Source organism: Ixodes scapularis, unplaced genomic scaffold, assembly GCF_016920785.2.
Source record: "Ixodes scapularis isolate PalLabHiFi unplaced genomic scaffold, ASM1692078v2 PGA_scaffold1__304_contigs__length_218370807, whole genome shotgun sequence".
Classification (NCBI taxonomy): domain Eukaryota; kingdom Metazoa; phylum Arthropoda; class Arachnida; order Ixodida; family Ixodidae; genus Ixodes; species Ixodes scapularis.
Genome location: NW_024609846.1, coordinates 118,662,053 through 118,734,141, shown reverse-complemented (window position 1 = coordinate 118,734,141; position 72,089 = coordinate 118,662,053). Strand labels below are relative to the sequence as shown.

Here is a 72,089-nt window from a genome sequence, read left to right as displayed (position 1 = left end):
AAGCCTGAGGCAACACCACGCTTCTTCAAGCCGAGACCTATTCTGTTTGCGACACGTGCGGCGGTAGAAAAGGATCTGCAGAAACAAATCAACAACAAGGTTATTTCCCCAGTTGAAGTATCCAGATGGGCAACGCCAATCGTGACGGTTGAGTCCGCGTTTGCGGAGACTTCAGCGTCACCGTAAATCCTCAAATGGACATCGCTCAGTATCCTCACGACCTGAAGAACTGTTTGCCAAGCTCAACGGAGGCAATCGATTCACGAAGTTGGATCTCTTCGAAGCGTACCTTCAGATGGAACTAGACGACGAAGCCAAGCAAGCCCTTGTAATCAACACCCATAAAGGACTTTTTCAATTTCATCAAATGCCTTTTGGAATTGCATCGGCACCAGCCGTGTTCCAACGAACAATGGACCAGGTCACTGCAGGTATTGATGGCGTGGCTTGTTATCTAGACGACATCATTGTAACCGGGAAGGACACTTCCGATCATCTTCGGAATCTGGAACGAGTCCTCAAGCGCCTCGAAGAATACGGGTTCACTCTGAAGAAAAGCAAGTGCAGCTTTCTTCAAGAGCAAGTAGAATATCTTGGACAAGTGGTTCACAGTGAAGGGTTAAGTCCGTCCCCTAAGAAGATTTCTGCTATCCTCAACATGCCTGAGCCCAAAAATGTCAGCCAGCTGAGATCTCTTCTTGGGATGATCCAACACTACAGTAAGTTCCTGCCAAGCCTGGCCGAAATATCCGCACCACTAAACGCCCTTCTACGAAAGCACACTGCCTGGAACTTGTGGGAGCCGAGGGTGAACGACGAGGCATATTGCACGTGACAGTTGGCCGGCCGAGGAGTGCGAGCTGAGCGAGGCTGGTAGCTGGACAAGGAACGTCGAAGCCAAGCTGCCTGGCCTAGGCCTGGCCTGGCCCATAACGAACCCCGGAGCGGTCCACCGGCGAGGTCTCGAGCAAGACCGGTGGAAACGGCGAGCCCGGGCCATATGACCTGGGCTATGACGATCCCGGGGTGATTCTGCAGCGAGACTCGGGCATTGATAGCCCGGGACAGCCAGCCTACGCAGCGCTGGCGTGGGAAAGGCGATCCGCAGGCCTGGACACGGACCCCGACTGTGAGCTCTGATCGACGGGCGACAACAAAGGTCGGCGTGCCTGGACTACCGGCTCTCGACGACCGGCAACCGAGAGGTACAGTAAACCCAATCGCTGTCTTCTCGTTGCAGTGTGTAACTCCCTGGGTGACGGGCGGAGCGCATACCGATAGGGCGGGATTATTAGTAGAGGGATCTCCGTAAAAGAAACCCACAAACTGGACCTCCGATTGTGTGGACGCTTTTGACAGGATCAAACAGCATCTATCAGCAACCGAAGCTCTTGCCCACTTCGACCCTGACAAGACGATCTACCTTGCGGCAGATGCTTCATCAGAGGGAGTTGGAGCAGTGATATACCATAAAATCAATGGAAGAGAATGTCCCATCGCTCAAGCCTCAAAGACGCTTACGAAGACGGAGCGGAAGTATGCCCAAATTGAGAAAGAGGCACTGGCAATCATCTTTGGTGTACGTAAGTTTCACCAGTATCTCTGGGGACGCAAGTTTGTCTTGTACACAGATCATCGACCTTTGGCCACCATTTTTGGACCAACCAAGGGCATTCCAGTCACTTCAGCTAACAGACATCAACGTTGGGCGCTAATCTTAATGAATTACGCCTACACCATCGAGTATATTCCAACCGAAAAGTTTGGGAACGCTGATGGTCTGTCCCGGTTTGCTGAAGGCCCTGATCAAGCCTTTGACCAAGAGATGACCCAAGGCGTGTTTTCCATTCAATTGAGGTCTGAAGATGTCTTCGCACCCCACACCGAAACTCTGGCAAAGCTCCCCATCAGGGCAGCTGACATCGCCAAGGAGACAACAATGGATAAAACGCTCTCCCAGGTTCGCACACACATTTTGGAAGGATGGCCAACGAAGATCGTTGACCCAAATATTCAATCGTTCCACAAGCAAAGTGCAGAACTTGCCGAGCTCGACGGTTGCATTCTCTGGAATGCTCGAACGGTAATTCCTAGCAAGTTCAGGCCACATATCCTCGATCTGCTTCATGAGGGTCACATTGGTCAAACGAAGATGAAGATGCTCGCGCGATCTTATGTTTGGTGGCCAAGAATGGACCATGAAATCGAAAAACAAACTCAACAGTGCGAACAGTGCGCATCAATATCGGACACTCGACCGCAAATCCCTCTGCATCGTTGGGAAGATCCAGGAACACCCTGGCATCGCCTTCATGCAGACTTTGCAGAATTGGACCAAAAGCACTACCTCATCGTCATTGGTGCTTTTAGCAAATGGCCGGAAGTCATACAGATGACATCTACGAAAGCATCAGCAACCATGGATGCCTTCAAAGAAATATTTCAGCACCATGGTCTTCCACAACAGTTGGTAACGGACAATGGCCCTCAGTTCATTAGTTCCGAATTCGAGACGTTTCTGGTTCAAAACGGCATTGACCACCTTCTCACGCCACCGTATCATCCGAAATCTAATGGTCAAGCCGAGAACTTCGTGAAGACGTTCAAGACCGCTCTTCGTCGCGCAAAGGGCAAGGATAGCCGGAAGAATCTGCAAGACTTCTTCATGCGATACCGCATTACCCCTCATATATCCACTGGGAAGGCCCCATGCGTATTTGAACCAGAGACACTATAGGACGGTGCTTGATTTGGTAAAACCCTCGGCCAAACCGTCCAAGTCTCCACAGATCCGCCACTTGAACTCGCGCTCGTTCGCAATTCACCAAAAAGTCTGGATCAAGCACGCTCTGAGAAAACAGCACTGGATTAAGGGTGTGATTCAAGGAAGGGTAGGCAGCGTGATTTTCGAGGTCCTGGATGAGAACTTCAAAGTTCGCCGTGTGCATGCTGACCACCTAAAGAACAGAGTCACATCCGACGCTTTCAAAGGCCTCCTGTTTCCGGTCAGCAGAAGTCCACCGGTGGAACGCACTGCGTCTCCAACGGAATTTCCAACTCCAGCAAGCCCAGGAGCTTCACACCGTAATTTGGAGCACATCCCAAGGTACCCTCAACGAAGACGCATGGCACAGGAGCGCTTCCAGTCTTCATAATCGGGGAGATGTAGCAGACAGCCTGCTATCATCATCGAAGGGACCATCAAGCCAGGTGCACGGGCTCGCGTGGCTGGCAGCTCGGGCGTTCGGTACAGTATGTCCTGGCGGCCGGACCTGCTTAGTTTCGGCTCCTCGAAATAAATATATTTTCCACCTGAACCAGGTTACAACACTATGGAGCTTAGTCTGATGCAACGGACGAAAAATTCGGACTGACTGCCCAACTGAAAATCTCGGTGCTTTAGCCGCTCTTCTAGTGTCTGCATATCGCTTCATCTTGAACTGATACTTCTCAACTCGCTCATGGAGTTGTGCTTGATTCCTATGCTTTTCTGTCACTTGTGGTGTCGGTACACCTTGGATATCCATTCTTGATCTATGTATTCTACCATGCAACAAAACTGAAGGGGCTCGCCCTGTAGCTGGATGTGTCGTGCGTCTGTATGCTTCTAAGTATTCTTGAACGGCTTCAGGAAGAGGTCGGTGTTGAACTGTAGCAAGTTGCAGACAAGACTTTAGAACTCTATTAAACCTTTCCACTTGGCTGTTTGACTGTGGATGGTACAATGACGACTTGAGATGTTTAATGCCATGCTGTTTTAGAAACTCTTCAAACTCTCTGGAGACAAACTGTACACCATTGTCTGTGACGATCTCACGAGGAAGTCCTTCTCGAGCGAAAATGTTTTTTAGAAACTCGATCACTGTTGCTGGTGTGGCTGTCGAAGTATGCTGGACTTCTGGCCACTTAGAGTGGTAATCAACGAGGACTATGAAGAATCTCTGACTCTGCGGTGCTTTATCTATTGGTCCTACAATGTCCACCCCAATCTTATCCCACGGTTGATCTGGAAACTGGACTGGTTGGAGCGGAGCAGATGCTGCCTTGACTGGTCTGTCTGTCGCATTACAGACTGCGCAATGCTGTACTTTATGCTTGATCTGTTCATCCATCCATGGCCACCAATAACGATCGCGGATGATGCTGGCGGTTCTTACGATTCCTTGATGTGTCTCATGTGCCATATCTACAATGTTTTCTCGGAGAGCTTGCGGGACAACTATCTTTTCGCCTTGCATCAACAACTCATTGTGCACTGATAGCTGATTTCTTACACTGTAGTACGGACGCAAATCTGGCACACTGGCACTATCCGGTGGCCATGTCGACATAGTATACCGTATCACATCAGGCAGAACTGGATCATTGGCCGTAGCTGTCTGAAAATCTGTGCGAGACAAGGGAGCAATGACTAGGGATACTACGTCCTCTTCGAAAACCACACCGTTCTCGGTATCAGGACTGGGAAGCCTAGACAGGGCGTCTGCTACTAAATTATCAACACCTTTCTGATACTCCATACGGAAGTTGTAGTTTAACAAACGAGATGCCCATCTGGTGATACGCAGCGGACGTACTCCTGAGCCTTTGTTAGAGAGTAACGTCACCAACGCCTGGTGATCTGTACGAATGGTGAATGGACGTCCCCATAGGTAAACGTGCCATTTTTCACACGTCCATAGGCAAGCTAGGGCTTCTTTTTTACCTGTGGAATATCTACGCTCAGCGTCGGTGAGCGACCTGGAAGCGAAAGCAACTGTTTGAAGATGCCTCCCGGCTCGTTGCTGAAGTACAGCGCCTAGACCGTAGTTAGAGGCATCAGTCGATACTACGACTGGCAAGGACGGATCGAACATGGATAAGATGGGAGCATTCTGGATGCTCGCCTTAACTCTCTCAAAACTCGCCTGAGCTTCAGGGGACCAGACAAAACGCACGCCTTTTCGCAGCAGGCGTCGCAGAGGCTCGACTATGGTTGAACAGTGCGGAATAAACTTGCTGTAATACTCGATGAGACCTAGGAATGCTTTAAGCTTGGCTGCATCTGAGGGAGCTTCCAAATTCTGAACTTGGTCTACCTTTAATGGAAGGGATGCTAACCCGTCCATAGACAGACTATGGCCCAGATATGAGAGCTCGCGTACATTGAACACACCTTTCTTGTTTAGCTTCATTCCCGCTCGGGAGATAGCTGACAGAACCTCTCGCAAGTTATGATCATGCTCCTTCTGAGAGGATCCGTAAACTATAATGTCATCCAAGTAGAACTGCACTCCTTTACATTCTTTGAGGATTTTTGACATTATCTGCTGAAACGCTGCAGGAGCGGATGCCAAACCAAAACATACTCTCTTGAACCTAAAGAGTCCTTCATGAGTAATGAATGCAGTTAGATCTCGACTCACCGGGTCGAGTCGGATCTGGTGGTACGCGGATGCTAGGTCCAGCTTGGAAAAGTGTGATGCTCCTTGTAAAGAGCTGAGGAGCTCATCGATGTGTGGCAAAGGGAAAGAGTCTGTGACGACGGCCTGGTTGGGCGCACGCAGGTCGGCACACATCCTGATGCTGCCGTCTTTTTTCTTAACTACTACGATTGGTGAGACCCATTCCGAGGCGTTGATTCTCTCGATGACTCCTTAACGTTCAAGTTTGAAAATTTCTTCGGAAACTGCATCACGTAGGGTGATCGGCAGACGACGTAGTCTTGACTGTACAGGAGGCACGTTCTGGCGTACTTTTACAGTATGCGTCTGGTTCCGCACCAGACCAAGTTCTGGCGTGAACAAGTGCTCGAACTCCATGAACCCGGGAGGCAGCTTTGATGTGTCCCGTGCTGGCGGGTTTGAAGAAGACTTTGAACTGGTGACAACTGGTTGTTTCACCTCTGTAGACTCGATGTCCACGACGTCTGTGCCTGTAGATGAGGACCGTGGAGCGTTGATACTTGGAAGTAGTGGTCGTGATGGTCCGTCGCCAAGAACGCTTGGTACCCTTGAATTCTGCCAGCGGAAGTTGAAACCCGGTTGTAGTGAAGACGATGCGTTGCCTGGGGCATACGCTTGACTTGATCCGAAACCACTGGACTGCTGTGACGACACGGTGAACGGATTCCTCCGGGAGTCGTCGGCCGGTCTCACAGGGTGACTTGCTGCTGGTCCTTGGACAGCTGTATCAACGTAGGAACATTCAAATTCCGCGCCTGACATCTTCAATTCTCGTACTCCATCAATGCCAAGTAGTGATCTCCCGCCCCGAATAACGTAGAACTCTAATGGCGCTTGTCTATTTCTGAACTTGACTTGAGCAAGGAGGCAACCTAATACTGGAATTGGCTGATGCATGTAGTGCATGAGACGTCTTCGTGGTCGCTGTAGACGTATGTTCCGAGCTCTGTTAATTTGCTGGAAGATCTTCTCATTTAAAATGGAGACATGCGATCCCGTGTCATTGAGGAGATTGAGAGGAACTCTATTTACCTTGAAATCTGCGATGAACTGGTTGTACTGGCTGTGATCCTCAGCCTGTGGTTCCAGAGACCGAACTGGGGTGTCGTCCGTGGTAACGTTGTAGTTGTACGCTGATGCTGCTGCTGACGAATCAGGCATCCATGGACGTCTGGAGAGTTGTCGTCGTCCTAGGCTTGAGGCTGGATGACGACGGCGATCACCGTCCGCGGCAGGTGGTGGTGCACGGCTGCGACAAACTATCGCAAAGTGTCCCATCTTACCGCACATGTAACACTGTGCGCTCAATGCAGGACAATGTTCTCTTGAGTGGGCTCCCCGACCACAAAACCAGCAGGAGGTGTTTGGCTGTGGTCCGTACCTCGCGGGAGGCAGGTCACGACGTTGCATGTGACTCTGTCGTCCCGATGGGCGAGATGCATGAGCTGAAGCAGGATGTCCTCGATGGAACCTTGGTGCAGGCGTAGTCGGCTCATATGACCATGCCGGAAAACCTGCACTCTGCATAGCTGAATGTTCGTCTCTCAGGAAGACCGGAGATTGCCGACTTTCGTGACTGGTCACTTGTGCGCGTTCGGTGTTGGGCACCGCAACATACTGCACCGGAACAGTGGAATTAGAGGCGTCAGGCACCGCTCGACGAGACTGATGATACTGTTGAGATGTAAGCGCTAACTGCTCAAACTGGAGGGCCAACTGTACGGCACGATCTAGTGTTGGCACTTGTGTGTCCACACACTCTCTTAAGATCCGGTCTTGGACACGACGGGAGTCCAAACCATCGAGGAATAAGTCACACATACATTTGTCTGACTGCTCTTGGAATGCACAAAGGTCATACTGACGGCGCAGTGCCGCGAGATACTCGGTGACACTTTCACCGGGCTGTTTTACGCGACTGCGTAACTTCTTACGTTCCAGCGCGAGCGAGCCGGGGAACACAAAATGCTTTTCTACCGCCGTCATGAACGTGTCGAATTCATCATGAAGCTCTGTAGCAGGAAGATTGGTTAACCCAAAAGCAGCCACTACACGTTGCCCTTCGACTCCCAGAAACGAAAACAAGAGCTGTTTTTTTCTTCTGGGCTCTACTTGCTCAAGACCCGACGCTCCTAAGAATGATAGGAACGTTTCCTTCCATGCGGGCCATGCCTGCGGTGGCGATCCAGCGACTGGAAGGAATGGTGCAGGTGGAGGTAATGCCGCAGACTGTATGACTGTAATGTGTTGTGTGTTTTCCATTATGTAACTGCAGGTATGATAAGGAGTATCTCAAAGTCTGTTTCCAAAGATGACGAAAGAAACAAAAAAATTGCTCAAATGCCAGTGAGGAGCATGTATACTCAAGGCGAGTTTCAACCCAAGATGGAATCGTGTCCGGGACACCAAAAAGAGTTATGACCTCGCATGAGTTTTTGTGCGCAACGTACAGAGAGATTGTCACTTGCAGCACACTTTCGAATGACCGTTGACAACTTATTATCAACGACTTTGAACCTCACCAGGTTGACTGACGAAACCGATGGTGAGCAATAACACCGTTATGCAAAAGACATGCGTGACGTACGTCGCGCGTTCACAACGTGTGGACACGGTCACAACCGACAAGGTTGAATTTCAAAGAGACAAGACTACAAGTCCGTAAGTGAATGTAGGTAAGCGGCTGTAAAAGACTCGGGTAGCCTTGTGCGGCGTACTGTATTAATACACCGAATCTTTTCAGGCGTAAACCTCTGTATGGTGTTTCAAGTCTACGTCAAAGTGCAAAAGCTGTAAATGGTACGCTTGCACGAGCGGAACACAACTGCCTCAAAACCCAACTAGGTGAACGAAATAACGTCACGAAACACTATTTACGATAACAGGAACCTGCTCGTGCTAGTTCATAATGTAGAGACGTTCTCGAAAGAATGAAGTTTCGGGCTATAGTACTGCAGTGAAGACGAGAACACCGGTCGGAAATGCAAATCACAAGACAGCTGGAACATAACGACCTAGGTGTTCGATCGAGTCGGATTCATAATCCTTCAAGCGAAAGATTTTGATTTGCAATGTCACAAATCCGAAAATCCGAAATTCAATACTTCGTCCTTTTCTTCCTTCAAAACGAGGGGTTAACCGCCATGTTGCAAGAATCGGGAAGGCCGGCCGCCATGACTGCCATTTTGTTTTCGTTCGTTCGTTCGTTCGAACAAGGCTTCTTGGCGAGGGCCCAATCCCGGTAAACCGCGTTCGCGAACAACACTTGACAATCGTTGTGTTCACAGGGAACCAACCCAGAAAAAGAAGAATCAGGACCGCGATAGTCACCGGGCGCCCATGCCAGTAATTATCCTTCCGAACAGCGACCTCAACCGAAACTTAGAAAGATAACCTCGTCGCCAAAATTATGTTATGTTTTAGGGGGGGTACACGCGACGATCCCCCCTGGTCCAGCTACATGTCAAGGACGAGGGTGGCCGGCAAGGGCGCAACTCACCGAGCTGCCCAACGGGGCCCCATGACGCGAGCCGGGCCGGTGGTCGGATCAAAGAGACATGTTGTTGGGTCAACGTTCAGGCCAATCTCTGAGCAAGCTCCTCGAGCCGCCCCAAGCTCCTCCAGCCGCCCCATTTACTTACACACTCCCGTAGATGGCGCTAGTTTGCAACACTACATTTCTCCTCCCCATAAAATGACAGGGGAAAACATGCTACCGCTTGTGAAGCCAACTGAAACGCTGTACATGGAAGATACGCTGACGCTACATTTCTCCCTTCCATGAATTGAAAATGTTAGGAGAACACTGCTTAGAAAGTTGAACTTTTCACTTCCTGATCCTTTCCTCCTTTCCTTCAAAAAAATTCTCAACGTAGTCGTTCTTAGGTTATCCTTAGAACAATGGTTAGTTGTGAGTTACGTTAGTTTACCCAGAGCATGATGTAGACACTTTTTGCTTAACTGACTGGACAGTATTCTGGACGAACATTAGGCTATACACTGTAACACTAACAGTGACGTAATATTTCGATAAACTACAAGAACTCTTCGCAACACATGTCCGTTTTACACTGCATGTGCGTTTGAAAAAAAAATTTAACAAAAGTACTTATTTGCGGTATCACACTGAGAATCAAATTCTGAAAACGCCTGTAACGGCACGTTATGCTCTTTCCAGAATACAATCTTTGACTTGCGTTACAGTCTTCCGAAGGGAAAAAACAGTCCTCTACAGTTTCTGAAAACGTTCACACTTGCGTTAGGCACTTTTATCTAATTATGCTTATAAGTCTTAATTAAACATCAAAAATCTCGCCAGACGTACTATGTGACGTATCATGAACAAAGAAAAGCACATAGTCTTTAAGTTTCTCGGGCAAGCGTCTTTGTTTTGTGGAACGTCTTGTTGTGGAGCTTGTTACTTGATTGTCCGTTTGTGATCGGTCATCAGGTACATAAGTCTCTTGTTCCGTAACCGATAGAGAAGGCACTGTGGTCGCTACAGGGAACTCTGTGATCCCGACGGACTCTGTCACTGCTGAGGGATCTACAAGCACCATTGACTTACTCACTTTGCCGTCAGGTGGCTCTAGAAGAGGCGTCGATTCTGGCGTCGCTGGACGCGTTGCAACCGGCGTGCTTGCATCCGGTGGCTGAAAGCACTGGGCTGATGAAGTCACGACGGGCTCCGGCTGGGCAGCGGGAGGGACCGTTGACTCCTTTGTAGTCGTAGTCGCTGGACTCTCACGGACAGCGTCCTTGCAAGGCGATGCTGTGAAAACTTTAGACTTCATACGCATAAAAGGCACAGTTATCTTGTCAGTAACTGAATCGTTATCATCGTCATCAAAATATTCTTGTGGCAAACGACTTGTATTTCTGCTTGCGCTTGCTTGTAACGAACTCTTCTGCAACTGTGAAGGTACCGCCGTAAGTTTCTTCGCATTCCATTTTCGGCCACCTTGCATACGGTACGTTGCTGGACCAACTTGGTCTTCAATAACTTGCGGTTCTGTATACGTGCTATGGAGCTTAGTCTGATGCAACGGACGAAAAATTCGGACTGACTGTCCAACTGAAAATCTCGGTGCTTTAGCCGCTCTTCTAGTGTCTGCATATCGCTTCATCTTGAACTGATACTTCTCAACTCGCTCATGGAGTTGTGCTTGATTCCTATGCTTTTCTGTCACTTGTGGTGTCGGTACACCTTGGATATCCATTCTTGATCTATGTATTCTACCTTGCAACAAAACTGAAGGGGCTCGCCCTGTAGCTGGATGTGTCGCGCGTCTGTATGCTTCTAAGTATTCTTGAACGGCTTCAGGAAGAGGTCGGTGTTGAACTGTAGCAAGTTGCAGACAAGACTTTAGAACTCTATTAAACCTTTCCACTTGGCCGTTTGACTGTGGATGGTACAATGACGACTTGAGATGTTTAATGCCATGCTGTTTTAGAAACTCTTCAAACTCCCTGGAGACAAACTGTGCACCATTGTCTGTGACGATCTCACGAGGAAGTCCTTCTGGAGCGAAAATGTTTTTTAGAAACTCGATCACTGTTGCTGATGTGGCTGTCGAAGTATGCTGGACTTCTGGCCACCTAGAGTGGTAATCAACGAGGACTATGAAGAATCTCTGACTCTGCGGTGCTTTATCTATCGGTCCTACAATGTCCAACCCAATCTTATCCCACGGTTGATCTGGAAACTGGACTGGTTGGAGCGAAGCAGATGCTGCCTTGACTGGTCTGTCTGTCGCGTTACAGACTGCGCAATGCTGTACTTTATGCTTGATCTGTTCATCCATCCGTGGCCACCAATAACGATCGCGGATGATGCTGGCGGTTCTTACGATTCCTTGATGTGTCTCATGTGCCATATCTACAATGTTTTCTCGGAGAGCTTGCGGGACAAGTATCTTTTCGCCTTGCATCAACAACTCATTGTGCACTGATAGCTGATTTCTTACACTGTAGTACGGACGCAAATTTGGCACACTGGCACTCTCCGGTGGCCATGTCGACATAGTATACCGTATCACACCAGGCAGAACTGGATCATTGGCCGTAGCTGTCTGAAAATCTGTGCGAGACAAGGGAGCAATGACTAGGGATACTACGTCCTCTTCGAAAAACATACCGTTCTCGGTATCAGGACTGGGAAGCCTAGACAGGGCGTCTGCTACTAAATTATCAACACCTTTCTGATACTCCATACGGAAGTTGTAGTTTAACAAACGAGATGCCCATCTGGTGATACGCAGCGGACGTACTCCTGAGCTTTTGTTAGAGAGTAACGTCACCAACGCCTGGTGATCTGTACGAATGGTGAATGGACGTCCCCATAGGTAAACGTGCCATTTTTCACACGCCCATAGGCAAGCTAGGGCTTCTTTTTCACCTGTGGAATATCTACGCTCAGCATCGGTGAGCGACCTGGAAGCAAAAGCAACTGTTTGAAGATGCCTCCCGGCTCGTTGCTGAAGTACAGCGCCTTACCGCAGTTAGAGGTATCAGTCGATACTACGACTGGCAAGGACGGATCGAACATGGATAAGATGGGAGCATTCTGGATGCTCGCCTTAACTCTCTCAAAACTCGCCTGACCTTCAGGGGACCAGACAAAACGCACGCCTTTTCGCAGCAGGCGTCGCAGAGGCTCGACTATGGTTGAACAGTGCGGAATGAACTTGCTGTAATACTCGATGAGACCTAGGAATGCTTTAAGCTTGGCTGCATCTGAGGGAGCTTCAAAATTCTGAACGTGGTCTACCTTTAATGGAAGGGGTGCTAACCCGTCCATGGACAGACTATGGCCCAGAAGTGAGAGCTCGCGTACATTGAACACACCTTTCTTGTTTAGCTTCATTCCCGCTCGGGAGATAGCTGACAGCACATCTCGCAAGTTATGATCATGCTCCTTCTGAGAGGATCCGTAAACTATAATGTCATCCAAGTAGAACTGCACTCCTTTACATTCTTTGAGGATTTTTGACATTATCTGCTGAAACGCTGCAGGAGCGGATGCCAAACCAAAACATACTCTCTTGAATCTAAAGAGTCCTTCATGAGTAATGAATGCAGTTATATCTCGACTCACCGGGTCGAGTCGGATCTGGTGGTACGCGGATGCTAGGTCCAGCTTGGAAAAGTGTGATGCTCCTTGTATAGAGTTGAGGAGCTCATCGATGTGTGGCAAAGGGAAAGAGTCTGTGACGACGGCCTGGTTGGGCGCACGCAGGTCGACACACATCCTGATGCTGCCGTCCTTTTTCTTAACTACTACGATTGGTGAGACCCATTCCGAGGCGTTGATTCTCTCGATGACTCCTTGACGTTCAAGTTTGAAAATTTCTTCGGAAACTGCATCACGTAGGGTGATCGGCAGACGACGTAGTCTTGACTGTACAGGAGGCACGTTCTTCCGTACTTTTACAGTATGCGTCTGGTTCCGCACCAGACCAAGTTCTGGCGTGAACAAGTGCTCGAACTCCATGAACCCGGGAGGCAGCTTTGATGTGTCCCGTGCTGGCGGGTTTGAAGAAGACTTTGAACTGGTGACAACTGGTTGTTTCACCTCTGTAGACTCGATGTCCACGACGTCTGTGCCTGTAGATGACTGGTTGTACTGGCTGTGATCCTCAGCCTGCGGTTCCAGAGACAGAACTGGGGTGTCGTCCGTGGTAACGTTGTAGTCGTACGCTGATGCTGCTGCTGACGAATCAGGCATCCATGGACGTCTGGAGAGTTGTCGTCGTCCTAGGCTTGAGGCTGGATGACGACGGCGATCACCGTCCGCGGCAGGTGGTGGTGCACGGCTGCGACAAACTATCGCAAAGTGTCCCATCTTACCGCACATGTAACACTGTGCGCTCAATGCAGGACAATGTTCTCTTGAGTGGGTTCCCCGACCACAAAACCAGCTGGAGGTGTTTGTCTGTGGTCCGTACCTCGCGGGAGGCAGGTCACGACGTTGCATGTGACTCTGTCGTCCCGATGGGCGAGATGCATGAGCTGAAGCAGAATGTCCTCGATGGAACCTTGGTGCAGGCGTGGTCGGCTCATATGACCATGCCGGAAAACCTGCACTCTGCATAGCTGAATATTCGTCTCTCGGGAAGACCGGAGATTGCCGACTTTCGTGACTGGTCACTTGTGCGCGTTCGGTGTTGGGCACCGCAACATACTGCACCGGGGCAGTGGAATTAGGGGCGTCAGGCACCGCTCGACGAGACTGATGATACTGTTGAGATGTAAGCGCTAACTGCTCAAACTGGAGGGCCAACTGTACGGCACGATCTAGTGTTGGCACTTGTGTGTCCACACACTCTCTTAAGATCCGGTCTTGGACACGACGGGAGTCCAAACCATCGAGGAATAAGTCACACATACATTCGTCTGACTGCTCTTGGAATGCACAAAGGTCATACTGACGGCGCAGTGCCGCGAGATACTCGGTGACACTTTCACCGGGCTGTTGTACGCGACTGCGTAACTTCTTACGTTCCAGCGCGAGCGAGCCGGAGAACACAAAATGCTTCTCTACCGCCGTCATGAACGTGTCGAATTCATCATGAAGCTCTGTAGCAGGAAGATTTGTTAACCCAAAAGCAGCCACTACACGTTGCCCTTCGACTCCCAGCAACGAAAACAAGAGCTGTTTTTTTCTTCTGGGCTCTACTTGCTCAAGACCCGACGCTCCTAAGAATGATAGGAACGTTTCCTTCCATGCGGGCAATGCCTGCAGTGGCGATCCAGCGACTGCAAGGAATGGTGCAGGTGGAGGTAATGCCGCAGACTGTATGACTGTAATGTGTTGTGTGTTTTCCATTATGTAACTGCAGGTATGATAAGGAGTATTTCTAAGTCTGTTTCCAAAGATGACGAAAGAAACAAAAAAATTGCTCAAATGCCAGTGAGGAGCATGTATACTCAAGGCGAGTTTCAACCCAAGATGGAATCGTGTCCGGGACACCAAAAGAATTATGACCTCGCGTGAGCTTTTGTGCGCAACGTACAGAGAGATTGTCACTTGCAGCACACTTTCGAATGACCGTTGACAACTTATTATCAACGACTTTGAACCTCACCAGGTTGACTGACGAAACCGATGGTGAGCAATAACACCGTTATGCAAAAGACATGCGTGACGTACGTCGCGCGTTCACAACGTGTGGACACGGTCACAACCGACAAGGTTGAATTTCAAAGAGACAAGACTACAAGTCCGTAAGTGAATGTAGGTAAGCGGCTGTAAAAGACTCGGGTAGCCTTGTGCGGCGTACTGTATTAATACACCGAATCTTTTCAGGCGTAAACCTCTGTATGGTGTTTCAAGTCTACGTCAAAGTGCAAAAGCTGTAAATGGTACGCTTGCACGAGCGGAACACAACTGCCTCAAAACCCAACTAGGTGAACGAAATAACGTCACGAAACACTATTTACGATAACAGGAACCTGCTCGCACTAGTTCATAATGTAGAGACGTTCTCGAAAGAATGAAGTTTCGGGCTATAGTACTGCAGTGAAGACGAGAACACCGGTCGGAAATGCAAACCACAAGACAGCTGGAACATAACGATCTAGGTGTTCGATCGAGTCGGATTCATAATCCTTCAAGCGAAAGATTTTGATTTGCAATGTCACAAATCCGAAAATCCGAAATTCAATACTTCGTCCTTTTCTTCCTTCAAAACGAGGGGTTAACCGCCATGTTGCAAGAATCGGGAAGGCCGGCCGCCATGACTGCCATTTTGTTTTCGTTCGTTCGTTCGTTCGAACAAGGCATCTTGGCGAGGGCCCAATCCCGGCAAACCGCGTCCGCGAACAACACTTGACAATCGTTGTGTTCACAGGGAATTAACACAAAAAAAGAAGAATCAGGACCGCGATAGTCACCGGGCGCCCATGCCAGTAATTATCCTTCCGAAAAACGACCTCAACCGAAACTTAGAAAGATAACCTCGTCGCCAAAATTATGTTATGTTTTAGGGGGGGGTACACGTGACGATCCCCCCTGGTCCAGCTACATGTCAAGGACGAGGGTGGCCGGCAAGGGCGCAACTCACCGAGCTGCCCAACGGGGCCCCACGACGCGAGCCGGGCCGGTGGTCGGATCAAAGAGACATGTTGTCGGGTCAACGTTCAAGCCAATCTCTGAGCAAGCTCCTCGAGCCGCCCCAAGCTCCTCCAGCCGCCCCATTTATTTACACACTCCCGTAGATGGCGCTAGTTTGCAACACTACATTTCTCCTCCCCATAAAATGACAGAGGAAAACATGCTACCGCTTGTGAAGCCAACTGAAACGCTGTACATGGAAGATACGCTGACTCTACAGTCAGCTTGTTTTTCGGGCTTGTCTAGCGTGATGCAGCAGCCACATAGTACGATCTGAACGAAAAGCGGAAGGTCGTAACACATCGTCGACGGGATTTCGTCGTGCCCGCTGAGATTTCATAGCCGTGCGCTGGCTTTTGTAGCTGAAGCTGGCAGAGCAGGCAGCGGCATGGTCCCGGTGGTGGCTGCAGATCTTCAGCGATGGCGCGGTCGGCCCACGTGCTATACTTGGCAGCGTCAGCTTCTTTTTCGGACTTGCCCAGCGCGATGCAGCAGCCACATAGTACGATCTGAACGAAAAGCGGAAGGTCGTAACACATCGTCGACGGGATTTCGTCGTGCCCGCTGAGATTTCATAGCCGTGCGCTGGAGTTTGTAGCTGAAGCTGGGAGAGCAGGCAGCGGCATGGTCCCCGTGGTGGCTGCAGATCTTCAGCGATGACACGGTCGGCCCACGTGCTATACTTGGCAGCGTCAGCTTCTTTTTGGGCTTGTCTAGCGTGATGCAGCAGCCACATAGTACGATCTGAACAAAAAAACGGAAGGTCGTAACACATCGTCGACGGGATTTCGCCGTGCCTTTGAGATTTCCTAGCCGTGCGCTGGCTTTTGTAGCTGAAGCTGGAAGAGCAAGCAGTGCCATGGTCCCGGTGGAGGTTAGGTCTTCAGCGATGGCACGGTCGGCCCATGTGCTATACTTGGCAGCGTCAGCTTGGTTTTCGGGCTTGTCCAGCGTGATGCAGCATCCACATAGTACGATTTGAACGAAAAGCGGGAGGTTGTAACACATCGTCCACGGGATTTCACCGCGCCCACTGAGATTTCATAGCCGTGCGCTGGCTTTTGTAACTGAAGCTGGAAGAGCAAGCAGTGCCATGGTCCCGGTGGTGGTTAGGTCTTCATGGATAACAACAAGATGACTTTGTCGTTTTTTCGCGCGTCGCGCGCGCGTCCTTTATACTCGCGTTAAGTGACCTGATGTGTCTGCACTAGGGAGAAGAGGCGCTTCTGGAATGTTCACCTAGCTGAAAAGTGCTCACAGGCTCCGCTCACCATGCTTTGTTATCGATAAGCGCTGCCCGAAATGCTAACGTATTTCCTCGAGAATCTGCGTGGCGGCAGCGGCAATTTCGGCCCATACTTTTATTGCATTGGCATTACTATCTACATGGCAGCGATAAACTGACGCCGTCCGTCTGCGGACAAACCAGAGCAAAGGGAAGCGCGCCGCGTAGAGAGAAGAGCAGTGAAGTGCCAAGACGAAAGGAAGACGGCGTCACGGGACGCTAGTAGCAGCTAAAGCGCGCGCTCAGCCAGCGCGGGCTTTAGCTGCAACCAGCGGCGAGCTTCCTCGCGCCGCACGCGCCGATCGAGCAAAGATAAGGGTGATAGCTTTCAGCGCACTAAGAGGCGCACTGCCGAAGGTTGGGGAGCGCCCGAGCGAAGGGCGTAAACACATCTGAGTAGGCCACCTCTCCCTCGCCCCTAGGCCCACTTCCAGGCGGCGCAGCCTGTACCACGAGCCACGAGCCCCTTTGTTCGCTACGCAAGAAATATAGAGTTTAGAGCCTTAAAGGGACAATGAAGGCAATTTCGGAAATCGTTTTGGCGATTGAACTGGGTTCCAGGCACGTCTCAGGCCACGTTGCACAAATTTCAGCCGAAACAGGCGCTTGTATGCCGCGCAAATCAATTAAACAGTCGCGTTAATAATCGTACCGGAATCGACTGGAGCGACGCCCCGAGAGTTGCGGGTGAAGCCAGAAGCGGAGCTCACGTGACCGATGCGAGGCCAAGAAGCGCGACGTCACAAGAGACGCCTCAGCGATTGGTTGAAACGAGAGACGCGCCCTCGGTCACGTTTTGATTCTCGGTTTTTAGGAATACTGTTCTAATTTCCGCTTGAATAGCCATGAAAAGTATAAATCGGACCGGAAATGACTACTAAACCGTAAATAAAGAAGCATATTGTTTGTTTCTTTGCTACGCTGGACGCGAAACGGCCACCGAGCAACTATGGGCACTTCGGCATGCGGGCCGCTCGTTATCGGCTGGACGGTCTCCGCGGTCTCCCTCGGTTGATGGCGGAGGCGTTACACAAGTACTCCAGTTCCGTTTGTGTTGGGTTACTGAACGGAAGCTCGAACTCGCTCGCGAGAGCGGCATTGCCGTCTATGTTGACAGATTCGACGAAACGACCGCGCCACCGCGCCAGCGCGCTGCTATAACCCACCGCGGTAACAAAAGTCCCGATCTCCTAAATACTACCGATAGCGACTATTCACACTTGACGTCACTCCCTACGTCACCTCCGTTTTCGGAGGCCCAGAAAGGAGAATGGAGATTGTTCAGTTTCGGTTTCTTTACTTTCGTTGGCACAGAAATACGCGTCACAAATGTCTACAAAAAATTAGGCAGCATGCTATGTTCCCAAGAAGCACAAAAACACAATTTAAAAAAATTAAATAAAATCGTCTTCATTGTCCCTTTAATAGGGAGTTTTCGTAGATTGTTTTCGCCGTCCCGCAACGCTCTCCGCAACCCGCTACGATACCCGGAACTCTACAGTCAAAGCTATAGGCGCGCAGGCGCAGTAGCAACTTGTTCGTTGCGGACGGCTTAGCGGAGGGGGAAACGCGGTCTAGGAAAACTTCCTAATCAAAGAAAAAACACGCTAACCATGTTTCTTGAGGGCATACGGTCCGTTTGCAAGGAAAATGGATGGTCTTACTTTTTGAAGTCTGTTGCGACTCGCAAGCCTTTTACACTTGACTGAGCGATAGATGTCTGCAATGACGCCAAATGCTGCGAAGCGCTTTGTGCGACCACTTTTCGGCTTAGCAGAATGAGTGCTTTGACGAAGCTTTTGCATACATTTGCAGCCGTTTCCGCGTTTGCTAAAGTGTTTATGGTGCTTTTCCCCAGTAACAATATATGTGGCTGCGAACGGCAATTCCTTCCCGTTTAGAAATTAGAGGAATGGAATGGAGGAGTTCATTCAATTCCATGAGTGGGAATGGGCCAGTGTCTCCATTCCGAGGAGTTTAGAGGAAGATCTCGACCAACGTAATTTGCAGCAGACAGTTGTCGCAACTACGCGATTTCGGAAGGGCTGTGTGGGTGCTTGTTTTAGTGGCGGGGCTGGCTTGAGCCTAGCGTATCACGTCAACTATTCTGGTTGATCTGGCTTGATTCCTTCGTTTGCGTGTGTCGATGCTAAACAAAAACATTAGTTCCCGTACTGATAAAAATAGACTCAACGAGCTATGCCTGTTGAGCACGCCGTAAACTCCGGCAGCCATGTTTGTTATCGTTCGAAACCAAAACAAGAAAAAACAAAATCTCGGGATATTTTTGAAAACATCAATGACTCTATCTAGATTATTTGTTTATAAAAAATGGCTGCCGAAACCACTATTGTTGGTTGTCTATGTATTGCGATAACATTCATCATGTTTATCTCCTTCTTATGTTACGAGGATAGAGTTATTACAATAAACGCTAGAGGCTCAGCTGGCGCTAGTGTCTATGGGACTTCCCGTTGCAAATTGAACCACACAGCATGCAGCCTAGATTTCCAGCCTCCCTGTGTATTCCTATGGGAAAACGCGCGTGAATTTTGTCTTGTCGCCGGAAAATAATATGAATAACCTTTGTCATTTCGGTTGTACCGGATAGTATGTACCTTTATTGGTATTGTAAGAGTGCAATTGCTTTAGTTACAATATTTTCTTTACTACTGAACGATGTTAAGCTTCGCTCTATTTCAGGCCCAAACCTCTGTTACAAGGAAGGTATGTAAAAACGAGCGACGATTCTAAGGAAACAAATGATCGAAACGAGTGTAGAGTGTGTTCAAGGTTTGCTAGCATTTCGGTGGTGCTTATATGTTGCTAATTGCCCGTCTTGATATTGGATGAAAATGAGTCCGTCGTGCATCTTTACAATCGGTTAAAAAAACATTCGAACGCGAAAAATAAAGCACGTTAACTACGAAAGTTGTGTCTTTTTGTTATTTCCTATGTCGGGCACTTTTTATCGGGCACCTGCTCTCTGGCTCCTGCAAAGATTTGGATCGTGCGGGTGATGGGTGATGATTTGAATTCCCAAAACAAGCATCTTCGCACATATTCATCAGCAGGAATAAAGCAGTACTTATTTATTGCAAATCAGACTATATTACGTGGTATTCAATTTATTTTGATCGTCTGCGTGCACAAGGAATTACTTATCCAGTGTTACTGCGTAGTTCTTGCCGTCTCTCTTGGTTTTCCACGTGTCCTTCGTTCGTTTGGTACGTATATCACCCATGCTGGAAAGCGTCGACGCCGTGTTCGAGCTAACAGTGTCCGAGAGTGCACATAAATACACGTACGAAGCAGTTTTAGCACCGTTTTTCATGCCACGAATTTGAAATAAAAATTCTGTAACTGACCAATTATTTCGTCTGCGTGACTGAGAAATGTTCCAATGTGCCTAGTACATAAACATTATTCGTGATATTCGCTCTTATATTCGAGCTCAGAAAGAAAATGCACTCGCTTTTTCCCATAGAAATGCATTACCGAAAGTCAATTTCTGACTGCTCGCTGTCTGCTTCAAGATGCAACAGCACACTAGCGCCAGCTGAGCCTCTAGCGTTTATTGTAATAACTCTATGGTTACGAGGCCCGATAAATTCAAGTTCCCCGTTAAATATACTGGGGAACCTGAAATTGTCTTTAGGTCCCGTAACGTCAGCTCACGTAAAATCATTTTTTCCACCAAATTTTGCAGGGAAACTGAATTGGAGCTTGGGTCACATGACATCAGTTTTACCGCCAAATTTAGCTGGGAAACTGAATTGGTGCAGAGGTCCTTGCGTCAATTTTCTGCTATATTTAGCGGGGAAGCTGAATTGGTGGTGCACCAATTTAGTCGTAATGTTTTTCGCAATATTTAGCAGTATTTAGCTATATTCGCCAATTTTTTCACTATATTTAGTAAAGAAACTGAATTTGTGCATAGGCCACGTGAGCACAACTTCTCCGCTAAATTTAGTGGAAACTGAAGTTGCTGAGCTCACGTGACGTCAATTTTCCTGACGAATTTAGCGGGGAAACTGAGTTGGAGCTTGGGTCACGTGACATCAATTTCACTGACAAATTTAGCGGGGAAACTGAATTGGTGCAGAGGTCCTGACGTCAATTTTCTGCTATATTTAGCGGGGAAGCTGAATTGGTGTACTGTGCATAGGTCGTGATTTTTTTCGCAATATTTAGCATTATTTAGCTATATTCGCCTATTTACTCGCTATATTTAGTAGGGAAACTGAATTTGTGCATAGGCCTCGTGAGGACATTTCTCCGCTAAATTTAACGGGGAAACTGAACTGGTACATAGGTCGTGCGTCAAATTTTCCGCTAAATTTGGAGGGGGAACCTGAATTGGCGCATAGGTCACGTGACGTCAATTTCTCCGCTAAATTTAGCGGGAAAACTTCTTGGCGTGTTGATCACATGATGTCAATTTTCCGCTAAATTTAGCGGGGAACCTGAATTGGTGCCTAGGTCACGTGATTTTAATTTTCCACTAAATTTAGCGGGCAACATTACAGGGATAGTACAACAAAATTTCGGCGCTTTTATTTTGGTCTATATGTGTTCAAAGAAGCAGTATCACATGGAACATACCAATATCTTGTTAAAAAAAGTCTCGAAAAGGAATTTTAAAACGAATTAAACGATTAGCGAAGAGCACCTGATGGATGTCGCTAATGCCTCGCCTGTAATGCCCGTCTAGGAACCTTGACAGCTAGTGACGGTGAGTGTCTCGCCTCCTGCCACGACGAGAGAAGAGGGGAAGGAGGAACTCCCCTCTTCCCGAGAATGCCTTTTGTGTGTCACAGAAGTCGCTATTGTCCCACTACAAGATTATAGAAGATTAATCCTTCACTCAAAACTCGCACAAAAACAGCCGCTTCGATGGCTAGAACAACTAGGCCATTCTCTCGACGTCAGCCTCGCCGTAGCTTTGCTCGTCCCGAGACGACCTACGTCACGATTGCGTTGGATGTCATGTGGTCTCCGCTGGGCCTTTTCCAACCGCTTGCCAGGGTAAGCCGTTTATAACGAAAAATACAGCCACCAGGCTCAAAATACAAATGTGCGATTGTCATTTACGGATATTGTGGATCATATTCAACCTATTTTTGAACACAACAGGAATATAGAAGACCGAGCGTTTACCAGTATGGTGGAAGAAGAGAAAGTCACATAGCGGACGTGTATTCCATTCGCTCCATTTTTCTCTGCTTACTGCTACTACGTTGCCCATCGCCAGTGAGTATTTTTTTTCTCTCACTTCATCATAAGCAGTTCTTGCTGGCTTGCAAGGTTCTGGCTTGCCCGTTGCGCGGCACTCCAGCCGGCAAGGCATGGAAATTTCAACGTCCTTAGTCGCCGCCATGGCGGAACCGCTCCCGCCTGACGACGAAGAACTTGCCAGCGTTTCGGGCTCAATTGCCGACGACAATCAAGGTACGTTCCAGGATGTCGTCCGCTGAACAAAGAGACGCTGCCCAAGTCAAGGCTCTGGTTCTAGCGAGCAGACCATCATCACCCAAACCGAGCCCACTGTCGGTCTCGTAGTTCTCTTCACTCCTGTGGACAAAGATGTAAGAATTGACACCATCACTTCGGTTCGCCTCACGTCCACTCTGGAGACGCTCGTGCCTTCGTGCGTTATTGAGGTGCGCTTTAACAGGCGGAAGAATCTCCTAGCGATTGACACGCGGAATGGGCAGACGACACGTACTCTCCTTGGCCAGACCACGCTTTGCGGTATGAAAGTGCGTGCTTTCGAGCCTCGTGGAAAGGCCTCCAGCGTTGGAATTGTCCGCGACATTGACAGCACCCTTTCTGACTCCGCAATACTCGGAGTTTTGCGCTCAACAGTAGGCATCCGCAACGTCCGTCGCATCGGCAAGTCCACTACTATTCGAGTTGAGTTTGCTTCTCCTACACTTCCTGAGCACGTCTACGTCGGCCTGGTTCGACATAGCGTCGACTTGTATGTCAACAACCCCATCCAATGCCACCGATGCGGTTTGTTTGGCCATGTTGCGGCTGTGTGTAAGCGGTCGCTAACTTGCCTCCGATGCGCAGAGCCTCACGCAACTACGGAATGCAAAGGCTCGAGCACTCTTTGCGTCAACTGCAAGAAACCACATGAAACAACATCCCAACAGTGCCCATTCTGGCAAGCTGAGCGCTCCGTGTGTCGCTATCGCTGCGAGAACAATGTGTCTTTCGCAGAAGCACGAGCCCAAGTTGATAAACGTACGGCCGAGCAGGCGGCTCCACGAGCCGAAGCTGCAACAGAGACGGCTGTTCCAACTGAAAAATTTCAACGGAGACGGCGTCATTCTCGACGACGCCAGGCGGAACAACCTATTGCAGACAAACAAGACCCGCCATCCTCGCTTGTCGCCGAAGCCCCGAAGCCAATGGACACAGAGCCTCCGCCTAAGGAAGCACCTGTCCTTGTCTCCTCTGGCGAGAGCAACGTGCGACAGAGCTACAAAGCAGCGCTGCAAAGCAAGCCCCCACCGTCGTCACCACCAGTTCAGGCCGTACCTGTACTCCCGACCACTCAAGCTCCTCTTAGTGCTGGACAGGAGGCGATACCGTCCCTCCCAAATTCAAGCACCCTCACTTCCTCGTTAGGTAGCTTCGTACGCCAAATGCTGGTCATAGCGCGACAGTTTCTCCCGCTTCTACAGTATCCATGGGCAAACCAGCTCCTGAACTTTATCACACTTATAGAGCCCCTGGTCAAAAGTTTTCTGCAATGAAAGTTTTTACTCTGCTCATATTTAATTTTATGGCTTCCTGCCCATCTATCTTACAATGGAACGCCCGCAGCATCACTTCTAAATTGGCAGAGTTGCAGTATTACCTTTCATCTCAGCCGGTACCTATACTTGCAATTTCGGAATGCCGCCTCAGACATGGCTCTCGAATTCAGCCCTATGTCTATTACCCTAGCGCGGCGGCCACGCCTAACAGCTCATCACGGGCATCACTCTTTGTTCACTCTAGTGTGCAGCAAGCTGCAGAAGATGTGTCCCATCTGTGTACAGAAACAGCTGAATTTGCAGCATGCACGGTCATATTTCGCTCCTTTAAGATGACCATCGTGTCTGTATATATATGTCCTACTGGTCGCTTTGATGCGAAGTGCATCAGTAGCCTACGTCTTCAATTTCCTGGTCGTCTCCTTATATGCGGAGATTTTAACGCACACCATCCTCTCTGGGGTAGTAAACGTACGACGCCTCGGGGTACGGCTCTCGCAGATGAGATTGAATCAACAGATTTGATTATTCTGAATGACGGCTCCCCTACATTTTTCGGTCATCGCGGAGAACCTAGCGTGCTGGACCTTACTCTCGCTTCTCCAGATCTAGACGTGTACTGGTCGTTGGATGCGGACACACGTGGAAGCGATCACCTTCCAATTTTGATGAATATACCTGAAGTGACCCGCCTCCCACGTCGCCAATACAGTGTAACCAACTGGGACGTGTTTCGCGCAAACTTTCGCTTTCTTGAGCCGTCAGAGGATATATTAAAAGCTATTCCTGCATGTCTCGTTCAATCCACATATAAAATATCTTTAAGGATATCTCAGCCGTCCCCGGATTTGAAGTTTGTACGCTTACGTGCTGTTCGCCGCCGCACTCAGCGTCGTGCGCGCCGATCTGGCAAGGTCTCCCATTGGATAGACTGTCGTCGTATTACGTCAGCTTTACTCCGCCATACTCGCGTACTTCGCCGTCGACAATTTCGTCAATTTGCTTCGTCACTGACTCCATGTACACCTAAGCCAAAGATCTACAAAGTACTGAGAGGTATGGGCTGCTCTCCAACACCTCGAGATGTGTTCATCGCCCTCAGTCTTAAAACTGGCATTGAATTATCACGACTTGCAGATGATTTTGCGGTGCGCTTCATTGTACCCCAACGCCCTTCTGGATCTTCATATCCTCGATCACTGACTGGTCCTGCACGGAGTCCGGAGAGTATGGATCATCCTTTCACTATGTCGGAACTAGATGCGGCTCTTAGGAAATGCAAACGCCACAGTGCTCCTGGGTCTGATGGCATTACCTACCAAGCATTGCGTAACCTGAGTGACAAGTCACGCGTCGTCTTGCTCGAGCGCTTAAATTTGGCGTGGACTACTGGTATTCTTCCGCAAGAATGGAAGCATGCTGTAGTGACCCCCATTTTAAAACGAGGCAAGCCTTCGTCGGAATTGTCATCGTACCGCCCAATATCCTTGACCTCGTGTGCTGGGAAACTTCTAGAACGCTTGGTGCTTACGCGTCTCCAGTGGTACCTTGACGACATTGAAGCACTGCCACCTGAAATAGCGGGATTCAGAAGTGGACGCTGCACTGCTGACTGTATTGCGAGCCTTACATCAGCGCTGGAAGACGCTCGTTCACGAGGAGACACTGCTTTGGCAGTGTTCCTTGATGTTGAACGAGCTTTTGACTCGGTTCCACATGATGTAGTTCTTGCTTGCTTGAATCACCTTGGCATAACAGGAGGAATGCTAAAATATTTCCAAGAGTTTCTGAGCAACAGGACAATTAGTGTTTGCTTGGGCAAGACTACGGGAGCCGTGCATCCACTGTTGCGTGGGTTACCTCAAGGTAGTTGCCTTAGTCCAGTGCTATTCAACATCGTAATGACGACAATACCTTTATGCATGCATAAATCACCACACCCTAGTGGTATGATCATATATGCAGATGATATCTGTTTGTGGGCTTCCCATTCTGATCGACGCATTCTACGTCCCTTTATGCAAATATCCCTCGCGCGTGTTGCAAACATGCTAGAAGACCTCGGACTTTCCGTCTCAGCGCAAAAAACAGCTGTGCTCGCTTGTTCCCGCCGCCCCTTTCGTCATGGATTTCCGCGGCTTACTTTATGTGGGACTCGAGTACCGCGCGTGCGTAGCTATCGATACTTGGGGGTCGATCTTGATTCCCGATTATGTTGGCGTCGGCACGTAACGAATCTTGTACGTCAGACGGCGATGACGACATCTCTCATTCGTCGACTTCGTGGACTTGAGTGGGGATCGTCCCCTAAAGCCCTACTATGCGTGCACCGGGCGCTTAACCTTTCCCGCATTCTTTATGCAGCGTCATATTTGCCGCCTACGCGATCTCTATGGGATCAGCTAGAACGATGCCACCGAGCCGGAATAAGAATGGCCCTTGGTTTTCCCTCGTACTCCCGAATAGATGCAACGTGGATTGAAGGCCGAGAGATGCCAGTAGCTTTACACGCTGTGAACCGTGCTCTTAATCATCTCGTTCGGCTTGCTGAGTCGACCAGTGGTGTCTCGCTGTTTACTGACATGCAACAGCGTCACCTTTCACAATATGGCGGTCACTGCACCTCTCTAGTTGAGGCTCTCGGCTTCATACCCTCCGTCCATTCTCCTCCACTTGACTCCCCGTGGAGCAAGCACCCGTTCACCATCTACGAGGACATCCCGGGTTTCCACGGAAAATCACGACACCCCTGTGTGGTTAGTCGAGCCCTGACAGAGGAGGTGATGACGTCTCGGCATTCCTCGTTTACGGCCATTTATACTGATGGCTCTGTCGACTTCATTCATGATGTCGCGTCTGCAGCTTACCACATCCCATCGGAACCCTGCTCATGGTCAGGACGGTTTGACCATGCCGTGTCGTCGACTACAGCTGAGCTGAGTGGAATCCACGCAGCTCTTCTTCACATCACGACGAAACCACCTAATAACTGGCTTCTGGCAACCGACTCTCGGTGTGCGGTGCATAATATCCTCAGCAGCAAAGGCGCCAATCCTGATTTGGTTTGTGAAATAATTAGGCTGGGCCACCTACTTGTCTCCCATGGTTCTAACCTGCGAGTACAGTGGATACCTTCGCACATTGGCTTACCCGGAAATGAGATGGCTGACCATCTGGCCTCAACCGCTCTAAAACTGCCCACTGCGACGTTGAATCTCCCCAGCCACTCTGACCCAAGATTGGCTATTAAGACTTGGATACAACACAAGCATCCCGTTTCCAGTGTGGCGTCTGATGAACCTCCTCCTCCAGCTTGTACGCGTGGCCTAACACGGAAGTTCGCTTCTCTTCTCCACCGCTTAAGAGCAGACTGCGCGTACACGCAAGTGAACCTGCACCGCATCAAAAAAACAACCAGCCCCTTCTGCGACCACTGCGATCAACCAGAAACGCTGACGCATATATTTTTTGAATGTGGACACTACAATACAGAAAGAACCGCCCTTCTAGCTTCACTGAAGAGCCTCGGTGTTTCACCCACCCTCGTGGATATGCTATTCCCCAAGGGTCCATCATCCACGTGCATACGTCTCCGAAAGACTGTGTTCAGCTTCTTGGATGCCTGTGGGCTTCTGGCAAGGCTGTGATGAGTGAGAAAATACGACCGCCGACTTCTCTTTTAGTGCTTGTGTGCCAGTGATAGCTTTTCTCGTGAAGTTTTCTGCGGGAATTTTGTGAACATTCTGTGATGCTCGCGTTCTAGATGTGCCCATTTTCTCACTTTTGACTGATTTTTTGCCGACTTTTTATTTTACTTTAATTTGTTAACTTGTGTTTCATCATCCTATATTTCTCATCACCATCTGTTCCCCCCCCCCCCCCCCCCTTTCCCCTGCATTCATTCTCATCAATACTGCAATAACCCAAGCCCGTGAAACTTTTCCACAGCCAGTGAGAAAAACCTCACGTCAGGCAAACACCACCACCACCACCACCACCACAACAGGAATATTTCAAATTTTGTTGAAGTATCCCTTTAAAGACCAGATACCCAAAAACCTGTGGACCATGAGAAAAAAAATTTCAAGGCTACAAAAGGAATGTCGTAACTAATTGAGTTATGATCTAAATGCAGCCGATGAGCTTTCCCTGGATCTCACCAAAGGGGGGGGGGGGGGGGGGGGGTGCACGAGCCCGATGACTCCCGTAGTTTACGCCTATGCTCTTTAATGTAAAGCGGAATGTCAACCTGCGACACCCCGCACCTTCCGATGATCACGGCCCGACCAGCAGCATCAATGCCCGACAGTTTACGTCATCTCCTCTTGTTGTTACACCACTGATACGCGAACACACGGTCACATCGGCGATAATTCCAGTCTTCTGTTCACAAGGCACCACCATCACGATGTTGCCATGACGATGTTGCCATCACGATGTTGCTGCTGTGTTGCTGACACGCAGAAATACTGAGCCATGTTGATTCCCGGTTGGCTCTCGGCATCGAAAAACAGAACCAAACTCAGTACGGAAGGCACCCAGGCAGCCGGCAGCAAAACCTGCCGGTCTTGGACGCAGTTCCTGCGATTTTTATAACGTCGAAAACGTCGACACGGCTCCGCGTGGTTCCGCTACTGTAGTTCCGCGTGGGTTCCGCAATCCGGAGACGGCCATCTTACCCGGTGTACGTGGCGCTGCTGGCACTGCTCCGGAACTTCGCTGTTTATGGCGGCTTCGTTTGCTCGTTGATGAAATTAGTGATAAAAACATCGATGCAACCGAAATGTTCTGCGCGTTTGGACTAGAAGACGGAATTACAGGCGGTCTTCGCTGCCGCTGAACCTCTGATCAACTCAACAACATTTATTAAACAACGTGCGCGACATGCTCCAAAAACTAAACCGAAGGAAGATAAGTGAGGAGGGCGGCTTTCTCCCGTTTGCCTGGAGAAGGAGAAAAACGTTTCGCTCCTTCCTTTTTCTCGTGTCCGCTTGGGGGCGCGTCAGTAGAAGGGAGGAAGACGCGCCGTTGCTACCTTTTTCCTCCATTTTTTTAGAGTGTAGGTTTCGTGGCGCCTGTGCCATTCCATGAAGTAGTTCCGCACAGTAGTGAGACAGAGGCACACCTCACATGTACTAGAAACATTTGCTTTGTTTTAGATTTTTGTTTCTTCTTAGAATTTCTTACAGTTTCTTCACTTCTGAAATTTTTCAGGCTTGTAAAACAGGTTATCGGGGGGCGCGGGTAGGTTGTTGACTTGCTCCTCATCATTATGACCAAGAGCTGCTGGACCAGCTCATGAGCATCCGAGCGTGAGCATATACGGAGATAGGGGCGATCATATGGTGTGACGCTGACAGGTCCAACGACCCGAAGGAAAAATCCATCAATGTAACCCTGTTTGGCAGTCAATGTTTTCTAGTGGACCGCTGACTGTGCCTGACTGTACGTCAAGCATGTCTCATTGGCCAACCAGCTACTCTGACCGACAATCAAACTCCAGTCAGACTCCGCTTGTCTGCTCTCTGATGGTTTCCTGGTGGCAGTCGGCCGCTGAGAAATGCCATCAAAATGTCTTGGTGGCGATTCTGATTGTACATCGATTGTCTCTGACTGTACGTCAAAAAGCTTCGATGTGCAGACAGACGTACGGTCAAAGGACGTAAAGTTCGTTCGGATACCACTATTTCGTTAAATGTATGAATTCGAAAAATAATCTATGCACGAGAAAACGATTTCGTGACGCGAGCCCATAAAACCGCTGATGTTAGAGATATGACACGCAACCGACCGACAACCTTGATCAGAAGCCCACCGAAACGCCGAACACGCCACTTTCGCTTCGCCCATAGAGGCTTCGCCGAGCTTCCATGAACGATCGCTCTCGACTCGTTTTGTTTGCCCGCTTACTCCAACCTGTCGATCCTGCCCGGGCTCTACAATGTCTTATGTTTTAGTAGAATTTCTACTCGACAAGACCCAGCCTGTTATGAGTTCCAACGATATAAGGGACTTTAGCGGTGTAGTTGAAGACGACAAGGTGTACCAGGTCTATACTGGGCCGGAGGTGCGCGAACAAAAGGATCGTTCTATGACGCGAAAGTACTCTACATGGCAGTTGAGTAGAACTGAAGTACGGCAAGTGATGTACGAGTGCTTTTCATAACATGCTGAAGGCTTAATTACATATGCAGCCGAAGCATTCTTTAGAACGATGCGCTCATTGTCGGAATCTCGCGCTGCAATACTAAAACGCTCCTGACTCGGTCCGAGAGGTTTGGGCTAGAAAGTTTATACCTTTCTATCTGGCATGGGCTATTGGCCTTACCGCTGTGTCGCACCTCATTATTATTGTTTCATGAAGAGTGCAGACAAAAAGCATCCGCGAGCGTAGTTTAGATATGTCTGCTGCTCGCGTTCGTCCGTGGAAGCCAGCGCTGTCTGTCGTAGCATGCATGCCTGCTCTGTCTATACGCACTCCGCTAAACTCGTATAAAACGAAACGAATGGTCAAATCGAGTTTCCTAAGCGATGGCATAGCATAGGGTTTAAGGTGTCCGCTTTGTACGCAAGGGTACGCGGGGTCGATCCGCGGTGGGCCTGTTTTTTTATTTTTTTTTTCTCGAACATTTTGTTTTGTCGAGGCATTTGGCGATATTTATGAGGGCGTATAGCTTTACTCTTATATGAATGCTGCCCTTGTTGATGAAATTCCCTTGGCAGTGTTGGTCAGACGTCATCTGATGGACCATCAGGGCACGTTCCACCACGGCTGCTGACTGGCAGTCAGTGTCCCAAATTACGTATCTTGATGGACTTTTCAATAGGGGTGCTGAACCGAAATCTGGATTCCACAAAACACGGCGGCAAAGCGTGCAACGGGATGCCACAAACACCAATACATCACTCATACAGCGATATCTCGAACGGATGACCGTCTTTTTAAAACAAAAGGAGGCCCATATGACAGGTATGTCCACGTCTTGTTTCTCCGAGAAGGAGAGGGAACGGCCTCGCGTCTTCTCCGCCTTGCCGCCTTGAGGGGGCGAAGCGAAGAGAGGAGGAAACGAGATATCTTCACGTCACGCGCCTAGTCAACCTCGTTCAATCTCGACCTTTTTTTCCAAAAATACGGCCGTCCATTCGAGATATCGCCTTACGAGTAGTGTTGTAGGGATTGTATCGTCCCGGCCTACAACTCCTGCATTTTTTGTTTTTTAAATCCAGATTTTGGTTCACCATGTCTTTTTTTTGCTGTTGGTTTCGTGCTCCGACTTTCACTCCGAGATGTGACGTTACGATATTTAATGAAAGGTCGTTGAGTAAAACGCCAGGATTTTTGGAGGCATTCAGAACGCTCTGTTGTGTCCGCAAGCATACATCAATAAAAATTACTCGTTTTCAGGCAAGCCGGCTCACATGCTCTACCCGTTTTCACCTCAAGACCGCCTATGAAAGGTGTCCGGCTCCTTGGGGAGCATTAATAATTTTTCCCTTTATGAGGAGAATAAAGATATATGCAGGTGAATCTTAGATAAGATATATGTTATCTAATCAAGACGTATACGTTTCAAACGCCAAAAGCATCGCTTCTTCCTCCTACAACCAAATCTTGTAAGAACTACTTCGCCCGGCGTATGAAAAAATGCGCAAAACTTCCTTCTTTCTTTAGGTGAAAACGAGTATAATCAGTTCGTTGTGTAGAAGCACTCCAATTATTGAAATTCTGTCAAAGTATTTGAGAACGTCTTGAAATATCGGAACTGCAGTCGCCAAGTATCACGAAAACATAGCCATCTCCTCCTGCTGCCGCTTGTTACCACTTGAAGCGCCGGTGCAGACGCCACCGCGAGGGGATCCAAGAGCAGTGCCGGGATCCTATTTTGCGAGGAATGCTGGATAACATGCAGGAACTGTATGAATTCAGCCAAGTCTGGATGATGACTCGTCAGCCGGCTGTGCAGTTCGTTATGCCTCCCTTCCACCGTGTTGGTGGTGCGTGGTCCATCGTTCTCGAACTAACCCCATATGTCTTTGACGACTGTGTTCGAAAGCCAGAAGCTGTCAAAATACTTGGCGAATTGCGAAAATTACAAGCATTATCTGATAATGTTTTTATTTATTTATATATTTATTTGTTTTTTTTTGCGCTTCAAAACGACCTCAGTTTTTGTAGGAGGCACTTAAGTACAAAAACAAAATCATGCGCACAATTCATAACACTATGCAAACACTCATGCATACAACCTTAAAGAGAAAGGTTAAAAACGATATGATAGTTATAGTATCTCTACAAAAGTGTCTCAACTGAACAAAAATAATATATATATTTCCCACTTTTCCAGGTCCCCGACTTTCAAGCGTCCGGATGGATGTTTTGACTCGATGGACGTTTTGACTCTATGGATGTTCTGACTCGGATGGATGCTCTGACTCGATGGACGTTTTGACTCTATGGATGCTTCGACTCGTGACCTAATGTATGTTTTGACTCGTTGGATGTAATGACCCGTTGGATGTTTTGACCATAAGCAGTCTAGGGAGAGAGCTTCACCGGAAACCCGTCGCATCCCCATTTCACGTCACAGCGCCCGTGACTCGGAAGACGGTGAAGGAGCTGAGAGATGCCGAAAACCTCAGTCTTTGTTAATTTTTAAAATAAAAACTAGGATATGCAGGCAAAAGCGGGTTTTTGTTCTCTGCTTAAAAAAAGTCGTGACACCAACTCGCAAATTATTTAATCAGACCACTGAAATTGTTGCACAGCTCTTTTAACGAACCCATTGGCTCTTGTCATTCATGTTCCCCTTTTTGGAAAGGGACCTCCATCCTGTGTAACAAGAAAAATGCGTTTAAGCGTTTAATTAAGGAGACTGTTTCTATAAGCAAACACGGTAATTGCATAAGTCAACCGTCTCCGGTCCTAAGTGATAGAATGAAGTGCTTGTTATTGTGACTATGTGTGGCTGGGTGGGAGGGCGGGGGGGGGGGGGGGGGGGGTTTCGCGGTTTGCTCGAAGAGTTAATGTGGAGGTATACACTGTAATACCCCTGTCAGACGGGCTAGTTTAGTGTCACTACAGGCGAGTGCACTTCGCGCTTAGTGTCATTTCTATAGTGTGCCACACGGCTCCTTCCTGAGGAACACACTTGGCTTGGAGTGAGTTTGACGAACTCACTTCGCTCGATCGAGTGCGTGGCATCAATAGGAGTGTTTCCACAGTAAAACATAACAACACAGAAACCAAAAGCGTGGCGTAAGTTTTATTTTATAAAGAAAAAGAAAATCGTGGAAGAGACGACATATAGAAAAGTGGCATTGCAAAAATATAGTGGGGTGGGCTTGGAGTTTAGGCTGATCTGAATCAAGATTAGCGCAGCGGCGATTGATAAAACACGACGACAAAGTCAGCCATTCATGGCTATCTTGGTTATCAGAGAATGATAGAGCCTACCTTTGTTGCAGCACGTGACTACTCGAGACAACACGATAATCATGATCTGATTAGGCAGTGCAGGGCCTCCTCGTAAAGTTCCGTGGAACGAAGCGGAACGCCAAAGTTGGATATGCTTCGTTCTTTATCTTAATTAATGTAACGTAATTTTAGAGCACAGCTCCTAGGCACCCGTTTATGAGTTGAGCTGCGTCGGCGTAATCAAGCGTTGCATTAAGGGCTGTTTCCCAAAATGACGTCACACGTGACGTCATGTGTGACGTCACGAGGGTAAAATTTTCCCGCTAAATTTTGCGGTAAAAGTTTTTGCTAAGTTTGGCAGATAATTTTTCCGCTAAATTTAGAGGAAACATTTTACCCGTGTGACGTCACGTGACGTCACACTTAAAATTTCAGATGATGTATCATGTGACGTCACACGTCAATTCAGCGGGGAAATTTCCCGACTAAATTTAGCGGGATATTTAGCGAAATTTTTACGCTAAGTGGGATGGGAACAGGAGAGGAGGATCGGAGGGTACGGAGGGGGAGCAGCTGGCATACCCTCCTCTTCGCACCCTTCCTCCCTCCTCCTCAAGAGCTGCACTCCAATTCGGCATTACAGAGAATTGTAAACGTCAATTTTTTTAACGTGTCTTTATTAAGGGGTATCGAAGCCGAGCGGGCTAGCGCCCACCTGATCGGAGTACGCGGAGAGAAAGCTCGCGCTGGAGAAGGAGAACCCAGTAATCCTGAGCTCAATCCCCAGCCCTGCCCGAAGAACACACTTCGAATGAAGTGAGTTCGGGGAGCACACTACGCTCGCTCCGGTAGACCAAGTGTGTAATCTCGATAGCAGTGTTCAAGGAGTTAAAATAATAGAAGAAATTAACTCTGCGTAAAATTAGTATTAGGAGTAATATTAGATGCGCACTTGTTTTCTGTTGGCAGGAAAGTAGTGCATTGTAGAAAAACAAGCGGCTAATCTAGTTTCCAGCCTTGGCCCCTGCGCGACGGCCAGGAGGCACCTGCACGACTCCACCAGGAATCTGAAGGTGGCAAGAGAGACGGGAAAGGATTGCTTGAAGTAGAACTCGCCCAAATGGGGCAAGGTGTCTTCGAACCACCGTTCGTTCTTCTCGAAAGTCCACCGTTGTCGACTGATCACGGGTAGGTTGTCGGTCATGAGAGCGGCTATGGTGAAGGCATTGGCCTGCAGCTGCTGATCGATGTCACTTGAAATTCTTGTCTGTGCGTCGGCATCCAGGTCCGGCTGCCTCTTATCTGAAAGGCGTTGGGCTCTCACGGAGAAAAGTGCCCCAACCATGCGCTTCCACTGTCCAACATCGCGGATATCGCACTCCAGCTCACCCTCCACACACTCCATGATGTTTCATTCTGGCGAGAAGCGAGTGGCCGAGTGGGCTCGCGCTCACCAGCTCGGAGCACGCGGAGCGAAAGCTCGCGCTGCAGAACCCAGGAATCCTGGGTTCAATCCCTACTTTTGCTCGTTTCGATCTGCACTCCGTTTCACCTTACGTTGTACCGCAGACAAGGCTAGATGCGCGAGCTCATAGCGTTGGGAGCTACTCTTAACGCACGAGAGCTTGTGCCGCCCTGATGTGCCCTAGAGCAAGGAGCTCGCGCTTGTAACATTTTCTGCGGTACATCATAAGGTGAAACAGAGTATGGTACCGGCGTGCGGACGTGTATCACTGGCTTGTGATGGCTGATCGTAATTATCAAATTGGATTTAAATTTTGCTTAAAGCTCGTGACTTAGCGCAACAATATGTGGTAACGTGTTTCTAATCAGACGACGAAGTTATTTATGACAAAATGACTATACACTCTAACATTTTGCGTGCGGATTACTTACCCATCATCATTGCCATCATTTTGGAGTGACACTAAGTTTTCCCGTGTAGCACCAACACACTTCAAGTGTGTTTCGACGGGTTGAAGTGCACTCGCTTGTAGTGACACTAAACTAGCCCGTCTGACAGGGGTATAAGATGCTTTCTGGGGTCGCTTGAGAAGTGACCTCGGGCTTGTTTTTCAGTTCGCTGGGTATGTGTGTTTCCCCACCAGGTGCATGGGGGGTTTGGGAGAGGTTTAACCGGTCCAGCTATTGGCCGTGTTAAGTCCTGGTCTGTCCATTAAGGTTTCTCTTTTCCTTTTTTCCGTCTCAAAGTGTATCGGTGCTTCCGTGTCAATAAACTCAGCTGCGTTTGAGAGCTTGTGTTGTCTTGTCCGTTTTTTTATTTCCCCTTTTCTCAAGGTTTTCAACTTCGTCGTTTAACCATGCAGCTCGCCTGCACTCTTTCCCTTATGGTAATGGTGTTTTGTTCACTAAACTGTTTTGTATATTCCCCGGATTTTTTAATAACATATACAATACAATACAATATACAATAACATATACAAAATACAATATTTGCTAGATATGAAATAATGAAGCCATAGGAGCCTTACATTTTGTATTAGCAAATACATTCTGTATGGCTATATTCTAAAGAGTAAAACGTTTTATTAATGAACAAGCAAGACATCATAAATCATCACATACAAGCCGAAGCACATCAGAAAAAGCTCGTTAATTGCCACGACAATCGGCGTCTAACAAAGCGCAGCTTCGTTACAGAAGGATGGCGCCAGGATGTGGAGATGCATCCGAGATCAGGCAGTTGTACTCCATCATCAGGAAACACGCTGAACTTCTGCAGAATTGTCGCCAGGTACAGGAACATTTCGATGTTTGCCAGGTTTTCTGCTGGACAAATTCTTTTCCCTGAAAGCAGTAATGAACGGTATAATTTTTGTATTGTGAAAGATGCATGCTCTAAGCGGTGAGACGTTAATTTAGGTTGAAAAAAAAAAAATCATTTGAGCGCATTATCTTGATTTTTTAATGGATCGATCGAACAGTTCATCGCTCGATTGATTGACTAATTTATTTATTGACTGACCAACTTATTGATGAATTGATTGATCTCACCAAGCGAGAACGCGATGTAGTGTTCCGGTTTCTTGGAGAGTTCGCTGCCGTCGGCTGTTAAGAATCGCTCTGGATCAAATTGGTCCGGATTCTCCCAAAGCTCTGGATTTCTGTGTACTGCCATAACATTCGCCACAACCGCTGTTCCTTTGGGAATCAGGTACTCCCCGATGGAGGTGCCTTCTTGTACTCTAGAAAAAGGAGAGGTCAGACAATCTTCAACGTACAATGTAGACGTTTGAAGACAGTTCGTCCAACGTATACTGTATATTGCAGCGGCAGCAATTCGTTTTACTGCCTATTTCGAAATAAATAGCGCGAAGGTCAAGAACAAACTGACGGTACAAGCGCTAACTCACAACTGTAGTTTTAATAATCACACAGAAGACGAGAAAGAGGTAGCGTTTCTCTCATGTCTTTCTTTTCGGTATGAAAAAATTCCTAAAATGAAATTGTCTTGATGGAAGAGGAAGTTACGTTGAGGGAACTGAGAAATAACAATAAAGGAAAAGGGCGTTACGTAAAAAAAAAAAAAAATAATAATTTCGCTTGGCTGAAATGACGGAAAGCGCCATGATGTGCATTTAGAGCTTGATATCTTCTCTATTTTTTAGTTGAAAACGCCGGTAATATTACAAAAGTAAATTCATATATGACAAAAAAAAAACACTTTATAATAAGTCGTTCTAGCCAGAGGGAGGAGGCCACTAACAGTACAATCCTAAGATTAGGAATGCAGGTAACCCGACTGAATCATTATTACGTTCCTGTAGTAAAAACGTCTCCAAAAATAAATATAAAGTATTGCCGCTTTTATTATATTCGACCTCTGAGTAAAACCATAAAGTAAGCCCAGGTTACTGGAGGTGAGTAGATAATGTCACGCAAATAAAAAGTAAAGATATTTGTTCATTCGTTTGATAACACCATATTACATTTCCGTTATTTATCCTATAAAGCGTTTTCACATAAAAATGTAAGATGCACATTTTTAGGGGGCAGTTTTCTACTAAATCAAGTTACTTTTCCTGCTTGTAGAACTGCGGCAGTTTTATCTTCTTATCTTTACGTATATTTTATTTTATTTCAGAAATGTGCAGATCAGATGTCAAACACATAACGGCGGAACATACATACATGGACACACGCGTCATAAAATACAAACTCGAAATAATATTAAGTGGCACAGTGAAGCAAACATCTGGATTCTTTTTAAACGAAACTAATGTTAATGGAATACACACAACACTTGTATTAAGTCGTAAGACATCCTTAAAATATAAGAAAAGCGTATTTATACATAAAAATGTCACCTTAGTGTGGCTAAAACACTAGTTTGTATAAACTCTCTAAAACTTTCCTAAGGAAGACACCGGAAAAAGTTTCTGCTTTGAGACTGTGCGAATAAAAACAAATTAAAGTTGCTCAAATGAACAAATGTGCGTTTAACAGATTGTGTGACAATATCATGTGCAAGCCACGCATCTTATCTGAACAAAATATTGAGTGTTAGCTTTTATTGCTATGATCGCAGTTGTGCTGTAATATTTCAATGTATACTTTATATGCGCACAAAGTATGCCCTCTTGTTCTTGCAAAACTGAATAAATTGAGTTCATAGAGCTGGCATTTATTTGCACGTTTATGACACCCTTCCAACTTTAGAACTTCTATAAAAAAAAAAGTTAAAGGCAGAGGAAAAACAATTTTACATCGGCACGCAGACACAGGATCATATTTCTCTTCCCCCAAAAAGCACTATCCTCCGAAGAAACTTCTCCAACGAGTTGTTAGTAGGGTTGCGTGTGATCGGTAAACACCTTGAAGCCCAGAACCTGGTTTATTTAAATCGAAAAAAAAAAAAAAGCCGCCACATTAAGTTGTCTTTGAAACGAAAGATACCAAGCTTCGCTGAAAAAGATTTGTTTGTCTACAGATTTATTTTGTGTTGAATCGGAGCACAACCCCCCCGGGGCTGTTAGTGAGGCCGTTTCTTTTGTCGGGAACCTTGTCCCGTTTACTTTTATAATTGGTACAGGATTTTCTTTCAGTTATTCGGGTCACGCGAATGGTCCCAGGAGGAAGAGGAATTCCATGCCCGTGTGCTGATTTCTTTGACAGGAGCCCCGATAAAAGCAGATTTTTTGTCCGATGCCGAAACTTTGACACAAAAATATATTAACACCGAAAAAAAATCAACGAGAAAATGAACACCGAAAACATGAAACTAGTTATAAATTAGGTAGAGGAAAGTGTTTCATGTAGAAAACGAAGCAACGATCAATCAGGGCACAACCCCAGGCACTGCTCGCTAGCTCTCAAGCTCAAGGTTAGAAAACACAATAAAAGGAGAAGAACAGCAATATTTTACCCTCTAGGCATTCCAATGGGCTCCGTGACCTTCCACCGTGTTATCTCAAGTACGCTGGCCATGGTAAACGGCATCACCTTGCGGTCCTCCCATGTGGGCTGTCTGTCACGGCCGACAACGTCGTCGACCTCTTTCTGAATTCTGGCTTGCACCCTTTCCGGATTCTGCGCGCACACCAGCAGCAGCCAGTGGATCATGACTGGCAAGTTGCTCGAGGAAGAGAAGAAGAGTTCCACGGTGTTACCCACCAGGTGGCACACTGCACAAACACATAGGATAGCAACGCTGTGTATGAGTCTCCTTGCGGTGCGGATTCTTCCTTTATTGCGCAATTAGGCACACGCACAGATTACGCGACAGCACTATATCAATTGTACGCGATGGTCCGAGGTAGGATCTTTTTCGGTGAAAAAGAGAGGAAGAAGACTTGTGAAAGAGGAAATACTAATCTTGGAGTCATAGCCAAAACACAGACGGTCATCATTAGTTGCGTGGGGAACAGCTGATAGAAGAAAAAATGTTGATATGAAAAGAGAAAATGGCTCGCCAGTGTCGACTTCGCGACGACGGATGGGAGCGGCAACCGGGTGCTAATACTACCTGCATATATGTTTTTGGAATCATGCGTTCCCCATCTTCTTATCTAGGCCTAGCACTTGCAGGCCGTGGGGAGCCTTGTGATGGCTGCTTCCCGGATACGAGGCCAGGCCGCATTCGTCAAAGAGGGCGGTGTCTTTCTGGCCCTTTAGGGTGAATGTGCCGCCGGCACACCCTCGAGAATTATCGTGGATGCGACCCATATCCTGGAGAATCCTATAACCGGCAGCCCCGGATGCATACATTTCCCGCATGCTATATAGGCGGCCCAAAACAACAGGCAAGGGATGGGGGAGGCTCTGCTCGACGGAGCCCTGCTTTCTTGTCATTCTCTTCCCCCTTCCGTGATCCCGCCAATAGAGGCAGCGCGGCTCCGAGTGCCGATGTTGGCCTTGGGGCAAATCTGGTGGCACTTGAGTCGATAAACACGCCGTTATACAGACCCAAGGAACCTGCTCTGTTTACACGCGGTGCCCCCCAAAAGGTGAAACCCACAATGCCGATGTTTATGAAGGAGTTGAATGTGAGAAAACATAAAACTACACCTTTTTCTCGCTGCTGCTATGGAAGATGGAATGCGGCAGCATTAGGGATTATTTACCTGTTGCTAACGGAATACCTGGACCACCTCACTGCGCGCTGCTCCTACGAACAGCTGTAATGAGCTCACGTTACAGTTTTAAGATTATACCATAACGCCCGTTCTTAATGTGCGCGGCTGGTACGTGCTGACGTCCCCTGGCCGGTTGTAAAAGGGGCATATTCAAAAGAATTGCAGCGGTGGTCAGCATGACTACTGCTTTGCTACACAGCAGTTACCCTCGATTTTCCATGGTCCGACAAGATAGTCAGTATGGACAGAATGTGGATTTCTGTGCTATTCTGCGGGCTTTTATAAGTAACTTTGGACTTTTTTTAACTCTACTTTTTTGTGTTTTTTTTGGTTATATCGTGACTTTTATTTTTTCCGTGACGTAAAATTACTCGATATGATCAGATGACAGAGTCACGTGATTTACTATTACTGAGGAGATCGAACTATAGGGGGCGCTGCGTCCAGCTTGTTTTCCCCAGAGTTCTGTTTTTACCAACGATAGAGGGGGTCGGTTTCAAAACTCGATTCCCGGCGTGGCACCATTTCGTAGAGTGCGCGAGAGGTGGCACTATAGTCGCCCTAATATCGATTCTCAGCGGGGTCTCGTACTCATCGTTGTTCCTCGTGTTTTCGATCGTGTCATGAGGGCTCGTCGTAGGTTCGTAAGTGTTCTTTTTGGCACCTGGAGCTTTGGGTAGTTCGCAAATTAACGAGCAAGCATGCCGACCTGCGGTGCCCCCGGCTGTCGCAGCGGGTATTCGACTGACTAGAGTCGAAAAGTGAAGAAAATCGCCACTTTACTGCTCCAAAGGATTCTGTGCGCCTGAAATTATGGCCAAACGCGATCCACCAAAAAAAGTTAACACTCACATAAAAAAAAAAAAAAACCCTTTGTGGTGTTAGCATTTTCAGCCCGACGACATTAATAGCTAATAGACGTACGTCATCGATAGGCAGACGATTCTGATGATAAAGGTCAAATGGCAAAACAAAGATGCTCTTCCGAGTCTGTTTTCGAATGTCCCCGCACATTTTTTACAACCAACCACGAAAAGCAGGAAAAGAAAGGCCCCAACCGATCGAAGCGTTGTTTAGGCTGCAGGCAGTTCTGTTGCCCCTGATGTGACAATTACATACGATCCCTAAGCAGACGACGATGACAGCAACCTAACAAACACGCGCACAGATATCTTTGACATCTGTTCAGGAACTCCAGAAACACAGTCGCCAGTGAAAGAAATATAACGTCAAAGGACGTCCGAGGATCACAGGATTTTCTTCAAGCTTGTGGAGAAGCAAGGCGTACTTTTTGAGCTGAGGGCTGCCCCATTAAAAAAAAGATCTTCCTCTGGTTGTCACCAAAGTAAGTGCCAGAGCAAGTTGTAGGAGTCAAAGTGCGACTCAGCCAAGGCTATCAACACTCGAGGGATTGAGAGTATTCTTGGGCTATGTTCACTCCCGCAGAGATCATGCCGGATGCCCCTGTGAATCGTTTCCAACTACAAAAACCCCGCAACAGCCGTCTCGAATCGTCGATTTCTAAAAATGGTGGATTTACAGCTCGGGATCTGTTGATAATTCCAAAACCAATGCAAGCTAGCGGAGGATTCGCAGCGGATCTGGTAGAGCCTGTAGCATACCATGCAAGTGATGCAAGTGCAGCAGACGACGCAGGGAGAACCGATGTCACGTAAGGCCTTAATGTCACGGCGACGGCAGCACCACTGTTTCGCCCGCCACCGCAGCGGCCCCCGCTCCACCGGTGAATGCCGCTCGAGCTCCCAAACTGACCCCCTCTAGTAATGTTGGTGTTTGCCAACACAAGGCACGTGCAGTGAAGTATTTACTCGATCTTTCTCGATTGTTCGCGGGACTAGGCTTGGACACGAGTAGTGCCAAATATTTTGCTGTGTCCACGTTCGGCATCATTGATTGAATACGAGCCCCAGCAAGACGTTGACGTAACGTTCGGCTACATGGGCCGAGCGTGCGTCAAAATACAGACAAATAATATTTGTTGTTGTTGTCCCCATTGGTGTAGTTCTCAATTTAGCCACTAAAGGCGCGACAGTTCGATCCCCTTTCCAATAGACCATTCTAATAAGACCTCTCTGCAGGATGCCATATCTGTTTGTTGTGCTTTCGAACGCAATTCGAACATGTGCACTAGGTTTTCGGTGGAATATCAGACCTGTCTCAGCTTTTTTTTTCTTGCCTGGTTAATAAGCGCTAGAAATGGATACACACTTCTCTATTTTACCCCAGATTTTTTAAATATTTTTCGCGACGTAACATCATGTTATGGGGTCATGTACGACATAGTTAAACTGTTACCCACTCACTTCGCGACCTTGGCATAGCAAATTAATCTCTCGGTCTTTAAATATCCTCTTGCTAGATAGAGTCAATAGATAATGAAACGAAAGTACCCCCTTTGTACACTGGAAGAATGTCGGGCTCAGAATCTTGGGGTCCTGGATTCCATTCTCGTTCGAAGATGTTCGAATTTATTTTTCTTCTCAATTATGCGTTCTTGGGCGTGCAAACATTTTTTCTTCTAAACTGTGTGCTTACAAACACGCACGACTGAATGCGTAGGTGTCAATTTAAAGTTGATCGCATTTAATATAAGCAGGCTATCAGAATATGCTCGTTCAGCAGACTTGGACGTAGTTCAACTACTCTACTCAAACTACTGTAGTTTAACTACTTTTCCGAGTAACTTGGTAACTTTCAATTACAACTCTATTTGGGTAATTAGTAGTTTAATTTAACTACATTTTTCAGGTGACTTCTACTCAAATTACTAACTACTTTTGAAATTTAATCCTATTTTTTTTTCATCAGAAAAGTTTGAGTGCAGAAATAAATAAGACGCTGGCAGATTAAGTGGTATTCACGAACAAGGGGCCCCCTCACATTCCGTTCCCACGCACTTACACTCGGCAGTCCTACAAACTGCATCACAGGCGTCCTTGGGCCAAGATGGCGACGACGAGCAGCCAAAACATAACACCGGAGCGCACGAGCGCAGTTAGAGATGCTTGACAAGCCTTGGTCGGGTGTTGACCTAATCCGATAATGCAGGCAAGCGCCGCGTTTCCAGCTGCAAACGTGAAAGACGGGGACACACCGAGGGTTGTTGTTGTTTTCATGGTGTGCCTTTAGTGAGTTCTGACTCAAGTGGTAGGTTCCACGGTAGGCGCCACTGGGATGACCTCGAAGCTGGGCGCCTGTTCTCATGGTCGTCTCGTCGTCAGCGCATACTTTCTTGCAAAGCCGGACTCCCCCGGGCATAAAGGCAGACACGGATAATCCGTTCATGGGAGCACGTTCCCGCTTCCAGCTGCAACTGTACGAGCGCCGATGCTTGTTCACGTAATTTTTCGCGTCCTTCCGTCCTTCCACGCAAGGGAGACCTCCTCTTTGTTGAAAACGTTTTACTTGTCAGGAGCGTCAGGATACCGCAGTCGCCGGCGAGGATTTCGAGTCACCCTTGGGAGATCCTTTTGTCGAACCATACGTCAACGGCAAAAAACAAATTTTTTTTTTTTAAATGGCGTAGCTATAACATTGCAACTAGGCGCGCAGTCGTCCGGATGATCTCATCGTTGTGGCGCGAGACTTGATTCCTTGACGGTCAGGTGCACTCGCTCGGCGAAATCTCCGAACGTCGTAAGAATAAAGAGGGGCAGTCATAACAATCTCAACTTTCCGAAGGAAAAAAAAAAGAGTTTGTTATAAAAAAAGAAACCTCTAGCCGAGGCAAGCCTCACATGTTTCGTCATGGACACCAAAGATGCCGACACTCGCTTACCCGACCCTGCACAGCCTGCTTCTGAAATTGAACGCTGTCTTTGCATCCAGCGCCACGGTGGAACCTCTTCTTAGCTTGACCGAGGACGTCATTAGAAGGAAAAGAGGAAAACTCTCCGATAATTACTTTGAAAGACAATTGCTTCGGCGAGCGAATAAACTATTTTGGAAGTCATAAAATGACGGCATTTATTTCCGGCTCGCAGGGTTTTTCACTGATCAAAACTTCTGTTCATTTTGCTGCCACAAAAACATAAAAAGTAACTTCGAAAGTAACTTCAGAGTAATTCGCTACTTTTTTAGAGTAGTTAGTAGTTTACTCAATTACTATCACAAATGCGTAATTTCTACTCTACTTCAACTACTTTTGGCGTTGATACTCAGTAACTTAACTTAACTACCTTTTTTGAGTAATTTGTACATGTCTGTCGTTCAGTCACCCACATAGACATGCCGAGCACGGCCTTGGCTTCTTGTCGGGGTTCACTCATTCAGGCCTGTCGGTAAAGGCTCGTGATGAGCAAACACCACAGAAGTCTGTGTTTTCCATTCTAACTAATTTATAACCTGCAATCTCGAATATCATCACGAACTCGTTCAATCCCTCATCGAAACCTAAAATTCACTGCCGCAATTTTTGCCTTCATCTTAGGTTGAAAAAGGCGACGCACGATTTCATGGTTCAGGATAACTGTGCCGCGCTTTGTACATTTACCAAGTTTGTAATCCTCTTCCAGCACGAAAAGCAGCGTGCGCGCATAAGTGTGCAATGAAAGCGCTTATTTTGGTCAGAAATACCCTTCAGTAGATTTGTGCATTTTGAACTCGCAACAACGTAGAAATCCGGAAGAGTACGCGCAGTCTTCGAGAGAATTGGCGAGAACGACTCTTGGCTATACCAGGAAACAAATATTGCATTATGTCCTTAAACTTACTCGTACAAGTCCTGTTTTAAGTATTTATGATTAAAAACATCAATGATATTTTCGCACCTATTTTTTTTTGTCAAATCACAAGACTTTACTTGACCTACAGAATATGCGATGTACAGTGATTGTTCACGTTCTGTTGGACAACGTCCAACAGTTGCAGTGCTGGTGCAGTGCTAGTTCTACGCTACTGAAAAAAAATTGTATACTTCGCCGCTGACGTCGAGTCCAACAAAAGGATGTCCCAAGGGTGACTCGCAATTCTCGCCGGTGACTCCGGTATCCTGACGCGCCTAACACGCCTGACAAGTAAATCGCTTTCAACAAAGAGGTCTCCCTGGCATTGGAAGGTCGGAAGGACGAGAAGGATTACGTGAACAAGCATCGCAGCTGGAAGCGGGAACTTGCCCCTGTGAACAGATTAATCATGTCTGCGTTTGTGCGTGGGGTAGTCCGGCTTCGCAAGGGAGTATGCGCTGACGACGATGCGACCATGGGAACAGACGCCCAGCTGCGAGGTCATTTCAGTGGTGCCTCCAGTGGAACCCCCAAACCGCTTGAGGCAGGACTTGCTAAAGGCAGACAACATGAAAATAACCACCCTCAGAGGGGTCTTTTACGGTTGCAGCTGGAGGCGCGGCGCCTGCGTGTATTTCCGGATTAGGTCAATACCCGACCAAGGCTTGTTAAGCATCTCTTCCTGCGTTCGTGCGCGCCGGTGTTATGTTTTGGCTGCTCGTCGTCACCTTGGCCAAAAGACGCCTGGGATGCAGTTTCTACAGTTACCGAGTATAAGTGCGTGGGAACGGAATGTGAGTGGGCCCCTTGTTCGGGAATGCCATTTCATCTGCCGGCGTCTTATTTACTACTGCGCTCAAACTTTCGTGATGAGTAAAACTAGCACTGTATTTGAAAAGTGGTCAGTAATTTGAGTAGAAGTTACCTGAAAAATGTAGTTAAGTTAAACTACTAATTACCCAAATCAAGTTGTAATTGAAAGTTATCAAGTTACTCGAAAAAGTAATTAAACTACAGTAGTTTGAGTAGAGTAGTTGAACTACGGCCAAGTCTGCGTCTTTCCTTGGTTATCACCTCGGCAATAATAGATTTTACAAGAATGTTGCGTTTTTCTTATATATTTTATTCCTAAAATTTATTTTGAACTGACCAAGGGATAAATCACTTTGCAACCAGTAAACGCTCATGTTACAATTATTTACGACGATCGATATATCTGGGCATCTGCGCTTCACTCTAAAAAAAAAAGGGTATCACCTTACACCCTTTTGTCCCCTATAATACACCCCAAAACTTCATTTCGACGTACAGTGCCCTCCAGTCGAACAGACGGCACAAAATTTTGCCAGGGGCTTGATAACAGTGCGATATAACTTATTAAATTGCTAAAGTACGTATCAAAGACCAAAGAAAGAAAACACGGAGCTTTCGCAGTACGGCCAAGAAAACTCCGATAGTCTTTTTTGTATTCAATAATACGTACATCAGCTATCTTAATAAGTTGTACCAAACGGCTACCAAGCCCCTCGTAAACTTTGGGGCCGCCTGTTCTATTATGGGGCGCTGTACGTCGAATTGAAGTTTTGGGGTGTATTATATGGGACAAGGGGTGTAATAATACACCTTTTTTTTCTGAGAGTGTTCCTAGTGGTCATGTTTTCGCTTCTCAACATAGCTGCATTTAACAAAAGTAGTAAGGGTAACTAGCTCGACTGTATTGGCTAGTAATAATCACTAAACAAACTTTCGAGCTATACACAACCGAATTTTACTACCTGTGGCGTAAATTATGCAGTACACAGCTAGTAGAAAGGTAGTAACGGCCACATAGCTGTAGTAGTTTCAGCATTGACTAACTACTTACTAACCTTATTGAAGAGTGTAGTGCTCGAGGGATTAAACACTATATGGTTATTGCAGCGGCAACTGGGCGCTACACATATCCTTTGACAACCTACCTTGAAACGCAGAATTGGGATCATGCCGGTGCTTCTCAACTTTCTTGAGGAAGGCATCAATGAAGTCTCGGGTCACGTCTGCCTGTATTGTCTCTTCGTGTTGTTTAACTTGATCCCTAAGAATAAAAAAAAAAACACTTAATACTATGACATGTACATTCTTCAATTGTTTTATTATTTTTGTATTCAGGCGAGTATCTCGGGTTATCTCAAGTGACAAGCATAAAGAAATGGCCAATATTTTATACAAGCATGCCATTAAAACCTTCAGCACATAAGTGTTGGGTGGTTTTACCTTGTCTTAGAAGCTAAAGGTTTTCTAATGGATTAGGCGAAAAAAGCTTTTTAATTTCTCAGCAATCATCTTGACCATGTGTCAGCAATTCCAACACACCTTCACTGTTGCTATTGTATACGTAAATTTGGTTTAAGTTGATTGCAAAGTGCGAACGACAGTCTGAGCTTATCAAAATCAGGGCGGTCGACTACGAAAAATCTTGATATCTTCTTACTGCTTTTAAATATATAAACAAATAACTTTGTTATTACGCTTAAAAAATATTGGGAAGAGGTAAAATCGCTGAATCACAGCACCAGAACAATTACTAATAATCACTACTGACATCATTTTTTGACACCACACCTCGCACGTTTTGGTCACAGGTCAGACACTTATCGTACATTAGCATGCAGAACATGTTGGGGTTTTAATTCTCGTGTATTATTAAAATTGTCGAGGTTGTTGTTTTGGGGGGTCAAGTTTCAAGGAAAAATAGTAATTCCTCAAGCCATGACAATTATATTTGAAATATTAGTTGTTCTCGGAAGTCTTCGCATGATTAATTATTTATTTGGGTACTTGTAGATGCAGAACATAAGAAGGCAGAGCATCGCAAACATGCATAATTGCGTGTTAAAATAGATTTGAAAAAAAAAAGTCTGACTAAATCCGTTGCACGCAGTCGAAGGCAACGTAAATCTCGCATAACCCTAGCAGAAAACAACAACAACATGAGCCTCCAACTCGTATAGAAAACATAAATTGTCAGAGTACTTCATACACAATCATAACCACAGGCACGATTCAACCCAATCAGCGATCTTCTCAGTGGCTTCACCAAGCGCTCACGCGATCCGCAGTCTAGCTGACGCCTTTGCTCGGCGACACCAGGGTGATTTTTTATTATTATTTACTGCTGCGCCACAGGTAGAAGATGAAGGCGAGCACAAGCAGTTGGACTACGTACGGCTTCCCGTTGCCGGTCCCCGGCGTTAGCACGCGTCTCTCCGCGGCGAGTGATACTTAGTTTAGCATGCATAGTCCGCAGGCGACCGTCGGCGGCAGGGCATATTGAGCCCAGCATAATTAGTTCGCAGGCGACTATCGGCTGCGAATTTTACTTAGTCCGCAGGCGACCGTCGGCGCGCGCAGTTGGCTCCCGAGCAACTAAGCGTCGGTCCCCACGTGGACTCGCGTCGGGCGGATCATAAAGTACCAAGGAATAGCGAAGCAGGCGTATATGACGTCACAACTTTGGATAACAGATAGCGTAAAAGACACAATAAACCCCCTTCTCTTGCGACAGCTAGAGCACTATATAGCTCCTACGGAGCAGAGTAGCGCAATTCTTTGAACCCCGTGCTTTGCCGACAACATGGCCGACAGAGCGGCTCGGCGCGAGTCACGTGGTACTCAGGGTTCCAGGAGGCGGCCCGCCCTATGGGAAAATACATGGAGGTCGACATAACACGGCTGATTAAAAAATTAACGGCGAGTTCACACTTTTCAAAACTAGCCTGTCGTGAAGTTAGTAAAGCGCTAAACACTTTATCAAAGTTTTAATAATATCGGATGCGTGTGCAAATTTTGAGAAGGCAATTTCCAATGCAATGGCGTTTGAAGCAGACGATTTTTGCTCGCAGCGGAGATGGGCTTTTCGGGTTGGCCGGAGCGGGTCACGTGAAAGGTGTGACGTCGCCGTGTCGTCTGCTGCGTGATGCCGCTCAGGCAATTATTTAAAAAAAGTTACGTCCTTGTATGGCACAAAACTTATCGCATATTATTCTAAAATGTTTCATTATTATGTCAAAAATGATTGCCATTCCGTACATCCCAACAAAACTGAAGAAACAACGATTTTCTCACGTTCTCCATGCATTTCTGACCGCAGTTGGAACCTCCGGGCGTTCGCCGCTAGTCGCCGAGAGACGGCGTTCTAGATTGCGCTACTCTGCTCCGAAGGAGCTATATAGTGCTCTAGCGACAGCCACAGTTACCATCAAGGGATCCCTAGCAATACAATAGCACCAAGAATTTGAGGCTCTGCAAACACTCAAGGAAAAAGCAGGACCCGTCGAAAACTCGTCATGAAAGCATACTCATGACATACTCCACCAAAGAATAAATTTAACCTTGTTTTGATCATTCCCATAAGCGCGGTGAGCGCGTTAGTGTGTGTAACGCGTCCAAGAACACCCAAAGCTCCCCGTAACTAATTAGTCACAATAAAACATAACACTCGCATAAAGGACGCACGAGATATTTTGTTGTTCCCGGGCTTATTAGAATGATCGAGACAAGTTTCAATATTTTATAAAATTATTGCGAGGGTTTGTTGCACTATATTTAGTGCTTCATTCTTGATAATCATATGTAATGTGTTCCTCACACTAAGTCATCGGCTTACCACTAGTGTCTTTTCGCTCACTAAGCGTCACACAGTTGATTTTCTGTGAAATGCAAAATGTGAGCTCGTCAAATTTACATCGCACAATTTAAGCCTAATATGGGTAAGTTCGCCCACGTGTGCGTCTGTGCGTGTCTTTTTTTTTACGCAAATAAGGTAAATAAGAGAAGAGAAGCTCTTCCGATTCCGCAAGACCGAAAGACGTTGAGAACCCAAGAGGTTAGACGCTGACATATGCGGAGAGAGCTTGATCACTATTTATGCGAGACAAAACGTGTGCGCGGAAGGCGGAGTTTTTGATTTCAAATGTTACACATCAGATGACGCTGAGTCTTTAATTTAAACATCTGTAGCAATTGTTTTCTCAATGTAAGTTTTGTGTATGCCTTATTTGCGGTATTCAATTGGTGGCAATGACAATAGATCAAGGCGCGCCTCCGTGGAAAATTTTGTTCTCCAGGTAACATTGTTTTTGTTTGCAGCTAAAGTACAGATCTATCTGTACGTGTGCGATTGTGCGCGCGCGCCTGTGTGCGCGTGTGTATGCATCCGTTCGTGAGTGCGTGCGCGCGTGCCTGGGTGTGTGTCTGTGTGTGTCTATGTGTGTAAGGGCATAGGCTTGTGCTTGTTTTCGTGCGGGTGCGTGCGTGCGCGTGCGCGTCTGTGTATAAGAGTATTTGTGCGTGTGTCTGTGATCATTATCTTCAGCTCCGAGTTGCAGTGTGCTAACACACGCTTGGCCACCAAACCCCCCATTCCGAAAAATTCTCAAATCTGTAGTGAGATTGGGTTATGCCGCGCTTCGCATAAATCCGTTGTTCCTAATGACGCGCGCGTTCACACTGCCAATACATAATACAAGATACAGTGTACGGACACCCGTCTGAGGCGCGTTCCTTCACTGTTTTTGCCACACTGGTCATAAAAATAGCCTCTCTGAAGACATGTTTGATGTACACATATATGCAAAAGCAGACATGCCTCGAAGAGGCGTTTCTCTAGTTAATTTTGTCACCGTGTCTGCTGCGAACACCGTGTCGGTTGTACGATATTTGAGCAGTGGCGTACCAACTCGTTTTTGAGTAAGGGGGCAAACCAACCGCCTCCCCCGGCGGTGCCCTTAGTATCCTTTGGGCGCCGCCGGCCAGTCTTTGTCCTGCCCAGTGGCGGCTGTTTGGGGGGGGGGGGGGGGGCAAACACATGCCTTGCCCCCCCCACTCTTACAACGGGGGGGGGGGGGGGCAAGTGTCCCCCTTGCCCCCCCCCCCCCCCCTCCCCGGGTTGGTACGCCCATGTTTGTGAGCAGTGGGATTGTGGATATGGTTACGTGTACAAAGATATCTTTCTAAAGATAGAGCCTTACCCGATGAAGTCGATCATTGCGAGACGACACCTGCGCATAGCACCCGTCCTGGTGAAGGGCAGCCTAGCCTCGACTCGACACAGCCATTGAGGTTTGAATTGGATGATCGGGGCGCAGTGGATTCGCTCTATGAAGTCCCCGGCGAGCTTCGCTAGGTATTGGCACTTTGGGTCGCCTAGACGGTATCTGGTTCCCAACAAGAGGGCGCTAATGTTGTTCAGCAGGCTTTGGAGAATCAACTCGAAAACAGGGATGCCACGTTCTTTGGCTCCGTCGATCTCGTTGACAAGGTTCAACAACTCCTCCTGAAAAAAAAAAAGGAAAAAAAAATTGCAAGAAATATTTTAGAGCATACACACGGCTTTAGCAATGCTGTTAAGCAAAATTCACATGGAAGCTGTGTTCAGTTATCAGAATTTAAACATACCAAAGACAATATTTTTCTTTTCTTTGGGGAGAGCGATGCGAGAGGGCAGATGGATGAATGGATAGATGGACACGGCTATAAACCTTTTATTGAGGCGGCGGAATACGCAACCTAGCCAAAGGTTTTTAAATCCAACGAATAACTAATTTCCTATTAAATTCTTATTTAATTGAGGAGGGCAAAGAATCTCATATAACCGATAAGAACGAGCATTCATCTACCATTCTCACCGCCACTGGACAATGTTCGCAGCGGCAGCGGTGGTTCGACCGTCACAAACATGGAGGAGGAAGTTTTCGACCCTTTTCCAAGCACCACCAGGCGGCGGTGCATGCGAATCGGTGAAATGGAGGAACGGGAGCAATTTCCTCCCCTTCCAATGGCGACAGGGAGGAGCATAGCTTTTTCCTCCATTTCTCCTCTCTTTTTTGTTTTAAGAGTGTAGGAGCTCGTGCCGCAGAAAATCAGGCGTCAGTGCGACCAAGAAATGCCCTAATGCAACGCGCGCAGCCACGTGTGACGTAAAGCGTGCGACGTCACACCTGGGTGTACCGGCATAATTCTATCAACCCACTAAATTTGGCCAAAAGATATCGCGCTAAATTGAGAAAAAATTTCACTCCACATTTAAGCGGAAAATTTTCCCGCCAAATTTAGCGGAAAATGTTCGGCTAAAATTGGCAGGTCGATAGGGTCATGACGTCACAGTCACGTGTGACATCACGCAAAATGACGTCATGTGAGGTCACGTGACACGTGACGCTACCGACTAGACCACTCACACAGGCTTGCACGGATTGGGAACGAGCGCGGGTTTATATTCGACAAGGCTTTTCGATTACGTCCTTATCGCGTTCCACATTTAAAGGCGAAGCTTAAGCGCCCCCCGTGTTTTTTTTTCCGGACTGTAGTCATTAGGGAGTTTGGAGTAGGGGACCCCGACAACGTTCGGTGATCCGCGCAGCTTGGAGCGTTACACTGAGCACGCGCAGACGTTCTGCGCATGCCTGGTGCGACGCCCCAAGCAGCTCGTGGGACCCAAAGCGCTGGTGCTTCCTACTGTAAACCTCCCTATAGTCGGTTACAAGTCTCCCCCCAAAAAGGTAGCAGAAACTCCTCCCACAAGCGTGATGCGCCCGTTTCAAATCCTTCCGCAGTCGAAAGAAGAGTTCACTGGAAACGCTTCTTCTTCCGCTTCAATGGATAGATATTGTCTACAGAGTGATGCCAACTTGTCTCCGACCCACACTTTTTAAGAAAGCGACCTTTGTATTCATCGGAGAGGGAACCGAGCCCCTGAAAGTAGCCTTTGTATTCATCGGAGGGGGAACCTAACCCTTGAAAGTCGTATTTGTTTCCATCGGAGGGGGAAAACTCTGATCTCCTTCTCGTGGCTTCCGCAACACTAAGTCAAATTTGAAAGATAAGGAAGATATTTACGGGAAGGCACGACCCTCCTTCCGCGTTGACCGCGACGTCACGGAAACGATGGGACGCTATTGGATACAGAGGTGGCGTAGGGATATACGAATCCGTTTGAAGTGCCGCTACTTTCTTGATCTGTAACTTACTATAATTAAAAACAATTTTGCGATGCATTTTTTTTTATATTACGCGTTCTTACTGCGTTAGAGAGCATAAAAATGTATCGATGTTCGTGTTGTCCTGAAAGCCAACGAGGTAAAGGGTTTGGAGCGATAAACTGGGGTTCCTGTCCGCACATGGAAGTTACCCCGTCCAGGCCGCCGCCACTGTACGCAAATGTAACTACTCGTCACGTGACTTAACCAAATACGTCACTCCAGGGGCCAAACGACAGCGTCCAGGCAGTGGCTGGCCCCAGGTGGGTCGGAGCTTGTCGGATGCGTTTTTCGCTGTCGTTCGTCTGAGCGAGTTGATTTCAGATGCCGGAGCTCTGACGTGAAACTGGCCGAAAGCGACTTCTGAGTTGATTGCAGTCTCGCACGTAGGTATAACGTGAAAATACGGAGAAACTTTTAGTGCGCATTTCTCTGGCGATCGGCCGTGATATCGCCACGAAAGAGAGAAAATCGGCCCTGCGTTGCTCGGACCTGGGATTGATTCGGGTATCCCTAGAATATAATTTAGCGCGACGTTTTTGTAGTCTCGTTGACCATCTGAATCTCCGAGGTCGGCAGTGAAGCGTGTGCAATGTACTCAATCAGTAGTAGACAAAATACTCGAGAAAATTATTTAAAATAAGTTACTAAATACCCGCTTAAAATTATTTAGAGTACTACCCAATCCACGTTCCCTGCAAAATATAGTGAGTTGAGTAGAAATACTTAGTAATGTAATTTAATTACTTTTAAAAGTACTTCTGTATTGCGTAATATTGACTTCAAAGACACGAGAATAATATATTTGCTAGTAGCAGAAACAAAGAAAACAAAATCGCAGTGCTCTTCTATGCAGTCTACAAGGAGTAGTATCACACTGGTGAATGTTACAAATAGCAAAAAGAGGTCGCTCCACGTATAGCCATATCGCAGAATATCAAATTTCGTAAAAATTTTATTGTGCGCACGTTGGACGCACTGCTTCACTAAGCGCCGTAGACGATGTAGTATATCCTAAGTTTACGTTGATCAAAAACGGAAATAGATTACCCAAGCGCTGCGTTCGGAGATGACTGAACTTCAAAAAGAAAGCCACTAGGGGACACGAAGAACTCCTCGTATTTTTCTCGCGGTTGTCGCTTTTTTTTTTCACCACATTAAGCACTGCGCTCAGAAAAGCCTACAACTTTGGGAGAAATCTTGGTTAACGTTTTAAGAGCTTACCCTGCATCTGTATTGTTTCCCACCTTATAATTAGGGTTCTGTGTCTTCAGTATATACCAAAAAATACCGAAAATTAACCCCGAGATGGTTTTCTCTGAATCGGTGAAAACCAAAATATCCCGATTTCAAACTGTCTTAAAAAAAAAAAAAAAAAAAAAAAAAAAAAAAAAAAACACGCCAGTTTTGTGGAAGAGAAGCATCTGCCCAACTTTTTTTTGTCATTGACACAGTACACAGCCGCACTGAACTGTCTTTGGGGTTGATCCTTTCTGTCAAAGCTACATTTCTTGCCCCGTTCCCTTCTCTTATCTTTACCAGCATAAGTGGAGAAAATATTATAATTGATAACTTATAAACCATGATGCTTTCTTTAGTAATTATACAGTCCCTTTATAACACAAGCCCGATAAACACCGATTTCCCCCCGCCATTACAATTAGACGCCGAAAAACACCGATGCAAACGGGAAATAAACACCGATAAATAACCCGATTTTTAAGAACAATACCGAAAACACGGAACCCTGCTGATAATCCCTGTCGTCATGAAAGGTGATGCTGCTGATGAAAAATCATCAGCTACTTTTGAGGAAGCTGTGCAATTACGGTCTGTGTCATTGGTACTATCGGCTTTTTGGAAGTTATTCATCTCATCGGGTAAATTTTGCGCGAGTGTCGAGCTGCTTATATACTCCTTTTTTTACCTACTTCGGGTGTTTCACAAGGCACCAATCTTGGTCCTTTGTTGTTTTTAATTTTCGTAACTGATCTTGCGCCATTAAACACTCGCAATTACTGTTATTTGCTGACGACATTAAGTTGTTTAGTTTGGTAAATACGATAAAGGACTGTGAGCGTCTACAGCGTAATGTAAATTAAATTTCGGCGTGGTGTTCTCTGAATGGCCTTGTTTTTAATGAGACAAAGACGAAAAGTATGTCATTTTCGAAAAAGCATAATACTGCGACCTTTTCTTATACGTTAGACGACAGTGCTATTGCTTGTGTGCCTGTGTTTTGGAGATTTGGGAGTGTATTGGAATCCGGTATTTAATTTCAATCACCTTGTTATTGCTATAACGAATGCATCTTTTAAAGTCTTGAGAGCAATCACACGTGCAATACTTAACTTTTTGAGTTCACTTTGCTTTTACGTTTGTCGTGCTCACTCGTGCGTAGTCGTATTAAATACGCCTCGTTGGTGTGGAAATGTATTGGAGTCACAAATTCATGTATCATCAAGTGAGTTGAGAGACCATTATTTCGTGTACGTTATGATCGCTTCTTTTATTTAGACTATTACTACAGTTATAATAGAATATGCAACCTGACGAAACTGGATACATTGCATAACAGAAGAATGAGACATGACTTGAAGTTTCTGCACAAGGTCGCGAATGGAATAATTGATTCATCTGTATTACTTTGTTGCATTTAGTTACGCGTTCCTCGAATTTCTTGCAGGTCTCACTCAATGTTTTATTCTTCTAGTTTGCATAAAGCAGAACCCATAACATGACTACAATCAACGTATAACCATTGTGAACAGATTGCTGAGAATAGTAGCCTTGATATTTTTGATGACTCGCGTAGATTTAGAAATTCGGTTGATTATATTGTCTTGTTCTAAAGTTTCTCTTCCTATTCATATTTTTGTTGTGCTGTTACATACTAATCTGGAAAGTGCATCACTAAAAAGGCGTCATGCTGTTGGTGTGCCACTCAAAATAAATGAATTATTGAATGGAAAAGCGCCGTACGCTCGTTTTAGCTACATTGAGCTTACCAATACCGACGCTTCTATCCAGGTGTGACTCGACAGTTGCTGCCGCGCAAATGCTCGTCAGCAACTGGCGTTAGCTCCTCCCGAATCAAATAGGTGGCAAAGAGGTTTGTCACATCGCGACTTCTGCTCGAAAGAAAAGCAGACATTTTCGTAAATTCTTAACTTGTCGGCCATGGCCCGGTAAATTCAGGCAATTGATTAATTTGTTCTATCCTACTTCTACTAAGAACTGTTTACAAATTTAAAACCGCTCGCTGAGGAGAACGCAGCACGCATTATGCGCATTTAGATCCGCAAAAGATTGAACATACAAACGGTAGTAATTTAAAGCTTGTTCATTCCTGATTTTCTGCGACGCTGAAGTGTCATCGACTTACTAGATTATTTCGATTGCAAGGGGGTCTCGCACCTTTCGTGCCCACCGTGTGAATAAGCAGGCATGTAGTTGAAACGACTCGGGAAGTCAGCGTCCGCTTCTTCCTGCCAGTTATTTTGAGAAAACGTTCGTTTACTGGTTTACAAAATTTAAAAAAAGGAACCTACTCGAAACTAATAAGAGACCAGCACTCGCAGAACTTATTGGAGCCAACAGGATACACGGAGTCGCTTTCACTGAAGTGTTTATTACACACGCGGGAGGTTCTCGCATTTCGCTTTCCTATTTTCAATTCGACGAGACCTTCCTTTCTTAGTTTTATTTTGTCCGAATCATAATAAAAAAATACACCCTGTTTGTCGTGGTAGATGTTGCAGCGGGATAAAGCGTTGGATATTATATCTTTATCATTCTACCTTTTTTGTACGGGGTAGAGAACAGCCAACCACTACCCGAGCGCTTCGACACCTCAGCTCCCAAAATGTTTGTTGGCACGACTACGCGTGCCACGTGCGGTTTCGAACTTTGGTAAAATGTCCTACTCTAAATATCACTTCACCAAAAAAACACAACGCGTGAAACAAGCTTTGTCGCGCGTTACCGAAACAGCGCGTGAAGCGAGGTGACGAGCCGAGGGATCCAAGATCTGCGCGGCCTGTCCCAGTCTGTCCTACTCGTGACGTCACGAACGATGATGATGATAGCTAAAGAAGCGCCCCCTGTAGCTCGCGCACACCGCCAATACCCGTAAACAATTCCTGCGACAAGTGTTTTTAAGCTCTAAAAAGTATATTTGAGTTAATTAACACAAAATACTGAAAAATGCCATTAAGACTGGGTAGCAAATTCTTTCGTTCAAATGTATTAGCAAAAAAAAAAATACTACCAAAAGATTTTGAAATAGAGTATCTTCAGTTAAGTATTCGAGATAGGCACAAGTCTGATTTAGATACACAGTTTAGCTGCAGTAATTGCGTAAGTAGTGCATGGCGGTGTGCAGTGCTGGTGCCGCTTCGTCCAAACGACCGTATGCTCACTAGAGTTGTGCGGCGCACCGAATAGCTAGTTTGAAGCTGGAAGTTTTTGTGCCGTGCTAAAAACTGCTGTGCTGATTTCTAAAGTGTTCTGGCATAGACCTGCACTTTCACGGAGCACAGGTGTTGCAATTCTATGCCAGAAAATATGTCCCAGATCTGTTTCCGTTTGGTTTGTTCCCGGCAGTCGTCGAAACACCGAAAGAGAGGATTTATTCAGACAGCCTGCCACTAAAGCAATACAGCTTCTTAACTAATAAGTATAAACGTTCTTTAGTAAGTCAGAGAGCCTGCCACTAAAGCAATACAGCTTCTTAACTAATAAGAGTAAGCACTCTAGTAAGTTTTGTTCCACTGTCAGGGATGCTTTGTCCAGTCCTTTCTTTTATCAATATTTGCTATTCCGGGAAGTTCCAGGTCATGTTCGGCTATCATCGTACGTCCTGGTGGAGGTGCTAGGTATTTTATAGGGCTGGGCGTCAATTTAATTAACCCGATTAATCGCCACTTTTTAATCTATCAATTAATCAATTAATACTCTCAATTGTTTTCATGCGTAATATTTTTTTTTGCTTTTGTGATAACTATATAATAAATGGCACAATATACATTATGGATTATTGTTAATTGCGCCGTATATCGATGTGTAGTTGAGGACAATTGAAAGACATTCACACTCTCGGCTTTTTACTTCAACTGATTGAGGCAAAAAGGCTCGTTGATATTCTCCGGCAAGAGCGACCTCCTTTGATTGTTCACAATAGCTCCTGCTGCGCTAAACGGACACTTACACGGTGTTAAAGGGGCCGGGACACGTGTAACCTGCACTTGTCTGGTGTCACAAATCTCACCCCTACAGTTTACTTTAGGTGAATATTTTACCCAAACGTGCCCATCGTATAGGTTTACTCGTACACTTCTGCATAGTGAAAGCTTTTATTTTTACTCTCTTTGGATTCATCAAATTATAACTGATTAACCGTTGAAGAAATTATAGGGATCGAAGCATTAACCGATTTATCCGTAAGTTAACCGACCAATTGCCCAGCCCTAGACTACTTTACCCTATGTCATTTTCTCTTACATCCCGAGGAACCGGGAACCAAGTCCGATCCTGAGCCCGGAAGATAAACCACAAGACGAGCGGGTCCCACAAGAAGAGCGAACCTTGAAAGTTGACCCCAAACACCCTGAACCCTCAGCCAGTCGCTGCAACCAGGGAGAACCACCGAAATTCGGTCTCCTGCTGGAGAAACCCCAGGCGAATAATACCCCATTCCCAAGGTCAGCATAAAGGTACCTTTAAAATAGGACCCCTTGTAATCGGCGAATCAGCCAACGCACATGGAGTGCGAGCATATGCCATGTACGGAGGGTCGTTAACTGATTCTCCGCCGACCACAGGCACGTAGCCAGGGGGGTGGCCTGTGGGACCCGGGCCCCCTCCGAAATCTTCCATTTTGCTAGGGCCTCCTCTCCCCCCTCTCTCTCATACAGCATTTTGTCATGGGCGGGCCCCATGCGCGCACCCACTTTGTCAACCGCCGAACTGGGTTTCCTTGAAAGAGATGGCAGCCATTTGTGAGAAGGTCCGAGAAACGCTCAATGACGACTTCATCCATGCTTCAAACAGTCAGTGGACTGCCCCGGTGGTGCTCCTCAAGAAGGAAGGACAGGACTGGACCAAGCGGGGTTCGAACCTCCTCCCTCTGCCTGGCCGCCGCACGCCGTTGCCAACTCGGCCACACACATGATGGTATCATTCATTCATTAATTCATTCATTCATAAATAAAATCATAAATACATTCATACATACAAACATACTTACATACATACACGCATACATGCATACACACATACATACATGCATGCATACATGCATACATACATACATACATACATACATTATTATTATTATTAATATTATTATTCTTTTTATTATGCCCCACAGAACGACCGAAGTCTTGCTGTGGGGCACATACGTCCGTACAATATGAACAGCACATATATAGGAAAACAGTATGATTAGCGGTGAGAGCAAGGTTTCTAGTTTACGTTTAAAAGACACATAGTCTCTGAAAGCATCCTAAAAAGTATTTTATGATATGGCATTAAAAAAAAAAAACAAAAAAAAAAACAGTTGAATACGTGAGACCGGCAAAAGTTTCTTCTAAGAGCCAGGATAAAAACAACCGTCTTGTCTACTGGAACGCAGAGACCTGAAAGTCAAGACAACTCAGCTAGCTGCTGTCTATGTGGTCATGAATTATTATCCGTAACTCTAGTAAGTCGTGCCAAACTTTTCGAGTTCATAATATTTGTAAGCCTCGACCATGTACTCGTAGCCATAAAAACACCCTTGTTTAAAATAACGATTACAAACGATTCGAATAAAGCTCTTGTGAACTTTTTCAATTCGCAATGCATCGGTTGGTGGGGCGAAATTCCACACAACACTTGCAAACTCCAGCCGAAAACGAATTAGGCTGCAAAATAACCGAATAATGCACAATGAATAAAGAAAGTATGTGGTCAAACAAGCGAGATATTGAGCTCAGCAATCTTACAGCTGATGCGAAAATTTGAGAGACATAGTAGGAAAAAGGAGATGATCATTAAAATAAACTCCTAGGTCGCGAACCACAGACACACGCAAAATGATAGTGGAACCAAAGAACGCAGGTATTTAAAATTGACTCCCTCTTTCAGCACATTGATAGCACATCAGTTTTATCAGGATTGATTAAGAAAAAAATTGCCGAGCCCCGCTGAAGCACGTGTGATAGATCGTCGTGTAAAAGTGCGATGTCATTGAGTGACCGAATATTAAAATCAAGTCATCGTTTAATAACAAAAACCGAGCATTTTTCACGCACAATTCAATATCACAAATAAATAAAAAAGTTATGGTCCCAGGTTAGAGCCCTGACGGACACCGGACAAAGAAACAAACGCACCAAAAAAACGATTTAAAATTCGCAGACTGCTTTTACGGTCGGTAAGATAACACTGAAATCATCTGGTGAGTGCAGGAGAAACACCATTACAAGATAGCTTATACGGAAGCAATTTGTGGTTTACTCTGTCGAACACCTTCGACTTGTCGAAGTAAACTGTATCAACTCGATCGCGATTTAGGAAAAACGGCACAGAATAGTGATGGAACGAAATGTGGTTCGTTTCCACCGAACGACCCTTTAGGGAATTATGCTGGAAATCCCTTCGCTGGTGCCGGAAGTAGTGAGACGTATGGGCAAACCGAGAGCGTTGTAGTTCTGTGACTTCTACAGTCAAAGGTTGCACTGCAGAGGCAGAGAGCCCATTCTTGTTGGTTTTATAATGATATACGTTACAGTGGTACGCCTTTGTGTAATGCACGTCAAAAATACGAAGTGAAAAATTGTATTTCATTGGCCAATAGGCTTCCCTAAACAGTGATATAAGATGCCACTTTTGTGTAGACTGATTTCTAACTGTTATTTTTAACATCCGAATAACGTATGCCCATTGGGATAACATCAAAATCTTTCTCCAAGGCTCGCTAAAAGACGAACATCCGCTCCTTAAAAAAAAAAGGCTTCTCAACAAAAATAAGTATGTGACCGATCGTCTCAGGTTGTTTACAAACGGCCACGTCACCTGGGCGGCTACGAACACAGACCACCTGAACTACTGTTTCTATCAATGCATATCAAGGTGTTGTTTTCTTATTTTATAAACAAGCAGTTCAACGCGATAATTCTGAAGATCATGTCTAATCAACAGACCTGCTCTGTTTTATGTCAATGATTATTAGGTAAGCCGTTACACTTACCTTGATATGCTCTTCCATCGATGTCTTTCCGAAACCCAGATCTCGAAGAACGCGGAGACTGAAACTTCTATGCTCTGTCCCCGCTTCACCGTCAAGATTGAACATACCTAGAAGAAAGCAAGTGGGATATCTATTTACTCTAGACAACAGGCCCTCCTTTCAACCGAAAAATAATTATTAATTTCACAACTCACAAAATGAAACAATTGCAATTTTCACCTTGCAACATATCGCCTTCTCTGTGTCTAGGGTAAGTGCTTTAAAGGGGTACGGAAACAAAAATAGAAATATTCAGATTTCGTACGGAAATGAGTTAAGACGGATAGTAACCGTAAATGATAATCGCACGTTTGTATTTCGAACGACTGGCTATATTTTTCGTTCCAAACGGTGCACTCGAGCAAGCGCTCGAAGAGAAGCGAACGGAGAGCGCGATGCGTCATGGGATATCCGGCGCAAACAAAAACAGAAAGAAAAGATTTCCCATGTTCGTCGAGTAGCAAGGCAGGCGTGGTTCTGAGCTTTACCATTGGTGGCGTTGTCCGCGTTGTGGTGGTGTAAATAGCGTCAGCGCGTTACACCCGAGCCGTTCGAAGTACCCGTGGTGTGACGAGCATGTGGCTGGCCCAAGGAGCACGTAGCTTCCATAACACTGTCAGCTTAGGGCTGAACGGGGTGGGGAAAGCAAATTTTGTTCAAGTTTTGAGTGACGGGCTAATCTTCTAAGGGGAAAATGGCTGTGTCCGGTTGCACGAACGAGCTTCCGAGAAAGAGGGGAGTTCTTCCTTCCCGTCTTCTTGGACCGTTTCGTACAATGCGCGACTTGTGAGTTAGTTGAGGAGGAAAGCTAAGAAAGAAGATGTTGAAATGCCAAAGAAAGGCGCTGCTTCGTAAGAATCTGCTACGTCACGACTACGTAGCAGATTCTACAACGTTGCTAGACTACCTCCGAAATAGGCTCCGCATGCATCCACCAGGTGCAAATTGAAAGATCGTTTATTTAGCTTTAAAATTAGTTTTCTTGTGCCTTTCAACGGAAGACTGGTGTTTTTGAGGTTAGGGTGCAACATGCGACACATTCAAGCTAGAAAATGAGCGCTGAAATTTCTTTTCCCTACCCCTTTAAATACTTCATGTTTCGCGAAGCGGCCATTTCCGAAAACTTTACGTTGGGGAATTGTTTCCTAGAAGTTAACTTCTTCACTACTGACCTCTAACAACGTATACGCGTGTTTGCATTTGTTGAACAAGTTTTTTATTATTATTATTATTATGCTAGGACCTATACGTTGCTAAACACCTCAGCTCGGTGTCTGACGGTCTCGTGTGTCTTTATATAGAAGGAGAATCGTCGCGACAACTAAACTAATATAAAAGTCTTTTTCCTACCTTTTGAGCTAAATAATCGAAATTTGACCTTAATGTTAACGTTTATTGTTTAAAGTTGCTTATGGAAGTAATTGAAGACAATACTGGAGCGGTCAAAATGACTCTTCCAAACCAATATTTGACAATTTAATTAACAGGATGTAGTTCATTATTTTCTGATTGCGACGGTCATCATCCCATCTAAATTACGCCGACCAGACTAACATGCACCAAAGACAATATTTACGTGGCGTTCATCTCCCTTTAATAATCAAATATATCTTCGAAAAAAGAAAAAAAAAAACGTTCAGCCTTTCCACTCTCGTGAAGAATAAAGACCAGCGGAGCTGTACTCGATACACTGTGTGCTTCTTCGTCGTCGTCTGTTTTTCGCGCTGTTTCCTACGATGAATTCCCACCAACGCGCCTAACTATCCATTCTTCTTTTATAGCTGGAAAGGTTGCCGCCATCTACGAGCGACGGCGGAAACCATACTAGTTTTGTGCTTTCCGCCGTCGCTTATAGATGGCGGTAGCTGTCCAGGTAGGTTTGTGTCGACATACACGGACACGATCCTGGGGGAACCTAGACTTTAACAGCTCCGCTGTAAAAAAGAGCTCTATATTTTAGACAAAAATAATTAACGTTTTACCTGCGCATCACCATATATATTATTGAACTGAAATTACATGTTATATATTTGCCCTATTTAGGGTGCCATTTTCGACATTTTTATCAATTCCAAACGTCCACTTGCCACCCATTCACGAGGCTTTCCTCAAAATAATGTTCAGCTGTAAATCACACGTGAATATAACTAATTGATACCCACAGTCTGTCGTATCGGCCTGACAGCTTGGGCTCGTTCCGTGGTGTCAACCTTACTTGAACAACTAATTTGGGAAACTGCCACAGAAGCCTACCTTGAAAAAGCGGCTCCGATCCGTGCTCGTGAACCGAACTTGACGCGATTGCATTGCCGCCATTCCTACCCGCGGTGGCCACTCCGGTAACTCCCCAGCTGCACGAACTAGGGTGCCGAGCAACGTTACTATAACCCTCAGTGGGGGACCCTCATAGAGACAGCTTGAAAAAAATGGCCCCAATCTATCTCCGAGCACCGAGCTAATGACGAACACAACGCCACCATTTCTCCTGCAGCGGCCACTCGAGGAACTGCACGTGACGTCTGATATGGCTTTCAGAACAGATACAGCGGTAGCCGCACACTTCGGCCCAATCTGGCAACTAGGAAGCACGTACTGATAGCATTTTTAGTTTACTATTAGTGGATTAAAAGAACACCCAACTACCAACTAGGGGTGCCACCCCCGTCTCCCCAGCGGACGCGCCGCGTTCAACTACCAAAGTTAAAATGCACCTAGGTTGGGACGCGCTACCTGAAAGGCCCGCTGAGGCATGGTTGTATAAAAACAATATTAATTGTTCCGCAAAACCTTGTGAACTAAAGATGATAAAAGCATTACGCACCCATCATTTGGTACGAAACTCTAATAAATTTCATACGAAAAGAGTCTTTTCCGTTTGTTTTTACGCAAAAACAGGCTTTCAAAAAGCTCAAGGTAACCTCAGTACAGACAAACGATAAAGAGTGGCGCTGTTGTCGCATTTAGCTCGGTCTAGGTGGACGCCAGCGGCCCAGGTTTCGACGGCGAGTTTCCCAACTGAGTGTTTTAGTAACGTTGGTGCCGAGCACAAACCAGTCCAGTCGAGTGGCGCGAAGGCCGCTGGCGCCATCTCGTAGCGCCATGTCGCATTAGCAATATAAAACAACCTTTATGCTTTGACCCACTGATAAAGGGTGGCAATGTAATCGTATCTAGTTCGGTATCCGTGGACGCGAGCGCGGTTCGGGTTTCAAGGATGAGCTTTCCAACTGAGTTTTCTTGTAACTCTGCGTACAGTTAAGGGCGAGCGGAGCAACTTGCAAACACTCCTAACCCTGTACACCATTTCATTCCGACCCCAGTTCGACCGTAGCAGACACGACTATCCGACGGAGCCAATCAAGAGGAAACAAAAGTGCATGGTCGCGGCGCTTATCGCCTTTGTACGCTTGAGATCTCCTCGGCTAAACAAATCGCGTGCAGTGAATTTCCCCCAATGCTGCGCTTTTTTACTCTGCGTGATTGGATTGGCCGGCAAGAGCAAAAGCGCAAAAACGACGACGCACTCTGGCCGCCGCTCGATTGGCTCCATCAGATAGCAGTGTCCTCTGCGGCCGGACTTTATGTGAAACGAAGTATAGCGCACACAACTGGAGTGTTGATTAATCCTCATTGTTTTTTTTGTTTTTTGTTTTGTTTTTGACGTGTATAAAATAAATCCAGTGAGAACGTACCGAAGGTTCCCCGCGACACTTCGTAAAATAGACTTTTCTCAGAACGACCTGGTTCGTCCTCGGAGCAGTAGAACTGTTTTATCGATGCCATGTCATTCAGGATGACCGCATCAGTCGAGCCGAGTTTTATACTGTAAAACAAAATTCCACACAACGAATTATAATTTGCGATTTTCAACCAAATACAGAAATATTGTGCAGCGATAATTTGTTCAGGTCAATCGAAAACTGTAGGTTTCGAACTTTCAGCTACACCATTATTTTATTTTCTTCTGCAAAGTACATTTAGTAGCACACCCAAAGGCGATTTTTTTTTTGTTGAGGTTAAGGCATGGTTCGTACCTAAAAGTAACAAAAACATGATAACACGTTCAGCGTATTTATTTATTTAATTTACATTGGATATGCTTTTCAAAACATTTTTTTTCGGCTTCAACTAAGTAAACGCCACAATGAGAAGACTGAAAAAAAAAATAATTAATGCCTATGGCCACTGCCGCTTTTTTGAGTTACGAGAAACTTTAAATAGTGCGAAATTAGCGTTAGTAATTTGTGGAGATGAATGATAGCGTTAAAGCGTTACATACTATATTTTGCGTGAGAGTAAAAAAAAGAAGCCTTGACAATATACTATTTTGGTATTTGTTAAGTGTGTAATATACCCTGTTGCAGGTTAAGGAAACCTACCGCAAAGCCATCCACTTTTTCACTTTAGCAGAGTTAACGCAGGAAAGGAGGCGAGACGAGGCGAGGAGGTATTTGCCTTTTTTCCGACATTCGCACCGGGTAATAGGAAGAGTCCTTAGAAAAACCGGTCTCAGCATCCTTTTTAATTTTTTTTTTTAGATTTCTTATTGACTTTCCGGGATCATACTGCATTCCTTTATAATCACACTTTGCTTTGATTATTGTCCAAAAAACTTAAAAAAAAATTTTTCGTAGACTTTTTTATTTTCTGTAGGTTATTTACTAAAAAAATCAAAAGGAAAAAATAGTAGATTTGTTTGTAGACTTATTTATAAAGAAATAAAAAGAAGTTGTAATGCCGTTTGTTTGCAGGTTTTTTTTTTAAAAGGATTTTTTGTAAAATTATTTCTAAAAAAATTAAAAAGAAGTTGTAATGACATTTTTTTGTAAGTTATTTTCTGAAAAAAAAACTTAATGACCTTGTTTTTTACATTATTTTATAAAGAGTGAAATTTGCTTTATTAATATTCTATTAAAAGTATTGAGGTCATTTTTTTTAATTTGGAAGAAAGTTTTGAAGAATAACAGCTTACATTGTTTGAAAATATTGAAAGGCAAAACACATTTTCTTCGGATTTTCTCTGTTGACATATTTGTAAGTGTTCTAAAAATTATAGTAAGTTGCTTTGCACCTCTTTTTCTTTTAATTCAGGGTAATTTTTGTTTAGAATCAGAGTACAAAGGCAAATCACATTTTTCATTCCCTTCTCTGTTTCTATATAATAAAACATTCTGACAACGCGTCAGACGTTACTGAAATAAAATTAAAGTTACGTTCCACGTCACATAAAAGTTTGTTGTGCCCAGAGTTACGTGCGGACGGACCGTTGAAACGCGTTAATCTTACCCCCCTCCCCTCTCTTTCTCGTCCGTAAACACTGAAAAGCGATTACATTTCCTCTAGGAGCCGTTTTTGTGGATGCTGTTTTAGCGACAGCGCCGAATTATTATTAGTGGGACCAATGCCTTTTAGTAAGAGATAGAGTCCACGAGCTTCGAAACACAGTTTTCCCTATGACAGACTCCCGAGAAGGATGTCGGATACTTGGAACATTAATAAGTGCTGAGGTGGTCACTGGCCAAATGATTACCTTCAATATATAGGCTATTCGCGACTCCAGCAACCTATAGGGGACGCTACTATCGGGCAAATATGGCGGTCGAATCCAGGTCGCGCCGTGCCATGTGCCAGCTCAAGGCACAACGCTGAGACACCAGCAAGTAAGCATTGGACAAAAATTGGTTCCGCCGCGTTTTATCTTCCACGTTTCGAACCTGCGGCGATGTGCTGGGGTAAGCGAACTTCCAAAGGCTTGACTTCCTTCCAGGAAACGAGGAAAGGACTGCCCCCTGTCCTTTCACGGTGCTGATGAACGTTGAGAAATTCAGAATGTCTGGCTCACGCGGTTCAACAGGTCGCGTGCAGAGCAACCGGGACCCAAGGCGATACTACGGTTACGACACAGTCACCGGTACAACTGTTCTGTCGCGTAAACCACCGACAACATGGAAACACGGATGCCAGAAGAGACGAGCAGAAATCGCGAAGGAACCTGTTCCAGCCAGTTCAGTGTTTTCCCGCTAGGTGCCGTTCGTTTTGCTGGAGCCGCGAATATAAGGCTCTGGAGCAGTTAACGAGATTCTAATTTTGGCGTTTTGTGCTTCATGGTGTTTTTGTTTGTGTTCGTTTTTAATCTGTATTATGGGATGGTGTATGTGCCACACGGACACTATTTCATCACAAAATCCAGAATATATATTAAATAAAAAAAGAGTGTTTTTAACTGTATTTTGCGGTTCCGTCAAAAATAATTAATCAAAATTTATGTTAGAAGGAATTCTAAAAACATTTAGTGGTCAATTTTAACTAGGAGTTAAGTAAGTTGTCAAAATAAACTAGAAAACACCTTAAAAGAGTTTAAAAAATTCATTACGATTCCAAAAATTTTTAACAGAAATTCAGAATAATTTACTACAGATTTTTGTAAGGGAGTTAGGGAATCGTGGAAGGGTCTTGTCCTGCTTGTCAATCCTGCTGCAGGGTATAGGTTCTTATTTATTCATGTGAAACGTGCTTTGTCTCGTCAGGGTCAGGGTGAGAGGGGGGAGGGAGGGGGGTCTTGAAATGGGTTGAGCCGAAAAGTGAAGTTGTGCATTAACTCAATGCTGATAGGCTGAGCAATGCACTCTAAAACAAGTCTGTGCGTCTACTTTCACGCACAAAACTCGGAGAGCCAATCAGCGCAACTTACGGAGGCAGCTCAGTGAATGACGATGCCGAAACATGTGTTTAGACCAAAAAACGCAGTCTGAGTTGTGACATTAAGCAATGCAAAACGTCACGCTTGCATTATTTAATGTCACAACTCAGACTGAGTTTTTCGGTCTAAACAGATGTTTCAGCATCGTCATTCGCTGAGCTGCCTCCGTAAGTTGCGCTGATTGGCTCTCCGGGTGTTGTGCGTGAAAAAAGACGCACAGACATTTTTTAGAGTGTGTTATATCATCACACTCCCTTGTTCGACGCTGATTGGTTGGTTCAGGTGCTGGTAGGGCGCCAGGCATTTAAAACCCCAGGTCATCGCCGGTATCTCCATCCCAGGAATTGCTATCAAGTGTACGATTGTGGAAAAATGAAATGCGAACAGATAAGCGCGTGGCTCGCGGTACTGGCTGCGCCGCCTGGAAGTGAGCCTAACGGGCGAGGGGGCGTGGTCTACTCCGATGTTTTTACGCCTTTCACTCGGCGCTCCCCAAGTTTCGGCATTGCGCCTCTTAGTGCGCTGAAAGCCATCACCGATATGTTTGCTCGCTCGGCGCGCGCGGAGCGAGGAAGCTCGCCGCTAGTAGCAGCTAAAACGCGATCCAAATCCACGCGGTTTTGTGCGCCCGTAGGTCGTGCGATTCCCGGAAATTGAGTATTTCGTGATGTCGCGCTGATTCCTTGCGCCTTCTGTGCGCGCATAAGAAAGTTGGGTGATTTCAACTTCTTCTGAACGCGCACGAAAACGCGCTGTGACGTAGTAGGGCACTCCTCTCCCGGCCATTCAGGTGAGGGCACCAGTTCCGGCTCCGCGTTTCTTCGCCGTCTGGCGCAGGTGCTCTCCGCTCGCCCGAAAGCGGACCGTCCTAACGAGCGTGCACGCTTGTGACACAGAAAGCGCGCCGGAAACAGCAAGAACAGAACGAAATACGCACTTTGCGGGAAGCGCGCGACCTACGCGCGCACAAAAACGCGTTGGTTTGGATCGCGCTAAAGACCAACGACCAGTTCACTCTTTCCGCCTTCCCCCGCTTCTTCTTCTCCCTCTTTCGACCCTGTCCACCGTTGCCTTTTTCCTCCTCCCCCAGGGTGAGGGGGATCTTCTGCTTTGCAGAATCTTGTATCTGGTCGTCGGCCTTTAAAGCGCGCTCTGGCTGAGCGCGCTTTAGCTGCTACTAGCGGCGAGCTTTTTCGCGCCGCACGCGCCGAGCGAGCAAAGATAGCGGTGATAGCTTTCAGCGCACTAAGAGGCGCACTGCCGAAGGTTGGGGAGCGTCCGAGCGAAGGGCGTAAACACATCTGAGTAGGCCACCTCTCTCTCACCCCTAGGCTCACTTCCAGGCGGCGCAGCCTGTACCGCGAGCCACGCGCTCTTTTGTTCGCATTTAATTTTTCCCCGATAGTACATTCTAACGCGTTATGCCAGTCGCTAAACTAGCCGAGAAAAACCGCCGAGAGCGTAGACGTCAATCCCAGAGGATTCGGACTGACACCACACGTTTCACGTGCAATAGATTTGGCCACCAAATATTTTATGCAATTTTTAATGAAAACAAAAATTACAAATTGAATGCAATGCGGCATAGAGAAAACCCACAGCATCTCTGAGCTCGCAAAGAGCAAACAGCGCCAGGTATGGAAAATAATTTAGTAACCTCGTGAATGGCTCCACGCGAACGGAAGACACACACGTTTTGTATCGAGCGATGGGTATTGGAAAATTGTCAATTTAATTGCATAATAACGGTGACTGTTCTATCTTTCTGTCTGATACAAAGACAAAAAGTTTACTCCGCGCTGTGGGAAGACCACCTATTTTAAAGCAAGATATTTCTTGGTAAAAACTGGAGACTCAAAATTGAAGCGCAGAAGCGTCACGAGCAAGAGAACATTGCAGCCGCCGCAGCGAGGCTTCATCGCGGGCGCGCCTTGCTCCTATTGGCTGCGTAAGAAATCACGTGACCATAGCGAAAACAAAGCGCCTTCACTACTTCGTTTCAGTTTAAGTTCAGACGCACCTGATGCTACAAGCGCGAGCTCCTGGCTTTCAGCGTCCCCGCCAAGCACGTGCGCTCGTGGACTGCAGGCACTGTTCAGGCCCACATTCTCTCGCTTATAGCATCGGCTGCGTCTTGACTTAAATTAAGCTCCAACGATGTATATTTTGAAGGAGCAGTATGATTTTCTTTAAATAAACGACTGCACCGATATTCACCGACCGAGAAACGTAATTTACGTACAACGATTTTGTTATGTATGGCAAAAATACGGTTGCAAATAGTTTATTTGAGTCATTTTGTATGATATACATTTTCTGGGATTTGATTTTTTAAAATAATATCTCTATACTTATTCTAATGTCGTAGTAAAGGAGCACATCAATATTTTTTAGAGCTTTTGTCTTTTTGTAAGTAAGGCCCGCGTAACTCAACTTATTTTTAGGGCTACAACCAAGAAAATGGACGGAAAACACCGAGCTAGAAATTGTGTGAATATAAGGGAAAAAAAAAATTAAAGCCGTTTACAACTAACTCCCTGTAACACCGAACTTTGAGCGCAGCTCTTGAGGAGGAGGAGGGAAGCGTACTGAGGGGAAGGTATACCCGTCCTCCCTCCTCCACCTCGTGATCCTGCCTGCTACTCCTCCTCCCCCTCCTCCCTTTTCCCCCTCCTCCTCAAGCGGGGGGTCACGTGACCTCGGGGGGCCACGTGACCTCAGGGGGGGGGGCTCACGTGACTTCGGGGGGGGGGGGGGCACATAATTTCATGGTTACGCCGACGGCGACGGCGACGTCGACGCCGCTCAAGCCGGAAACGGGCGCCTAAGAGCTGTGCTCTGAAACAAAACATATTCATGTCTCAGCTCACCTGAAAACTGGTCCGTAGATCTTTACGCATTCCTTACATTTCCGTTGCAAGGACTCATGGTTGTTGAGCGACCAGTTTTCCCATAAGGAAGAACTCGAAGGGCCAGGAGGCTGCTTCGCTTTGTGAAGCCTCGCATTTTCCAGGAACCAGTAAAGCACCAGTGAGACGATCCCCACCGTAACTCCAACGGTGAGAAGACAGGAATCGTACTGAATTTGAAGTCGTAAAAAGATTGAGAAAGACAGGCATCACTTATAATTCTTTCAACAGAAAGCCATCTTCAGAATATTTGCACTGTACAGTTACACGGTACGTCGTATTTAGGCATAGTTCTGCAAACTCTTAAACCTCTAGCAAATAGCCCAATATATATATTAAGCAGATTACGAGTCGTTGTAAAATAATAATAAAATATATCACGAAAAAACCTTTAGCTCTCTTTTTTTTTTTTTTTTTTAAATCAGACGTTTTAATATTCGCGGCCAGTCTGAAAGATGAAGAGAGATATTTGCCGCCTTCACAGCAGGCTAAGTCATGACCCACTTTCAAGGGGGCAAGCAAACGGTCGCACTTCCCTTTGAAAGCCGTAGAAAACCTCCACACCGTCCGACAAATGTCGTGCAGAAGTAAGAGCAAACCGCATTCTGTAAGGACAGCCCTTAACAAACCCCTAAAAAAAAAAAAAATGTATAAAAAAAAATGTTTGTTTTAAACAGTTTGGTTGGGACACGCCTGTCGAAAAATAAGTTTTACGCGAAAAAACTTTTTTTAGAACAGTATTGACGGTGAGAAATTTATTTGGAATTCAGCGCGCAAAGTTCATAACGTCACGGGTCATTCCGGAATGACCATCTCGGTCGTGAAGGCGAAGCCGATCAACTCAATGTAGACACGCGTCCGCAATGCCGAGAGAGAGAACAAGTGGAAACGAGGTGACTGCAAGCTAAATCGCGTCTCACACCGTCAATTTCGCTCTGAATTTTTTTTTTTCCGCGTAAAATGAATTGTTTTGACACGCGTGTCCCAACCAGACTGTTGAAATTTTTCTTTTTCTTTCCAGGGGTCTTCTACGCTAGGCCGTGTCTACAATGGGAGTTTTGGTAGATTGCTCCGTTAACTCCGATAAGAAAAGCTGATAACGATACGATGTATGCGAAAACCCCACTGAAGAAATCTTACATGATTCTAGAACCCTTTAAATGACAAGGGATATGAGGAATATGTGAACACATAGAAAGATAAAGAAACTTCACATGTTTATGAGAACTCTACCAGACATTAAATTTATTAGGTAGTGCCTTATACGATTGATATATGAACCTGCCTATCCAAAGAAGCATTTTAGAATGTCTTATGTAAAAGAGAACATTTTCATATTGGGCATATGTGAAACGGAACAATAATTCTTGTTTATTAGGTAAACAAGAAATATTGTGGGGAGTTATCGGAACGGTCTACTAAAACTCTCTATTTGCTATGAGAGAAGAACCATGGAGCCTGCCGATGGCCTGCTCTTCCAACGTTCCAGGGCGTTAGGAAGCGTGGAGGACGGCTGCAGCGCCATCCATCGCAGTGCTATGTCACTACGTAGTACTTTGAAAGTTCCGGCAACCGGCGTCAACTTCCGGTCGCCACATTCTCATTTTTCTTCGCGCTCCGAGAAAGCTACACGGGCACCGTGTAGCGCTAGCAGATGGTTTTACTAAAACATGCCGCCGCCGGGGACACAGGAAAGAGATACTTCAAAAATGCAAGTTGAGTGCTATAGCGTACGCGGTTGAAAATGAAAACCGGACCGTCAGGAAGGTCTAGAGGATAGTACAAATACCCGGAGATGTCATTCAATAAGTTTTGAAAATACGT

The 72,089-nt window shown here is 46.3% G+C and overlaps 1 protein-coding gene across 1 annotated transcript; it reads right to left on the bottom strand.

Moving 5' to 3' along the window:
• Positions 1-35,627: 35,627 nt before the first annotated feature.
• On the bottom strand, positions 35,628-60,846 carry LOC8025959 (cytochrome P450 2C31). The gene is made up of 7 exons (XM_042290305.1): positions 60,837-60,846; positions 60,618-60,724; positions 50,378-50,682; positions 46,328-46,443; positions 38,415-38,673; positions 36,044-36,234; positions 35,628-35,836 (listed from the first exon to the last, which is right to left on the bottom strand). Exons 1-7 carry the CDS (start codon positions 60,844-60,846, stop codon positions 35,628-35,630), a joined length of 1,197 nt encoding a protein of 398 aa, XP_042146239.1.
• Between the last annotated feature and the right edge of the window lie 11,243 nt (positions 60,847-72,089).

What these genes read in the sequence shown, in the direction of transcription:
- LOC8025959 (XM_042290305.1), bottom strand. An exon ending in CCCATTGGAATGCCTAGAGG is followed by an intron (nt 36,235 to 38,414) that starts GTAAAATATTGC and finishes TCCTTTTTCTAG; the next exon opens with AGTACAAGAAGGCACCTCCA. An exon ending in CTACATCGCGTTCTCGCTTG is followed by an intron (nt 35,837 to 36,043) that starts GTGAGATCAATC and finishes TACTGCTTTCAG; the next exon opens with GGAAAAGAATTTGTCCAGCA.